Source organism: Candoia aspera, chromosome 15, assembly GCF_035149785.1.
Source record: "Candoia aspera isolate rCanAsp1 chromosome 15, rCanAsp1.hap2, whole genome shotgun sequence".
NCBI lineage: Eukaryota > Metazoa > Chordata > Lepidosauria > Squamata > Boidae > Candoia > Candoia aspera.
Window position 1 is genome coordinate 703,403 of NC_086167.1, and position 71,688 is coordinate 775,090.

At 46.8% G+C, this 71,688-nt stretch overlaps 1 protein-coding gene across 1 annotated transcript; it reads left to right on the top strand.

The window, feature by feature from the left end:
* Positions 1–23,854: 23,854 nt before the first annotated feature.
* On the top strand, positions 23,855–58,715 carry SMARCB1 (SWI/SNF related, matrix associated, actin dependent regulator of chromatin, subfamily b, member 1). Its single transcript, XM_063315851.1, has 10 exons — positions 23,855–23,998; positions 24,176–24,287; positions 24,372–24,401; positions 36,984–37,113; positions 37,348–37,485; positions 42,930–43,057; positions 43,671–43,837; positions 56,696–56,886; positions 57,295–57,426; positions 58,460–58,715. The coding sequence occupies exons 1-10, from the start codon at positions 23,906–23,908 to the stop codon at positions 58,497–58,499; spliced, it is 1,161 nt and encodes a 386-aa protein (XP_063171921.1). The 5' UTR covers positions 23,855–23,905; the 3' UTR covers positions 58,500–58,715.
* Positions 58,716–71,688: the final 12,973 nt, after the last annotated feature.

The window sequence follows — 71,688 nt, forward strand, 5'->3', positions numbered from 1 at the left end:
TTCCAAATCTCTCTGTTTATCATTTTTCAGCCTTGTTTCTGTTTCTTAGACAATTAGCATTGACAATGGCTGCTCCAGTAACTTAAGCTGATACACAATATTCTTCTCTGTCGGTTTTTGCAGCAGCTCAGTTTCTTTCAGCTTAATCTGATCCGATATCGTTTGTGATAGTTGTGGAGATTTCTTCTTAAGACGAGAATTCGGATAGGTAAAGTGCCCCCTCGTAAGCCCTCCGTGGTGCCTCTTGAGGAGAGTATTGTGTTTGTCTGGGGGGGTGTCCCCTTTTCTCTGCGTGTGGCTGCTGGAGGGGATGTGCTGAAGTCTTTCCGTTTCCTTCTGAGGTCTTCAATTCTCTCTTTGTAAAGGAATGTAAAAGTGGTTGCTCTCTGTGCGTCTGTCCATGGCCGATTGGTCTGAATGCCAAGCTTCCAGGAAGTCCTACTCGTTTTGCATTGGGCTTATCTAAAACACTAATAGTTTCCCAGTTGACACCGCGGTTGCGTCTCTCCATGTGTGGGGAGATGAAGGAGTTTTCGTTGTGTCTTCTGACTTCTGGTTGTTGCCCATGGACGTGCTCTGCCAGTCTTCGGTCTGTCTGTCTGTCCTCCCAGGGTCTGTTCCAGTCCTTGCTTTGTGCGCTGTCGATGACTCCGGTTTCTTCTTCTGGCTAGGACACCGACTAGCAGTGACTACCCAGACACACAGTCGGGCAGAACACAATACTCTCCTCAAGAACCACCAGGGAGGAAGCCACGCTCCCGCCTAAATTGGCAGGGCAAGCTGCTGCATAGAAACAGACAGAACCCCCCCCCCCAGAACTTCGCATTTACAGGCAGTCCTCGCTTAATGGGCGTTCATTTAGTGACAGTTTGGACTTAAGATGGTGCTGGGAAAAAAGGCTTGTGGCCGGCCCTCGCACTTACAACCGCCACAGCAGCCCCACGCTCACGTCATTACGATTTGGGCACTCGGCAACCGGTTCCCATCTACCATGCTTGCGGCATCCGGCGGTCACAGGATCGCCGTTTTCCACCTTCCCACCCAGCTTCCAGCAAGCAAAGCCAAGAGGGAACCCTGTGATTGGTTTAACCACCATGTGCTTTGCTTAATGACTGCAGGGATTTGCTTAACCAACGCAGCAAGAAAGATCGTGAAATCAGGGCGGATTCCCTTAATGACCCCTTTGCCTAGCAACTGACGTTCTGCTCCCAAGTGGGGTCATGGGCTCCCTGTTTCATGATGATTCCTAGTTGGGTGGTGAAGGAGGGGAAGCGGGGGTCAACACCTGAGAAGCCATTTGGCAGAAGACCCGGCTCTAATCACGGGGCCAGCAAGGAGGAAACCTCCCCTCCACCCACACTGGCAGGGCAAGCTTCTGCACGCGTACAGACAGCACCTCCCACCCTCCCTGGCGCTGATGAGGTTACCGCGTTGGGCCATGCAACATCTGCAAGGAAACCACCAAGCTCAGGGAGCACCAAGGGCTCACGGTTCAACCCGGAGCCACAGAGGTTCTCTTCTCTTAGAAAGAGAGTTGCCAGAAGGAAAGGAGGCCAGCTGCTGGATCCTTACCACAATTCTCCTCGTCTTCACAGATCTCCTTTTCAAAATTGACTTCTGCCTGTAACTATTATTCTTATTCAGCTTTCAGAAATCAACATACCGTGTATTTTGGAAGTGACCAAGCTTTCATTGTGCTTTCAGTTTTGCCAGTGGTTGGCTTCCAAATATGAATAAAGCTGATTACAGTTTACCTGCATCTCGATCCACAGATTTTTCACCAATACCAGGCTGGGCTGATTCAGTAGCCAGTCTCCGGAAAGCTTAATGGTGCTGCTGTGATTTGATCTGGGCCCTCTGTTCTCGAGGACGCAGGCTGGCCACCGCCTTCCACCTTCGTCATTGCCGCTTATTCCAGTTAGGTGCCCTGCCGCAATCCGGCCCCACGTGATCGGAATAAAATCTTGTCGGCTCGGAGTCACCGTCTCCCATGTTGGCTGCTAGTTCTTCAGGCTGTTGGGTTGGGCGTGGCTGGGTGGAAGTGCTTGGCATGACGGCCCCCGGTCCCCTCCTGAACCCTCCAGGCCAAGTGGACAGTGGCTGAATCCTCAGAAGAGAGTCCCCCTCTCCTTCCCCAGCTTCTAGCCCCATTCACAAGACGCACAGAGCCTTCGTGCCAGGCCCCATCAGCTGCTTCCTGGCCAGAAGGCTGAGATTTGGGTGACCGTCCCTGTGGCGTGGATTCAGTGGCCTGGCCTGGCTGCTGCTCTGCAGGCGAGAGCCAGCCCCTGGAGCCAGGAAGAAGAGGAAATGCAGCTCTCTTTTGGCCAGGCTGGTGTGGGGAGGTGTTGAGTCAGCAGTCCCAGTGGGCAGGGAGGTATGCAGGCGCTGGGGACCAGAGCCCTGGGGGACAGCCCCCTCCCCATTCGTGTCACCTCCTGCCGGCTCACCCAAAATTGGAGCCCATCCTGGTGGGATCCCTGCCTGGAGCTTGGCCTGTTGGCTCAGCCGGAGTGCTTTAGAGTAACACGGCTGAAGAACAGAGCGCTTTAGGAGAATTTCCTAAAACAGGCTGAAGACCTATTCCTGACTTTGGGGGAGAAAACCGTTTTGCCTTTACAAAGGTGGCCCCTTCGCCTGTCCAAAAATACGGATCTCAAAGTAATTCAGGCAAAGCAGAAGAGTCCCTCCTTTGGAGGGAGATGGGTGGTGATAAAAATTCAATCAATCAATAAAAAAAAAAGCGTCTGTTTACAGGGTACAGAAACAAGTGATACATACATTTGGTATATGCAATACCTCAGAAAGCAACTAATCCAACCATAAAAGAGATTGATTACCTGTGAGAATTAAGCAGTAGAAAACATGGAGTACAGAAAATACTCCACAAGTGGCAAATTTATCGGTACGTCACTCCCTTTCCCAGCTGGGTTCGTATCCATCTTCAAACTTGCAAGTGTATTCAAGGACTTTCAGAATACGCTCTCTGCTGTTTAGCTGCTGAAAAGGCTGGTTTTTGCATGTAAAGGAAAGAAATGGTTTGGAGTAAAAAGAAAACGGGTAAAAGGAAAACATGCCATGCTAAAGTGCCAATATCACCTTTAATCAAAAGCTAACAATGAGGCCTAAAGTTCCCGGTAACAATTATTGCAGCTTGGCCTGGAGTTCGGCCGCAGTCGGAAAAGGGGCAAGTGCGCTGGGGCAGCAGCTCATTCCAAGGAAAGCCGGACCTTGTGGAGGGAGGCGAAGGCCGTGTGCCCCTTTGCAAGCTTCAGGGCTTTTACCCGTCGGAAGGCCGAAGCCTCAACCACTTATTTACGTGGCGGCATCAGCTTGTAAAGCCAGGAGCCGGGCTTCTCGGCCAGGGTTCTGCGAGGGGTCCCCAGGGCTTCTCTGGGAGATCACGGTTTATATAAAATTGCTTCAGATTGGGGCAACTTCACAGAAGGCGGTAAGTTTCATTCTCTATTTTCACTTTAAGAACACTGTTAATGCCTGTCATACAGCGTACCCATGAAACGGATGTAATAAATGTGTGACTTCTGGCCTCTATTTGAGCCTGAATGGGCAGGGGTTCCCTGGGGTCTGAAAAAGATTTCAAGGGCTTCTCCAGGGCCACAACTTGAGAAAGGCTGCCAAAAAGGGTCGACTTCGGAGGACAATGGCAGGCTTTGTAGCCAGCCATCAGCATTGGCGCTCAGGCGAAGGGGTGTCAGGAGGGCCCTGGGCATGAGGGCGGGCAGGCTGGCAGAGCCGTTCCCCTGGGGGCACGCAGCTGGCACCTGTGTGGCCCAGCAAAGCCGAGCGGGCGCGGTGGCAGCTGTTCAGGGGAAGCCGGCCGTCGGGGGCCACACGAGCATGGGGGGTGGGGGGCTAGCCTGGCTCGTGGTGCAGAAGGATGGGAAAACTGGGTATGTGCAGCGGGATGGGGAATACGTGGCCATGGACCATGGTGAGGGCCAAGGAGAGTGTGAGGACCCTGCCTGTGATGATTGAACGTGGGCGCGTGCAACCGGGCAAGGGTGGCTGTGGGCGTTTGCTAGGGCTAACTGCAAACACAGGAGCGGCACCCGGGCCTAGTTCACCTCTAGACAAACTTCCTTCATTATGACACTAAAAATCACACCCCCAAGGCGAGGCGAGCTATGCAAACAGGGAAGGGGAAGAGGCAAACTGTAACCACCTTACGACATGTGTGTACCTTGTAACCGATCATTCTGCAGGGCAGGAATGGTTTGTAGCCAATCGAGTGGGAGTGCGCCAAAGCAGCGGTATAAAAGCTTGCAAACTGTTTCTTCAGGGCTCCTTCTCCGGAGGGAGCCCTCCTTCCTTGCAGGCGCCTTCAGCAAATGAGTTCTCTCAGACCCCCCCGTCCTGCGTGGTGACTGGCCCTGCCGCACCGGACAAACGAACCGATTGGGGGCCAACCGTGCGAGTGCGTGGGGGCTGTGTGGTCACGGTGAGGGCGGGACCCCCTGGAGTTCCCGAGTGGCTTCGCCCAGCCTGTTCAACCGACGTCCGGATCCAGAGAGGCCACGGAACGATTGAGTAGCTGAAGAGGCCGTCAGACCCCGACCGAGATGGGTCCGTGGTGCGAGGCCTCGATCCGGCCGGGCTGGCCTTGACGAACGGAGAGGGGCCGGCCCTCGTTCGTCCTGGGATGGGGGACCACTAGGTTATCCCACGCCCGCAGGGCAGGCTGGGAAGCTAAGGAAACATCCCGCAAGAAGGTGAGTCCAGCCAAGCCTTTTCATCCCGTTGCCAAGAAAATGGCAGGCCCGCTGCCTGAAGCATTGGAGCATTTGAAGATGGCGCCAGTTGGGCCACCTCCATTTCACACCTAAAAACATTAGGTTCACGGCAGTTACAGGGAGCCTCGAGCCCAAGAGGTCCGTCGCAAAAAGCGTTCCTCCTGGAGACAGCCTGAATTTGCCGTGGAAACCACGATGCAGTTGCCTTTGCCCGTTCCTTGGCACGAAACTTTGGCTTCCTTGGGGTGGGGCCCTTTGCTTGGCCTGATCGCAGCTGAGGCTCCACATCTGGCCCAACTGATGGTTTGCAGATGCAGAGGAAACACTGGCTGTTTTCCTACTGCGGTCAGTTATTTATGATTCAAATCTGCACACTGCCCAATGACTTTGGGCGTGTCACAACAACTAAAGCAAGGAAAATACAATAATAGTTTATTGTCGTTATTGTTGTTGTTAGGGTTGATCGCACAGTCAGCCAGATGTTTAGTTTGGATTTGGCATTTCTGTCCACCTATTGAGTCCTTCCCAAGGACCTGAGACAGGCAGATGTTGTTTAAAAGCATTAAAGGTATCGTCGCGGGGTGAAAGCTGCTCCATGTACAGCTGCCTTTTGCAAGTGACTGGAGGTGATTTTGCCAATGCGATGGTGTTCCAGGGGTGCCCCAGATGCTTGGGGGTGGCTCCCAAGGCGCCCAGTACTATTGGGACTGCCTTTGGGTCCTTTGGCCACAGCCGTTCTCCTCCCATTTGCAGGTCTTTGTATTTTGTGAGTTCCTCCAGTCCTTTCCCCTCTATTCTGCCACCCCCAGGTATTGCAATGTCCACTGCCCTGACTTTTTTGTCTTTCTTATCAACAGTTGTGAAGTCTGGGGTGCTGCGTGGCAGGTGCTTGTCTGCCTGAATTCAAAAGCCCCAGAGCCACATTATTTCAGATTCAGGCAACTTCCCTTTAAAGAGGTACATTTCATTCTTTATTTTTAGTTGAACAACACTGTTAATGCCTATAGACAGGCCTACCCATGAAACGAATATAATAATTGTGTAACTTCTGTCCTATCTTTGAGCCTGAATCTGCAGGGGTTCCTCGAGGCCTGAAGAATACTTCAAGGGTTCCTCCAGGGTCAAAAAGTTGAGAAAGGCTGGCTTAAATCATTTAAACCTCATGTAGTTATGTTCCAAGAAGCATATATAACAAATCGGTTGAAAGATAGATACTTTGATAAAAATATATATATATGCACAGGGGTCTAATAAATCAAGGGGAGTAGCCATTCTTTTTAAAGCCAGCATACATTTCAAGGTTCAAAAGGTTTTGAAAGATAGGAACGGTAGAGAGAGATATATATTTATGGAAGGGGGATTTGACAATAAAGCATTAACACTAGCATCGACCACAAGTGGCCGGGGGCGAGTCCCGGTTCTTCAAGCTGGGTTCTCGAGAACAGTTGGGAGTGTTGCTACTGTACCAGCCTCCCTGCTGTGTAGCAACCTCCCTGCCTGAGCTGCTGGAGGCCGTCTCAGGGTTGGCAGTGGAGTTCCCCAGGCTTATGGTGTTGGGGGACTTCAATCTGCCTTCCCCGGGGCAGGCCTCGGAAGCAGCCCGGGAGTTCACGGCTACCATGGCAGCCATGGGCCTGTTCCAGATTATTCAGGACCCGACTAGAGACAGTGGCCTCACCCTGGACCTAGTTTTCTTGTCGGAGCAGTGGCAAGATGATCTGAGGGGAGAATTACAGCTTTCCCCTTTGTCATGGTCGGATCACACCCTGGTGGCCTTGAGATTCCTTCGTGCCGCCCCCGGCGACTGATGGACCCGGCTGGGTTTCAGAGGGAGCTGGGGGTTATACCCGAGTCTCTCCTGCACGGTCCAGCGGAGGCCCTGGCTGCTGCCTGGAATAGGGAGGCTGCCGGAGCCTTGGACAGGATCGCGCCTGTGCGGCCTCTCTTGCCCACCCAAACCCGGCACTCCCCGTGGTTTACGGAGGAGTCGAGGGTTTTGAAGAGGGTGAAGAGACGCCTAGAGCACCGCTGGAGGATGCAAAAGCTGAACCCGACCGAACACAAGCTAGAGCCGCGATTAAGGCCTACCTTGTGGCGGTAAGAGCGGTGAAGAGCCAGTACTTCTCCTCTCTTATTGCATCCGCAGAATGCCGCCTGGCACCCTGTTTAAGATTACCCAATCCCTCTTAGGGAAAGTGGAGTCAGACTTCCATCTACAGGGCCGTGCGGAGGAATTTTCGGGGCACCTGCAGGATAAAATCGCTCGGATCCGGACCAAGTTGGACTCCAAGCGTGAGACAGAGTCGAAGGAGATACCCAGGGAACGTACTTGCCAGGTTATCTGGGACCAGTTCAATCCTGTTGAACCCGAGGAAGTGGACAGGATCCTTCGGACTATAAATGCTACCACGTGCCAATTAGATCCATGCCCCTCCTGGCTGGTGAAAGCAGCACGGGAGGTGGCATGTGACTGGGTCCAGGCGATGGTAAACACATCCTTGAGAGAGGGGGTGTTCCCAGCAGCCTTTAAGGAAGCGCTAGTGCGCCCCCTCCTCAAGAAACCATCGCTGGACCCTACTATACTGGACAATTTTCGCCCAGTCTTCCACCTCCCCTTTTTGGGGAAGGTGGTTGAGAAAGTGGTGGCTTTGCAGCTCCAGAGGATTCTGGATGAAACGGATTAACTAGACCCCTTTCAGTCAGGTTTCAGGCCCGGTTATGGGGCGGAAACGGCATTGGTTGCACTTATGGACGATCTCTGGTGGGAGTGAGATGGAGGCAGTGCGTCCATCCTTGCTCTTCGTGACCTCTCAGCGGCTTTCGATACCATCGACCATGGTATCCTTCTGGACCGACTTAGGGAGTTGGGGGTGGGTGGCGTGGTTCTGCGCTGGTTCCCCTCCTTCCTCCAGGGTCGGTCCCAGTCGGTGTCGATAGGGAGCGAGAGATCAGGCCCGCGGCCCCTCCTTTGTGGGGTGCCGCAGGGTTCGGTACTCTCTCCGCTCCTTTTTAACATCGACATGAAACCACTGGGCGAGATCAGCCGTCACTACGGGGTGAGGTATCATCAATGTGCAGATGATACCCAATTATACATCTCCATCCCGGGTGAAGTAAGTGATGCTGTGGCCACCCTTTCCGAGTGCCTGGGGGCCGTGGGGGCCTGGATGGGGGACAACAGGTTGCGGCTGAACCCGGGGAAGACGGAGTGGCTGTGGATTAATGGCTCCTCGATTTCTGGGAAATTGTCATCTTTAGTTCTGGATGGGGTTGCACTGCCCCAGACAGACCCAGTGCATAACTTGCGGGTCTTCCTGGACTCATGGCTCCTGCTCAAAGAGCAGGTGGCAGCCGTGGCTGGGAGGGCCTTTGTGCAACTTCGTGTTGTGCGCCAGTTATGCCCCTTCCTGGAGCGAGAGGCCCTTCGAACGGTCACTCATGCCCCGGTTATCTCCCATATAGACTACTGCAATGCGCTCTACATGGGGCTACCCTTGAAGAGTATCCGGAAGCTACAGCTGGTGCAAAATGCAGCTGCGTGGGCGATCCTGGGTTTCCCAAGATCAGCACACGTCGCTCCTTTGCTCCGCGAGCTGCACTGGTTGCCAGTATGCTTCTGGGTCCAATTCAAGGTGTTGGTTATCACCTTTAAAGCCCTACATGGCACAGGTCCAGGTTACCTAAGGGACCGTCTCCTCCCCATCGCATCAGTCCGTCCCACCCAGTCGTGCAGAGGGCATGCTACGGACCCCGTCTGCAAGAGAATTCCATCTGGTGGGGTCCAGGAGGCGGGCCTTCTCTGCAATAGCACCTGCCCTTTGGAATATCCTTCCCCCGGAAGTGAGATTGGCTCCCTCCCTCCTGGACTTTAGGAAACATCTAAAGACCTGGTTCTGTAATTATGCCTGGGGCAGGAGGGAGAGTAGCCATTCTTGGGGACCCAGCTCTGCCTGCAAATCCTAAAGAACTTTCAGCCATCATGGTTTTTATTATATTTATTGTATTATGTATTATAGTGTTTTTATAGTTTTATATTTTTATTTATGTTTTATCGTAAACCGCCCAGAGTCCCTTTTGGGAGATGGGCGGTGATAAATGTGATTGATTGATTGATTGATTGATTGATTGGATTGATAGATAGAGAAATAAATAAATAAATAAATCTACACATGCTCTTAATCAGGGTCAGATTGGTTTCCTACAAAAGGTTATGAACAGTAAAAATAAAAGTAACACAGATAATTTTCTAATAGGAGGCGTCTTTAACATTGATGCATTAAAATCTCTGATTGCGATGTAGAAGAAGACTTCAAAAGTCAATGCATAGTCATGGATTCATAGATACGTGGACAGTTATGAAGCCTGCAATACAGGCACACGCATTTTATTCAAGTAGACAGAAACCTCATACCACGATAGACTACATATGGATATCTAAAACTTTTTCAAATTTCCTGCAACAAGTTAAAATTGCACCAATTCTTATATCAGGTCACGCTCCAGTGATTATTACCTTTAAATTAGAAGAGACTATTCCCTTTACTTATAGTTGGCATTTTCATCCTATATTATTATATAATGTAGCAGCAAAGCAATGATGAACTCAAACTTTGAGAATTTTTTTTCAAGAAAATAATACATATGAAACATCAGTAAAAACGAGGTGGGATGAAGGCAGTATTAAGAGGAGAGTATATAAATCAGATGAGTATGATTAAAAACCATCAGCACAAAAGGCAAGTAAGCTTTGTTTAGAAATTAACAATTTATCAGCAAACTACAGTAGAACTGGATTAGACAGTATTTACAAACAGCTAGTAAATAAAGGAGAGAGTTAGAGGATTTGGAGACAGATAAAACCTCCTCTCAGATTATTTTGGCTAAGCAAAGGTATTATGAATACAATAATAAAACTTCTAGAATAATGGCAAACAAATTGAAAAAAAGCTAAGAAAAAAATGTATTAGTGCAATTAAAAACAGCAGTGATCAAATTGTGGCCAAAACCAAAGGTCTAAGTCAACAATCTAACCCTTTTTTCAACAATTATATTCTTAAATAATCCATCAAATATTGATCAAGTTTTTATTGGTGATGGATTATTTGAAGAGTATAATCAACCTATTTCATGGTGTACCTTAATAGCAATAGATCATAATTTGGTGAACTCTTTCTGTATATCGTAAATTTCCACATGTATAGTATCTGTCTTTAAATTCACATTGTAGAAGACTTTTGTTTTGTATTTTATATATCCTTTTTTTTTCTTGACACGTATCTTGGATTTAGGGACACGGTGGCGCTGCGGCTTAAACTGCTGAGCTGCTGAGCTTGCCGATCAGAAGGTCGGCGGTTCGAATCCGCGTGACGGGGTGAGCTCCCGTTGCTAGTCCCAGCTCCTGCCGACCTAGCGGTTCGAAAACATGCAACGTGAGTAGGTTAATAGGTACCGCTTCAGCGGGCAGGTAACGGCGTTCTGTGTAGTCATGCTGGCCACATGACCACGGAAGTGTCTACGGACAAACGCCGGCTCTTCGGCTTTGAAACGGAGATGAGCACCGCCCCCTAGAGTCGGACACGACTGGACTTCATGTCAAGGGAAACCTTTACTATCTTGGATTTAAGTCAACGTAGTTACCTGATATCGCTTGAAATAAACTTTACAAAATCTTTCTTGCTCGTAGCCATTGCCCAGTCTTGTTGTTATCTGCTTTGCCTGCTAGCATATTATTACTATTATTATTACTATTACTATTATTATTATTATTATTATTATTATTAAAATGAAAGATGGTGGGAATGACAGACCAGGCAAGGACAAAGCAAAGGATCTTCACTTCCCCACATTCCCAAAGATGCATCTTTGGGAATCCCATATCCTGGAAAATGCCCTTTCTTAGAGCTTGCTCATGTTGTCCTTCCTTACAGGTCTCAGCACAATCCTCTCTGATGTGACAGAAGAGGGCCTTTCCCTGAGCGGCCAACGTCACGCCATCCGTCAACTGCTGTGCAACAACGAACGTCGTGCGCTGAGTGAATTAGCAGCTCTGCAGGCCAAGAAGCTGGCCTATCCCAGAGGGCTGAGTATTTCGTTCCACACTAGCCCGGCACCAGTCTTTCTTGGATGGGACACTCCAGGCTTTCAGGCGTTCCAGAGTCCCCCCATCGTGCCACGGTGCCACAGAGTGCAAGGGCACCCAGCCCTACCATCAGCCGTCTTCAACTCACTCTGCTTCCTCCGTTCCTGTCCTTCCGTCCCAGCTCGCCACCTTCAACTCTCCTGCGCTTCTCCAGCCTGCTGCCGCCTCCGTTTAACCCCGTCCCGTTTTGCCATCCCAATGTCCCATTTTTGTCAAAGGAAATATGGTCAGCCTACTCTCAGGGCAGTTCACCAAGTACCACAGGCCTGGTCACCATGGCCTCCAGTCAGTCGCAGATGGACCCAGCTGCAGGGCTCCACACCGCCTACGGGACCTCGTTTGGCTTCTCCTGCCCCGCTGGCTGCCCTTCGTGTCAGGAAGAAACTGCCACACAGGACCTTCCTGGGGAAGCAGATCAACAGGGTCAGGATGAGTGGAGGAGACTGGGGTCCAAACGGCACGCAGAGTAGAACATGCCCCAAAAATGCCATCCAGAGACAGGAAAAGAACCCGGACCAGCTCCAGTAATGGCACTGGGGCCCATAAATCCAATACAGCAGAGAAAGATGAGGATGGACTCCTATCTCCCCACTGCAGAGACAACAAAACACTTGAGCAACAGCTCTCCAGCTTCAGGATCCCCGCCACCCCCGAAGAATAGGGCAACACAGAGGCCAGTGCCAAGACAGGCCGCGTTCTGATCCTCAGAAGCTTCAACCCAAGTCCCTCCCCGGAGCAGGGGGGTAGCGGAGAGAACCTCCTGGGACAAACCTCCTGCACCTCCCACGGCTCCACTGCTCAACCTCTCCATGAGGTCTGCCTCCTGTCTGCAGAAACTCTGATTGTTACACTGCGACGGCAAATGACATTGCAGTCAAGGTGGACAGCTGCCAACAAGCCCTTGATCTGCAACCCCACCCCACCCCCCCAGCAATCAGAGGGTTAAAATGGCAGCAGACGCTGGCCACGCTGGCATTCCGGAAGCCTGGCCTATGCCAACAGGGCATCTGGAAGCAGCTGGTACAGCCAACTACCGCTCTGTGCTACAGAAAAGGCAACTCCTCCTGGAAATCCATCAGAACCAGGGCCGCAACTATTATGTGTCACTCGGGGCAAACATGGATTCCACGCCCATTTTGGTGCCCCCCCCCCAGTGCTCATTTTGGCACCCCCCCCCAGCATGGCACCCAGGGCACATGCCCCGGTTGCCCCCCCCCCCCCAGTTTTGGTCCAGTTCAGAACATCCATAGATGGAACAGCCACAAGATTATTGGGACCGCCTTCTCTCGGATCCTAAGCTATCAAAATAGAACAATTGATTTGAAAGACTTTCACTACTTACCCAGTCCAAGAAAAGTTAAACGCATACTCCTGAGTTTCAACCAGCCGTCTCTCCTCACCAGACTCACACAAATGAGCAGATTCCTATGGCAGACCCATCGGGTCCAAACAGTCCGAACCTTTAAGAATGAGTTAGTCCGTGACCTCATCACTGGTGAAGGGACAAATGGTTGTGACCCTGCAGATAAGAGCCATAAAAACCTATGCTCCAAATGTGGTAAATCTGTCAGCCATGCCAAGAGCGAAGAGCCTAAGCACACTTCAAGGGGGGAAGCTAAATCTATAATCACAGAACTCATTAATCTGAGAAAAAAAACCAGCAGACAGACATCAAAAGAACAATTCTGAGATACCAACCCAGTGCTGGTAGTGATCTGGAAGCCCAGCACCACCCTCACACATCTGCCCCACTGAACTTTCCGCCTTCTAATCCATCACACACCGCTTTCTCCCCTTTCACTCGGACCTGCGGAAAGCTGCCAGCACCCGACTCTGCCTTCCTCACCAACAGCAGTGAAAGTGAGGCTGACCACAACCCCTCTGAGGGCTCCACCCCAGCCATGTTAGAGGAACCCAGGCAGTCTCAGGGAGGTGACGCCCAAGAGAAACTGCCTTGTGAACAAAACAATCCTCACCCGAAGGCAACAGAAACCCATCCGCAGGTCCACCTCACTCACTTCCAGATCTGAGGAGCCCCTCCTGGTCCTGTGGGAACCTGACTCTCAGGAGAAACAGCCCCCTCACCCCTTGTCTCCTGGGACAAGCCACAGGATGCTCCCCTGCTGGAGAGTTGGGATCCCTGCTTGCCCGTGACCCACATTCCGCTGCCCGTGCTGCCCTGATTCTTCGGCCTCCTTGCCAGAAGTACAAGCTCCCCTGCACCCTCACGAGAAGACGGGCTTGATGGACAGACACCAGGACGGCAGAGAAAGGGGAGCAGGAACTTGATGGTGCCCCACCTCCCCCACCCCAAGGGAGACACAATGACAACCATCTCAACCAACAGCTGGTTCGCAGTGCATCCACTTGACATCCAAATGACCAGCATAAGGTCGCCCTTCTAACCTGGAACGTGGATGGGTGGCTTGAATCCACCAGAGATCCCTGTTCTTCTGACTTCCTCTCCCACCACGACATCAAGCTGATCCAGGAAACATGGACTGCTGACAAATTGCTATTAAATGGATTCCATTCATTCTCAATTGAGGCAGAACCAGAGGTAAAGCAGGGAAGAGAGAGAGGGGGCATGGGGCTCTTAGTCTCCATACTCTATGTGCCATATCAAGGCCCCTCCCCACATTCAAGTCATATGCCATGGCAGTCTTAATCCAGTTCAGTCACCATGCCCTGTTGATAATGAATGTCTATATGCCCCCAATGAGGCAGAACCCCCCAATCAGAGCTTTGTGGGCTGACCTGGAAACTTATGCTGTGACTGTTTGCTGTTGAATTCAAGTGTATTTGTAGTCCTGGGAGGGGACCTCAATTCTAGATTGGGCCCAATGGCCACACCCTCTGCACACAACCCTGAAGCCAGTGGCTTCCTCCTCACCCGTTGCTCAAAGATCAGACACTGAACTGTGCAGGTCTCAGACAGCCTTCAGGTTAAGCCTCCACATTTTAAACGGTGCCCTTGAGAGTGACCATCCAGCTGAACTCACCTACCCGCTGGAATCTCAGCAGAGCGATACTAGTAGCCTCCCCAGGATGACCTCTTCACTGCCAACAGGGTCCTAGAGATTTAGGTGCTGCTGGATGGCTCCCCAGTGTCTCAAGCTGTGAGCAGGTCCTTTTGCCTTTCGGACAACCTGCCCTCCCTCTGAGGTTACTTAGGACGAGCGCGCACCACCCTGGATTTGAGACAGCGAGACTCTCCAGACCCAGCCAAAGTTGGCCTCCTTAGTGCCTTTGGCTCTTCACCAGGGACGAACAAGCTGACATACTGCATAAGTCAGAAAACCTGAAGAAAACCTGACCGGCTGCGATGGCTACAGCCGAGCCACTCATGGACCTCGTCTCTCCAGCTGTCAACCGTAACAAGGGTCTCCCCTCAGAGGAAGACAGAATGGCTGGATGTCATCCTCCAGAATGTGGCTCCCCGGATCCCTATGGGCCAGCGGGGGAACTGGGGAGGCTGATGCGGGCCATCCTTCCAGCTGAGGAGGAGTTTTGCACCACACTGAGATGTCCAGCCGGGCTTCTAATCCCTGAGCCGGAGGGGACCTCTTGCCGATCCCGTCGGGCAGAGCAGCGGGCAGCAAGGATCATCCACCCTGCGCCCGTTGGTGTGAGTGGATGGAGCCGTCAGGCAGGCTCCCTTGGGCGGGCTGACTTTGTTTCCTCGGGCAAGACTTCCAGGAGCAGGTACAGAGTTTGCCTGAGAGAAGCCAACCCTTGGTTGAGGCCCGGTTGCCCGCCACTGGCCCTCAGCCCAACTCAATGCTGTGACATCACAGGCTGGTCAAAATCAGGCCACGTGGCTTTTCCTGAGTGATAACGTCATCTCCTTTCTGATGGAAAATACGGCAGGCCAGTCAGTGCCCTCGGAAGACCAGCCCCTTTTCAATTATCGGTCACAACCTGGTATTCTTTTCCTCCAGGAAAACTGGGCTGCACCAGAGGGGGCGCTAGACGGCTACTGGGCTAATTCAATCCTGGCTCCCCCGAGCAAGGCAGGAGGGAGACCTAAGGGAGGTATTGTGACTTTAGCTAGCACGGCTTTGCAACTTAAACTTAAATGCGTTTCATTGCCTTCTTTGAAGCCATGGGCGCTGGCCTCTCTGCTTTCATCCGATCAAGTTGAAATTTTGCTTTTTAATGTTTATATTCCCCTTTTAAAACAAATGCTCAGATCAGTACCATTTGGGGGTATATAGAAAATTTTATCCTTACTTGTTTTAGATAAATACCCCACAGCATCCGTCATAATTGGAGGAGGCACTCATCTCCTCACTCGCTGTGGGGCAGGGGGTGTGCCAGATGTGCATGGCAACAACTTGGATGTTGATTCTCCTGCCAGTCCTGTGTCATGGGAGCAATGTATTTGGCAGCAGTGGCTTTCGCAGCATGACCAGCCATTATCGTCTTTGGTTGTGCTCTTCGTTGTGGGTGAGGAACTCAGGAAGCATAGTTTTCTCAAGCTGTGGGTTTCTTTGGCAGCTCACATCTCTCTTCCAGACGTGCCCACAGTGAACTTGGCCAAGCACGTCCAGGTAATGATCTGGGAAGCTTTCGAGTCAGCGGCGGATGGACTCCTTCAGGTGTTGACTGACTCAGGGTTGATTATGAGGTAAGGCACGCGGGAGCTGCGTGCGCCTGTTCGCTGATGCTGCAGGCAGTTGACCACCTGTTGGTGTCTTGCCGTCCTCGTGCTCCCGTATGATGGCCAATCTGGCTGGATGAGGGGAGCCTTGCTTGAATTCTCCAGGTGGTGTGCAGGGAGCAGCTCGACTGTCCCAAAGGCGGTCCCCTTGGCTGAGAGGGTGGGAGATGCTTCCTCCCTCCTTTCTATAGATGGATACCTTGCCTGGTTGGATGGGCTGGTGGTGGCCATTTTAGGGCAGAAGGGCATAGTCACGGATTGGCAGTTGGCCAGTGCTTGTACCCCGGGCACTGAGCCCGTCACTCTGGATGCCATGGCAACTCCTTCCTACTCCTTGCCGGGACGTGGTGGTGTCAGTCGGCTTCGGCAGTCCAAGCAGCAGCAGCCACAGCAGCAATTAAGTGTCCTGGGATCTGGTGTCTGCTCTCTGCTTTGGCAGTGAGATCCTACTCCACCCTCCTCTTTGCCCTCCTGTCCAAATCATTGGCTCTGTGCCTGCACTTGGCAGCTGCAGCAAGAACAATGGCATGATCAGCAGCTGCAGGCCCATCAGAGTCTGTTTCGGGATGATGTTCCCTGGTTGTCTGACAGGGAGGTGGCAATGCATGCAACCAAGTTCCCGTTCGTCAGCCCTGCGGCATTAGGACTGCTGCCCGGCCCTTCCATAGAGCCCGAGGACTTGGACACGGGCTCAGTGCTCTTGAAGCATCAGTGTATAGAGCCCCCTGCAGTTGAGAGGGGCAGCCCAAAGCAGGATCCGGGGGTGGGCCTCATTTGCTGGGTTGACCCCATGTGGATGGCAGAGGAGCAGCTGGCCCTGGGGGATTTGTCTGCTCGGGCCCAGCTTCCTGCAGAGCGCACATATGCGTTAGTTGCCGGTGTCCAGGTCGCCCGAGGAATTCTCTGGAATGACTGGTCCTGGTGGAGTCCCAGGTCGCCTGGTGGTGCTCCAGGAGCTGGTGCTTGAGCGCCTGACAATGCTGCCCTAGCAGCTGGTGCTGATGTTCTGGAGGATGACCCTTACCGTCGTTTTGTCCTGTGCTTCTGCTACCAAGTGCAGGATGTGAGATTTAATATTCGTTGCCATGTTGTAAAGATGCTGATCTGCGGGGAGCTGTGGTTTCCTCAGGAGCACATCGCTGCAGTCATCCACCCCTCAGGTTCAAAGGAGGTGGACATTTGTCTCGTTGACTTCGTGGCCTATCGTGCCTTCTTCCACACGTAAAGACCTTTCTCAGGCCAAGCCTCAAGTGTTCCGTGAGTTTGCATGGCACTCGATTGTACAGGACACACAGGAAGTCGAGGTAAGTTTCCCGGCCTCTGTGGTTGCCTTGCAGGATGTCATGACATGGCTCAGTCACTAGGTGGCCCTGCATGCCAGCCCAGAGAAAGTGGTTGATGAGGACAGCTTCTGAACGGGTACCTTCCAAGCCCTTGTCCCTTTTCCTCCCTCTGGGAGTCACCGACTCCCCAAATTTTTCTATTCAGGAGATGGGGGGAGACCTGCTACGAGGGGCAGCCGGCAATGTGTTTCAGCTGTGGGGTGTACGATCATCACTGCTGCAATTGTACGATCCCTCTGTGCACCAAGTGTGGTGTCCAGGGGTATCTCTCAGGGATGTGTCTCACAGCCCTTTGCTGTAATCTATGTCTGCAGGAAAGGCACACGTGTGTGTGGTGTCCCTTGGCTTTTCATAATTGAAGGTTGGCAGCTAGGTCTCACAGGGCAGCCCAGATGGCCCAGCAGGGTGCAGAGGCAGCCAGAAGATGCGCTCGTAACGCTCGCCAGGGGAGTGACCATGATCACTGGGACAGCTAGATGTCCCATCACCCCCAGCAGCAAGATCCTCACAGCACACAGCAGCGCCTCCCCAAGGATAGGTGACGGATGGAGTACGAGAGAGTGAGGCTGCTCCATGGGGTGCTTTCCCCCCTTACCTGGCCGTTTGAGGAGTCGCTCAGCACATTCTGGGACAAGTGCTTGCCTTACACCCTCTGGGACATTCAGTGGCACTCTTTCCATCTGGTTCTGGACGTGGGTGTAGCCCAGCTGTGGGCTCCTGCCGAGGACCAACTGCGCCACCAGCCCATCTGTGTGCTGTGGCAATGGGAGAGGAACCACCAGAAATGGTGCAGCGCATCACTCGGAACTGTCCAGTAGCGCAGGCAGTGTGGTCCTGAGTGGCAGACTGGCTGTGTTGGCCCAACCTACTCCACTTGCCTTGGCACATGGTGGTGTCACGTGTGGAGCCTCTGGGGCTTAACCCACCCTTTTGAGGGCCGGTGCAAGTCCTGGGAAGCCCTTTCCTCTTTTTGTCTCCTTCTCAGCAGGGCCCAAGAGAGAGGCATGCCCAGGAGTGATGGCAGGGCTGGGACAGCAGCAGCAGCAAGACCTGTGGTGGCAAGAGGGCGATCAGATACTCCAGCCTCAGCCACAACCACATCACAAGACCTGGGTGGTAGACCAGACTGCTTCTTGCAAGTACCCTGGTCAACAACCCAGCTTTACTCCTCATCCTCTAGGCATTGGCGGCTATTTGTCGGGAGCAGAAGTGACAGCCTGTCTCAAGGGAGACTTCGATCCGGTGGTAGAGTGTGCCGGTTGGGACCCTGCCACCAATCTTGCTGGACTATGGCCTGTTTACCTGTCCAACTCTCCTTGTGCCAGCAGACTCGTCCAGGCCATTGGGGTTGTGTTTCCTCCCTCCTGCTGCTCCTTCTCCTCCTCGTCGTCCTCCTGCTATTTCCTCTCGGTGGTTTCCAGGGTGGGGTCACATGAGTGGAGGGATGTCAGGGGGATTGGGGATGGTGGTAGTGATGGTGGTGGGGGTGATTGCTTTCAATTGGGCACAGGTCTTGGGGATTGTTTGCCTTGTGGGGCTGGCAGGGGTGGTGGTTTGGGAAGGGGTGTTTCGTATTTTATGAAGGTGGAGATGGATGGGATGGGATGGGTGGTGGGATGGGTGGGTAGGGGTTATTTTGTGTTGCAGTCGTATAGTAGTTATTTTCTGTTTTTGTTACTTCTTCCCATTGTCACCCAGCCTTCCATTCTATGGGACATCTGAGGTGTATGTAGCAGGGTTATTCTTGAAATTAAAAAATGTGTTTTCCTAAAAGAAAAAAGTATTTTCCTAACCTAACCCCCTAACCGTCTTGGTAGGACGTGTTAGGTGTTGTCTCCAGGTTTCCTCTCCAAACTTAAGGCTTTTTCCAGAGTTTGGTGTGTTTTTTTCTGGGTTTTGTGAGACCCTCCAGTGGGAAGGTATGGGGCACCCCCCCAAGGGGGGTGATTCCTGCCTCCTTTTCCTGGGAAGTTCTCCCCTTTTGTTTGCTTGCCTTGTTCCTGCTGCCTTTTGCTGGCAGCCATTTTGGGGCTTGCTTTGTGTTATGCTTTTTCCCATTTTCTCTTTTAGTAGTGGTAGTGCATTTTTTTTCAGGCTATCACAGGAGGGCTCTTGGGGGGCAAGGGGGGTTGTTGTTGGGCCCCTTCTCTTCACTGACTGGCATTTTTAGGTGGGTGAGTCTTTCCCTTTCTTTTTTCCTTCCTGGTGTCTTCATTTTGCTTTGGGGTTATGGCTGACCCATCTCAACTGGGGTTTCAGGAGGACCTGTCCTTGAAGCAGGTAGGAGGTCTGATGGAGGGCTTGGAGGGGTGCAGGAGGCAGGAGGAGGAGATAGCATCTGACTGTTTGGGGGTTGCTTTGCCAGGACAGGTGGCGTAGGCACTGCCTTCAGTAGGGCTTCCTCGGGAGTCATTTATGCAGCCAGCTGGGACTCCATTCTTAAGAGCAGGTGTGCAGGCTGCGGTTCCTCAGCAGAGCCTGGCCTTAGTGGATCACTCTGCATGCCTGTACTCAAGGATGCCTGTTTCCCAGGCAGGGATGAGTCCTCTGGGAGTTTGGGGTGCACAGGGGGAAGGGGTGAGCCCCACAATGGTTTTGCCCACTGAGGGGCAGCAGTGGCAGTTGCTGCTGAACAACCCACATCAGAAGGGGGGAGGGAGCCCCTTCTCTGGGCCCATGTGGTTGTCCCACATGTTAGAGGACAGGGCGGACTCTGCACGTGGACTACGCCGGCAAGCTGACAGTTTGCAGGTCTGGGGCTTGCCCCGGGATCTGGGGGAGGATGCATATCTCCTGAGGGGATGGGATGGTTAGAGGATTCAGCACTGGCGTCCTCAGTAGAGGATCTTCAGGCAACTCCAGGGATTGGATGGTGTCCTCTGGGCTGGGAGATGGCTGTTTTCTGGCCCAGTTGTCCTGTGTGCCAAGCACCTCAAGGTCACGCTCTGCCCAGTGGCAGCGGAGTCCCAACAGGGATCGCTCCCCAATTAGAGATTGCACTCAGTGAGTGCTTCATGCATCTGCCTTTCACTGCTCCTTCTTCCTCTTTGGGGGGTGTCTCTCACGAGGCCACCATCCAGGAAGATTGGAGGATGGCTCGCACCATCCCTCTTCCAGATCTCCCGTGACAGTTCATGGCTTCGGAGAGGCCAGAGGCTGTGGTGCTTCGGTGCTTCTGGGGTTTGGTCATGGCCCATCTGCCCTTGCCTGTGGTCCAGGTCCCGGCCTTGGACAAACATGGCCACAAGAGGTTCTGGCTGCTCCTGAAGCAGGAACTGGGACCCCTGCTGGGGGTTTATCAGGATGGGTAACCCCCGCAGGGGCCTGGTTTTGAACATGCCACACGGGCCTGTTCACTCACACTCCGGGTGGTAAAGCAGTTTTTGGTCGCTCGGAAGCTGAGGGGGCCTACTTATTGGCTGGAGTGGATGCAGGAGTGGGGGTTTGTTTGGGCCTTTTTCCTGAGGGGGTGGCAGGTCCTCTCAGGCACGGAGGTCCCCATCGTGGCTCACGAGGGGGACAATGCATCAGTTCTGCCTCCTGACAAGTATACAGACTAGGTGGATCAGGTTATAGCAGCGCTGCAGCATCGTCAGTGTTGCATCAGCCAGGACCATCAGCTGGCCCTTGCTTGACTGGCCAGGTGGCCGGCGGCAACTCACCCCCCCCATAAGGAGTCAGCCAGACATAAGGGGAGGGGGTTGTTGCACCTCTTATGCGCACAGTGCCATATAGATGCCAGTCCATCCTGATGGGACAAAGGGGGATCGTCATCTGTGCCATCGCAGGTGAGGCAACGCTGCTGCTCTCCACAACTGGGGCGGTTTGACACTCAACGCCCACTGTTGTCCACAGGCTCTGTGTACAGCATTCGGGGGGACTTGGACACTCGACATTCTGAGGCTGGTGCAGTACCTTTCACGCTTTCTGTTTGCGTGGGCCTGTTTTGAGCTCATTTCTGTGCACCCCAACCTCCTCCAGGACTTTCAGGTCAGTGCAGTGGTCAAGGGAGACGTTCACCTGGTGGTAGTGCTCTTTCAGACGCATACCATTCCGCTGGACAATGTGGCCATGCAGCTCCATCGTTTCGGGCAGGTGGTTGGCTCCCTGACAAAAGGCTCAGGTTGACATGAGTCTCTAGATCGGGGAGATAAAGGCGGTGCTGCAGAAAGGATAAGGTGAAAGCTAAGGTACACAGTGGGGGAAAGAAGAGTGTTAAAGACAAAGGACAAGGAAGAACAAGATTAGCTGGCAATTGATAAATCAGTATTACGTAATGGCTATGAAACCAATATTTATTTTGGCTTCTGTTGGTTGGGCCTCAAGAAGGGATTTCTTTTGTAGTAAGGTATTTTTATCAATAAAGTATTTATTACCCAACCTTAACCCCTAACTCTCTAACCCTAACACCCTAACCCTAACTGGAAAAGAAGAGTTTGTTGGGGGAGAACTTTACAGGTTCCAGGGGATAAAAAGCTTTGCTGATTTCTTTTGATGGCTCCATCTGTGCGTTGATTGATTGATGAGGAAATAAAAAGATATGGCCAGTCTTGCAAGTTGTATTGGTTTTGCATCAGATTGTACACCTAACAAGGTTGGGTGCAACAACTCTGTGTGGTCTAGACTAGAAGATGTATCTCCTTTCTGTGCGCAACTCAAATCTGTCATTTGCTGGCACAGTGCATTCAATATGCATATCCAAGCTACCACCAAATATTGGATTTTTACTGTCAGAAATCGGTTTTGCCACAGTGAATGCCATGAGAAGCGTACAAAGAATTGTTTAGAGTGATGAACACAGCTACAAAATTTGAGCCAACCCAGACTGCCTCCCCCCGTCTTTGAAAAACCTTCATTTATGTGGTGGCTTGTGCATGGAAAGGTTATGTTTAACATTTTGTTGAACTGTGAAGAGCTAAAGGCTTATTTCAGTTCTGCTGAACAAGCAATTCAAAGCAAGACTCCTAAAGGAAACGTTGTCAAGACTACAAAAGCTACTTATTGAGTTTGCAACACCTGTTGTGCAGGAATTAGAAAAACTGAATAGCCGTTTTCAGTAAACCAAAACTGATCCTCATGAATTGTACCAGCAACTATTCTTACACCAGAAGAATCTTCAGAACAGACTGTATGATGTCAAAAAACAGGGGAAAAAATATTCATCAGGTTAGCTTTGGTATCACATTCTTAACAGCATGTAGTAAGTTCCTGCAGAACAATGAGACTCATCTAGAAATAAAAAAATGTCAAAGGAAGATGTATGTCTACGCTAGGAGAAGCTCTCAAATTCCATTGGTGAGAGATACACTTGAAAGCTTATCAAAATTGAGCCCTGTGATCATTTTAAATCAAGTTTCAAGGTCTATGTTTTCCAAGTTTCCCTTTATACACCATGCAGGAAACATCAGCACTGCTGAAGAACAATACAAATGCCTTTTGTCCACTGAAAAGCAGCAGCTCTCTGTAAGAAAGGACTCCCTACAGACACCGAACAGTTTTGGATTGGTGTACTTCAGCATCAAAGTGCAAAAGCTGGTTTGCAGCTAAACCTCAAAAAAACCAAGATTATGGCAACCAGCTTGATTGATAACTGGCAAATAGAGGGAGAAAATGTAGAAGCAGTGAAAGACTTTGTATTCCTAGGTGCAAAGATTACTGCAGATGCTGACTGCAGTCAGGAAATCAGAAGACGCTTAATCCTTGGAAGAAGAGCAATGACAAATCTCGATAAAATAGTTAAGAGCAGAGACATCACACTGACAACAAAGGCCCGCATAGTTAAAGCAATGGTGTTCCCTATAGTAACATATGGCTGCGAGAGCTGGACCATAAGGAAGGCTGAGCGAAGGAAGATCGATGCTTTTGAAGCATTTTGTTGGAGGAAAATTCTGAGAGTGCCTTGGACTACAAGAAGATCCAACCAGTCCATCCTCCAGGAAATAAAGCCAGACTGCTCACTTGAGGGAATATTAAAGGCAAAACTGAAATACTTTGGCCACATAATGAGAAGACAGGACACCCTGGAGAAGATGCTGATGCTGGGGAGAGTGGAAGGCAAAAGGAAGAGGGGCCGACCAAGGGCAAGATGGATGGATGATATTCTAGAGGTGACGGACTCGTCCCTGGGGGAGCTGGGGGAGTTGACGACCGACAGGAAGCTCTGGCGTGGGCTGGTCCATGAAGTCACGAAGAGTCGGAAGCGACTAAACGAATAAACAACAACAAAAACTTCAGCATCAAGCATTTTAAGGGCTCGCCATCTTTGCCCTTTGCCTACTAACCCCTGCCAGCAATGCTGTGGTTGAGAGGGTATTTTTTCTTGTATCCTTTCTAAAATGAAGGCAAGAAACAGAATGCAGCTAAATCTTCCTGATGCTATTGTGAGAATCAGGGCACACCTATTGTTTTTAAGCAAATGTTGCAAAGACTTCACCGCATCTCCAGAAATGCTAAAAAAAACATCGGACAAGGAACAAGTCCACGTATAAAGCCGTCTCTTAGGTTATTGGAGGTTGATGCGGTATGTTCCGCTCATTCCAGGGGGGAGGATAGCAAGGACCTGGATCTGGAGCTTTTCATGTGATGCGAGTATGACAAATACATTACAAGTTGTTTGGCTTTTTTCTAGTTTTGCTTGGCTTTAAATTAAAATTTCCATCTTGTAATCCTGCTTCTGGGCCGGCCGGCCGCCGCCACGCGGGGCTCGTTCCGCGACGCTCATTCGCGCGGGGCCCGGTCACCAGCCCGCCTCTTCGCCCCGCCCTCGCCGCAGAGACACCGCTCGAAACGCGCCTCCGACGAACCTCCGCGCACCGGAAGCCCCGCCGCCGCGAAAACCGCCCGCCTCCGAGTCCCGGCGGGGAGCAGCCCAGCGCAGGCGCGCCCGCCCCGGTCTCCGAGGCGACCGACGCAGAGGGCGGGGCCGCCTCATCCGGGTCCCGAGGGGCGCGCGCGTGCGCGTTGGCATTTTGTGCTAGGCCGCGGCCCGTCGCCCCGGCCGTGCCCAGCCATGATGATGATGGCGCTGAGCAAGACCTTCGGGCAGAAGCCCGTCAAGTTCCAGCTGGAGGAGGACGGCGAGTTCTACATGATCGGCTCCGAGGTGGGTGGGCGGACCGGGCCAGCCGCCCGGGCCCCGCGGCCTTGTGACGGGGAGTTCCGCCGCCCTCGCCCTCCTCCTCCGCAGGCGCCGCCTCGGCCGAGCCCCGGACCCCCCTCCCCGCCTCCCCCCCTCCCCGCCGGCGGCTCACCTCGGCGGCGCCTCTTGTGTGTCCTGCAGGTGGGCAACTACCTGCGGATGTTCCGCGGCTCGCTCTACAAGCGCTACCCGTCGCTCTGGAGGCGCTTGGCTACGGTGGAGGAGCGCAAGAAGATCGTCGCCTCGTCCCACGGTGAGCCCCGCGGGGCGGCGGCGGCGGGGGCCCGGCGGCGGGTGGCCCGGCTTGACGGCTTTCTCTTTCCTTTCTCCCTTGCAGAGTCGCAGCGGAGCCACAGCCCGAGAAGATGTGAGTCTCCCGCGCGGGGGGGGGGGGGCAGCAGCGTCCCGCGGTGCTCCGATGCCTGGGAGAGCCTCTTGCCCCCGAGGCCTCCCTGGGGAGAGATCGGCGCGGGGGGAGCGAGCGAGCTGCTGGGGGTCCCGGGCCCGGCCGCTGTGCATCGCAAACTCCCAAGCAGAAAAGAAAGGAATCTCACCCTCCTCTTTAAAAGGCCCCTCCGCTGGGATGCTCTGCTTTAAAGGGGCCACAAAAGGCAACCAAAGGTTGGCCATAAGATGGGCATGGGGGAAGGATAGGTGGCGTGGGATGCCAGTGACCAAAGGGTGGGCAATAAATAGCCGAGGTTCATAGCTTGCTTTCGTGAACCTGGCACTGCCATTTTTAGATTAAAAAGAAGACTTGAACATGATTTAACCTCATGAAAGCTTTGGAGGTTTCACTGCTTCAATAAGAATAACTTGGAAGCAAATATGAAGTGATACTAGCCTGGTTCTCCTACCCAGTAATCCCGATCTGTTTCCCCACAAGACAGGTTGCACCTCCCATTGCACAGGTGCTTGAGAAGGAGGAGTGAGCAGTTCTGGGAATGTAAAGTCCATAGATTAAGAATATAGGAATTGTGCTGGGTCATCCAGAAAGCTCTTCTGATTCTTCATTTTGCAGTCACCTAGAAACTTCTAGTAGCCTCTTGTGGCACAGAGTGGTAGGCGGTAGTATTGCATCCGAAACTCTCCCCACAACCTGGGTTTGATCCCAGCAGAAGCTGGATTCTCGGTTAGCCAGCTCAGGTCGACTCAGCCTTCCATCCTTCCGAGGTTGGTAAAATGAGTACCCGGCTTGCTGGGGAAGGTGACGACTGGGGAACGCAATGGCAAACCACCCCGCTCTAGTCTGCCAAGAAAACGTCACAAAAGCAGCGTCCCTCCAAAGGGTCAGACATGACTTGGTGCTTGCACAGGGGACCTTTCACCAGATACTTCTGGGACCCACAAATAATAGTTCTTTCCTACTCATGTTTCCTAGCTTACTGCTTCTAATGCTACAACTCGTATGAAGCTGTGCCTGTTAGTCATCATTCATGGTATCCGCTACCTTGCATGCCACCTTTTTAAATTAACCACTTCAAATGGAATTTTTCATTGTAGGGAAGTTGCTTTTGAGCCTTTTAGTTAACCCATTTTGTTCCTCTTCTGGTTGTAGAGTATCTTTCTTCGGTATGCATGGCTGGAAATATACACAGATTCTTAGTGTCTGTGTGTGGTTATTGTTTTCTTACAGTGTTGCTTTACATAAAATTCTTTAAGTAAACAAGTGGCTTAAGTATTTTATTCTTTGCAGGAATGAAATTTTGTATTAGATCTTGCTTAACTTGTTCCAAGCCTTTGTTTTCTGTAATATTAGAATTTCCTGTGGAAAACAGTCTCCCTGTAGCTCAAAATATGGCAAGCAATTCTTATCTCAGTGCACAAAGGGCATATGAGGAGACTGAGGCCATACTAGACAGCATCCCAGTAGTTTTCTCAGCAGGAGGTCCCCAAGGCTACAGTGTTCTCCTTGTGACAACCATTCACAACCTGGGGGGTGGGGGCTTTTTCCTAAGCAAGGAAAGGAATGGATTGGAATGTAATACAGAGGAATCAGCAATGAGATTGTGAATGAGATTCTTCTATAGTCAGTGGAGATATATGGTACAGCTGCCATACAGACTCCACTACAAGCTGGAGGTCACATCCAAGGCTCAAATGCACCACAAAGCAGAGGGGAATTGGGCTCATTTCTCAGGATACTGTGAACTGCAGGAGGAATCTTGCTCTGCTGGATGCATGAGGCCCTTTGACCATAGCCTTCAACTTTAGGAAATGGGTGAGCAGGTAATGGATGCGTAATTCCCAATTAAAGGGATGGGAATGGTCATTTAAGCCATCAAGTCTAGCTCCCTGCTCTTTTCAGGAATCCAAATGGAAGCATCTTAAATGGCCATCCAGTCTCTGCTTCAACATCCAATGTTGAGGATTTCTCTGTCTCCCAGGGTAGCTACATCATACTGCTGGCTGATACTTAGTTCCTACTCAATTAGTATCCCAAGTTCTTTTGGGCAAGTATTGTTAACAATGCAGGTACACTCCCACCCGATACCTGTGCAGTGAAATTTGTTTTCTCTATGAAGAACTTGGACTTGTCTCAGTTAAATTATATTACTTTCAGCTAATTTCTTCAATCTCTCAGGGTCACTTTAAATTTCATTTCTATTTTCTTGGACCCTACTTCATGTATAATAACCAAGCTCAGAGAGCACCAAGGACTCCACAGTTCAACCCTGAGCTGCATATATTCTATTCTGTTGGAACCACTTTGTGTTATCTGAAAGTTTTATTGTTTCCTTTACTTTTCACCCAAGTTGTTAATGAAAGTATTGAAGAGTACAGGACCCAGTACCAATGTGAGTACTTTTAAGCCAGTTAGGCATCTTCTTAATTGTCATGCCATACAATGAACTCCTAACTAGCTTAAGCGATCAGCATGTCATGGTGTACTTTGTCAGATAACTTTGCTCAGTCAAGAGTTAGGGTTAGGGTTAGACCAGTTCATACCAACTGTTCGGGAAGTTCAAAAAATGATTTAAAGTTTGTCTATACTGACTCTTGACAAATCCATACTGACCTGGTAATGACAGCTTTATTTTCAAAGTTCTTACAGATCAGTCTCTTTGTGATTCACTCTAGATTTTTTTCATGATATCAATGATAGTTTATAGTTTTAGTGGTTATTAGTGATAGCAGGTCTTGGGAAATGTGAAAGGATAGGCACTAAGAGGAACAAATGGAAAGATCATCCTCAAAATGCCAAAGCAATATAAAACTTGTCTTCGATTCTGTCAGCTCCACTAGGTAGACCAGACCAGAAAATCAACTCCACAGGAAGGCTAAAAGTACATTTTTTGAGATTGGCTATAGTCCTTTCGGCTTTGAGCTAGCTGCGTCATCACATCTGGGGCTAGTTGAACTCATCCTCTGTTCCTCCCCAGTAGCATTTTGACCATCTTCCGACCTGGGGGTCTCACCTTCCGATGGTATACCGACATATCTCTGGTTGTACTGATCCATTTAGTTTTCACGGCAAGAATACTGGGGTGGGTTGCCATTACCTTCCCCAGGGATCGCCTTTAGTCTGACCTCTCTGTCATGACCTTCCCGTCTTGGGTGGCCCTTCACGGTTTAGCTCATGGCATCATTGAGGTGCTCAAGCTCCAGCACCACGACAAGGTAACGATCCTTTGCTGAAGAAGTCTGATTGTACTTTATTTATTTATTCATTCAATTTATGTGGCCACCCATCTTAAACAAGTGACTCTGGGCAGCTAACAATAATAAAATCAATTAAAAGCAAAATACGATCACAGTACAAAATAAAATTAAATATATACAGTAACCAAGAAAAATTATAATCCATAGATGTTAACATTTCCAGGAAACAGGGCCCTTCACTTACTTGGGACCGCAGGCCTTTTCCTCCTCTTCCTCATAGTGAATTAGGGAGGTTGCTGCTTGAGTTGCTTCTGAATTTTATCTCTCTGCTCTGGGCTTAAAAATGTTTCAGCCCTTCTGTCTAGGTTATGAGTTGCATATTTCTGTCAAGGTCATCTTCCTTACTCTACACTAACCTATTAGATTATACAACTTGTTATGAACAAGTCAGATTAGTAGAAGGGGCTAGGTTTCGATATGGACCTGCTGAGAAGCCATTTATTCATTCTTGAATATTGTTTACTGCCTAGTGTTTATAGAAAATAATCTTGTGCTTTAAATAATAATTTTATTATCTCCTAAGTCTGAGTGAGTTGCAATGCACTTCATCAAATAAATGGAGTATATCTATTGAGAATACACATAAATACACATAGCTATTGCTTAGCTATCAGAGGAGAAAAGGGGAGGGAGAAGTGAAAGGCCTAACTGCCATTAACAAGGGATACCCACATTCTTGCTGTAGTGAAGTGATTACCCTGCTGTTTGATAAGAAGCCTTGATTTAATCCAACAACAATGGATAACATGTAATGGAACTGTTTCAGATTGTAATTGTATCATTCCGTCATTCACGAATTTCAGCAATTATGACCAAGACTGCACACCAAGAAAATTGAAGTACACTCTAACTGGGTTTTGGATATTGTAATTTCTTTTACGAGACTTTTGTTTCTATCATATTGCACAGAGATTTGCGTCCGGGGTGGGGGGAGAAATGTACCATAGGTTTGCTCAGAGCTGAAGGCATATACCATCCCACAATCTTCCTCCTGATATTTTAAGTGTCTTCTCCAGATGTTAATAGGTTCTGTAATAATGTTGCCAGTGTAGATGTACTGCAGGATTTGATTCCTCAGTTGTATTACTATGATACAGTTGTTAGTAATTGTATGTAAGTAAATATAAGTAAATATGAGCCTACTGTCCCTTTGAAAAGGAAAGATCGCCACTGAAGAGGTGATCTGAGTAATATTAACCAGGAATTGTTGGTGAAAGTAGATGACATACTGTTGTATTCCTGCTAGGACTGTCTTTTAGTATACTTGGGAAACAGCGTAGCTCAACTGATCTAGCTATCTTTAATTCAGCGGGTATTGTTTCATTGAATAGAATCGTAGAGTTGGAAGGCACTTTGGAGTCTTCAACTCCCTGCCCAGAGCAGGATGCTCATACTGTCATAGACAGATGGCTGTCCAACCTTTGCTTGAGTTCTCATCATTCCAGGAAACAGACTATTAAACATTGTTTAATAGTTCTCAGTCAGGAAATTCCCCCTTATTTTGAGTTTGGATCCCCTTCTGTAAAGCTTCCAGTCATTGGTTCTTGTCTTACTCTTGGCCATTATGGAGAATAAATCCATACCCTATTTCCCATGATAAGCCTTTCAAGTACTGGAAGGTTGCTATCAAGTCTCCCATTACCTTCTCTTCTTAAGTGAAACATTCCTACTCCATGGAGTTCTTGGTGCTCTCTGAGCTTGGTTGTTTGCTTGCAGATGTTTCATTACCTAACTAGGTAACATCAGTGTGAATGAGTGTGGGGTTTGCTGCCTCTTTATATATAGTAGCTTACCCTGCCAGTTTTGAGGGGGGTGCTGTTTCTTCCTTGGTGGCTCCTTGATTAGTGTATTGTTTTCTGCCTGATTGTCTAGTGTTGATCCCTGCTTATCTCAGTGTTGGCTGCTGGAGGAGATACAGTATGTTCTAGCGGTTTTGTTTCCTTCCTAGGCTTTTTATTATCTCTCTTGAATGGTTTGTAAATGTGGATTATCTCCATTCAATTTTTATGGATTCCCATCTCAGCCAATAACTCTGGGTGGTGAACAATCTTAAAATAAATTAAAAAACAGATTTCATCAGAAATACAAAATTAAAATACAGAGCAGCCAAGGAAGATACCACTACTGCTGGTTGATAGCAAAATCAGGAGATGGGACTCTTCACACCCTCAGGCCCAAGGCTGGGCACAGAACCAGGTCTTTAGTGCCTTGCAAAAGGCCAGCAGGATTAGGGCCGTCCTAATCTCTAGAGGGAGAAAGTTTCGTAAGGCAGGCACAGTGGCAGAAAAGGCATGTTGACGGGACCCAGAGCATGCCCATCCTGCCGGACCAGATCGGATGGGTAGAAACAACTGGGAAAAGATGGTCCCTCAGATAACCCGATCCCTAGCCATGAAGGGGTTTAAATATGACAACCAGCACCTTGAATTGCACCCAGAAGCACACTAGCAACCAATGCAGCTCACAGAGTAGCAATGTTGCATGTGCCAAGTAACCAACAGCACTCACTACCCATGCAGCTGCATTCTGCACCAGTTGAAGCGTCCGAATGCTCTTCAAGGGCAGCCCCCTGTAGAGGGCATTGCAGTAGTCCAGACTAACCCTAACGTAACTCTGTATTGTCTATTGATGGCTGATTTGTCTAAATGCCAAGCTTCTAGAAGTTCTCTAGCATTTTTGGACTTCATTTGGTTTAAGATGCTAATAGTATGCCAGCTGAAATTGTGATTGAATCTGACCATGTGTTGTGGTCCTCTTCTGTTGGATACCTATTTCCTTTGATAGTTCTTCATGGAATTTCACCTCTAAGCCCCTCACCATTTTTGTCTTTCTTCTTTGCACTCTTTCCATCTCTTACGTAATGGCGACCAGAACTGGACGCAGTATTCCAGGTGCAGCGTGGTCAGTGCAGCATAGAATAGAATGATCACTTCCTGTGACCTCAATACTATACTTTGGTTGACGCAGCCCAATATTGCATTAGTTCTTTTGGTAGCTGCAGCACATTGCTAGCTCTTGCTTAATTTGTAATTTACCAGGACACCCAGATCCTTCTTACAAGTATTACTACTGGGCCAGGTGCTGTGTATCTTGTACCTGTACAGTACATCTGTTTTTTCCTACCAAAGTTGCATTTTATTAAGGAGGCAGCTATGGTTAACTTTATCAAACATGTTTCTGAAGTCTACAGTACGCTACATCCACAACTTTTCCTTAATCTAATCCGTTTGTTACAGAAAGCAGTAACATTTGTCTGACACAACCTGCTTTTAGCAAACCCTAGTTAGCTTTTTGTAATCATCTTGTTCTTTTCCAATTGCTTACAAATCCCACTGCCTAATTATATTTTCTAGGTATATTTTCCCAGGTACTGATGTCAAGCTGACCAGTCTATAGTTTCCTAAGTCCATGAGTCTCAGGTAAAGAAGAGATTTCTCAAGGCAAGCATTGAGGAAGCCTTGTTTTTAAGTAAGCACTATAGTTAGTGAGGGACGCGGTGGCGCTGCGGGTTAAACCGCTGAGCTGCCGATCGGAAGGTCGGTGGTTCGAAACCGCGCGGCGGGGTGAGCTCCCGTTGCTCGTCCCAGCTCCTGCTCACCAAGCAGTTCGAAAACATGCAAATGTGAGTAGATTAATTGGTACCGCTTCGGCAGGAAGGTAACGGCGTTCCGTGAGTCATGCCGGCCACATGACCACGGACGGGTCCTTAGGGACAACGCCGGCTCCAAGGCTTGGAAACGGAGATGAGCACCGCCCCCTAGAGTCGGACACGACTGGACTTTACCTTAAGGGAAACCTTTACCTTTACCTTTATAGTTAGTGAGATTCACTGGTACAATGCAAGTAATCCTGGCATTGTCATCGGTCTAGCAAAATATGTTTTTTGAAACTAGAGTAGTTACAGATTTTATCTGCAAGCAGTATATATCATTGGTTTGTCATCTCAGCAGTAGAAGTGTCATGGTCAATAGTGCTGATTATGTGGTGGACCTCCATGGATTTTGGAATAAATCCTCTGTATTTGTGGTAGCAAAGGCTTATCCAAAACAGTGAGTGATGATCTACTTGTGAAGAAATGAAAGGAAATAATCAGCTGTGTCACCATAATGCATTGCAGCTGGTTAAAGCTTTGAAATGTGCAGTAACCACTACTATTGCCTGTGTCCAACACAGTGATTCTGCAGGCAGAAATGCTCCTCAGCGTTCAACAGAAATTACTGTGATTAGTGCCTTTGCCAGTAGAGAGTTTATCTGAATTCTGAGAACATACTCTGTTTTTGAGCTTGTGGACAGGACATTATTTATTGCATTTGTATACAGCTAAAATATCCACAGAACGTACACAAAATAGTAACAACAAACTTGATAATAGCAGCAGCAGCAGCAGCAACATGCAAATAATATGACAGATTTCTCAATTACTACTGAACAACGTGCACCGCCAAACACTTTTTGGACGAGAGTATCTTAATTAAATGTTGGAAAGTTAAAACAGATAAGGCAAGCCTAGATTCCAAAGGAAGGAAGGCTGTTCCATGAAACTGGGGCTTAACAGAGCAGCCTTAGTTCCCTGTATTTGGTGAAGATGGAAAGCAGAACTCTCTCCTAGGATGCTCATATTGGGTGGGTTGATTCCAGTTGAAGAAGGTGGTCCATGTCTAGGCACCAGGCCATTTAGATCTTTATTAGGCAAAAACAGCACTTTGAACTGCAGTCAGAAAGCAATTGGCAAGTAAGCACAGGGCCCACAGTACAGGTATAATGCACTCCTGGCTACAGGATTTGCTCAATCAGGCTGCAGCATTCAGCAGCAGATTCCTAGTGATCTTCACGGGCTGCCTTTTGTAGAGTATTTCAGGCAAGCAGTTTTTGCAAGATCTTCAAGCTCCAGGTAGCTGAAGCTGGTAGCTGGAGCTGACCGTTTACCTGCCCATCCAGCAGTAGCCATGAGTCAAGGAGGACCCTCATATTGTAATCCAGGAGGGTTAGAGTAATGCCTCCCTCTTGAGAGAGAACACAGCCCAGGACCAAGAATCTTGAACAAACAAGCAATTCAGTCTGCTTGAGTCAGTCTATTTTGACCCAGCCCTACAGTCTCTACATAACAGATTAAAAACTTCCACAGTATTGCAAACAGCCCAAGGTAGAGATGTACAGTTGGTTGTGATCAGCACGCTGATGATGCTATACAGGTAGTGCTTGCTTACCGACTGCCTCATTTAGTGACCCTTCAAGGTTATCACAGTGTAAAAAAACCAGCCTTGTGACCAATCCTCACATTTATGACCGTCACAGTGTCCTGCAGTCTCGTGATTGCCATTTGCATGCTTCCCAACCAGCTTGCAACAAGCAGAGTTAATAGAGAACACAGAGAAATAAAACTGCAGATTGTCACATGTTGTTTCACTTAACCAAATGGAAGTGACGTGGTCATACGATTTTCCACTTAGCGATGGAATTGCCAGTCCCAATTGTGGTCACTGAGCAGCAACTACCTGTACCTTGAATCATTAGGTGACCTCTCCCAATGACTTAATGTAGATGTTGAACTGCAGCAAGAGAGAACCAATCCCTCCAGCATATCTGAAGTGAGTGACCACCAGGCCAGCCTCTCCTCTCCATCACCACCAACTAACATAGTCTACAGGTATACACAGACACGTACATGCAGAATACGTACCCCAAAGGAAGAAAAGTAGAAAGAGGGAGGTCAACACTCCCGGCTCCCCCAGGGACGAGTCCGTCACCTCTAGAATATCATCCATCCACCTTGCCCTTGGTCGGCCCCTCTTCCTTTTGCCCTCCACTCTCCCCAGCATCAGCATCTTCTCCAGGGTGTCCTGTCTTCTCATTATGTGGCCAAAGTATTTCAGTTTTGCCTTGAATATCATTCCCTCAAGTGAGCAATCTGGCTTTATTTCCTGGAGTATGGACTGGTTTGATCTTCTTGCAGTCCAAGGCACTCTCAGAATTTTCCTCCAACACCACAGTTCAAAAGCATCGATCTTCCTTCTCTCAGCCTTCCTCATGGTCCAGCTCTCGCAGCCATATGTTACTACAGGGAACACCATTGCTTTAACTATGCGGACCTTTGTTGTCAGTGTGATGTCTCTGCTCTTAACTATTTTATCGAGATTTGTCATTGCTCTTCTCCCAAGGATTAAGCGTCTTCTGATTTCCTGACTGCAGTCAGCATCTGCAGTAATCTTTGCACCTAGGAATACAAAGTCTTTCACTGCTTCTACATTTTCTCCCTCTATTTGCCAGTTATCAATCAAGCTGGTTGCCATAATCTTGGTTTTTTTGAGGTTTAGCTGCAAACCAGCTTTTGCACTTTCTTCTTTCACCTTCATCATAAGGCTCCTCAGTTCCTCTTCGCTTTCAGCCATCAAAGTGGTATCATCTGCATATCTGAGATTGTTAATGTTTCTTCCAGAGATTTTAACTCCAGCCTTGGATTCCTCAAGGCCAGCTTGTCGCATGATGTGTTCTGCATACAAGTTGAATAGGTAGGGTGAGAGTAGACAGCCCTGCCGTACTCCTTTCCCAATCTTAAACCAGTCTGTTGTTCCGTGGTCTGTTCTTACTGTTGCTACTTGGTCGTTATACAGATTCTTCAGGAGGCATACAAGATGACTTGGTATCCCCATACCACTAAGAACTTGCCACAATTTGTTATGGTCCACACAGTCAAAGGCTTTAGAATAGTCAATAAAACAGAAATAGATGTTTTTCTGAAACTCCCTGGCTTTTTCCATTATCCAGCAGATATTGGCAATTTCGTCGCTAGTTCCTCTGCCTTTTCTAAACCCAGCTTGTACATCTGGCAATTCTCGCTCCATGAATTGCTGAAGTCTACCTTGCAGGAACTTGAGCATTACCTTACTGGCATGTGAAATGAGTGCCACTGTTCCATAGTTTGAACATTCTTTAGTGTTTCCCTTTTTTGGTATGGGGATATGTTGATTTTTTTCCAATCTGATGGCCATTCTTGTGTTTTCCAAATTTGCTGGCATATAGCATGCATTACCTTGACAGCATCATCTCGCAAGATTTTGTTCAGCTGGGATGCCGTCGTCTCCTGCTGCCTTGTTATTAGCAATGCTTCTTAAGGCCCATACCACTCTTCAGGATGTCTGGCTCTAGCTCACTGACCACACCGTCAAAGCTATCCCTGATATTGTTATCCTTCCTATACAGGTCTTCTGTATATTCTTGCCACCTTTTCTTGATCTCTTCTTCTTCGGTTAGGTCCTTGCCATCTTTGTTTTTGATCATACCCATTTTTGCCTGGAATTTACCTCCGATGTTTCTAATTTTCTGGAAGAGGTCTCTTGTCCTTCCTATTCTATTGTCTTCTTCCACTTCCGCGCATTGCTTGTTTAAAAATAATTCCTTATCTCTTCTGGCTAACCTCTGGAATTTTGCGTTTAATTGGGCATATCTCCCCCTATCACTGTTGCCTTTTGCTTTCCTTCTTTCTTGGGCTACTTCTAGTGTCTCAGCAGACAGCCATTTTGCCTTCTTGGTTTTCTCTTTCTTTGGGATGTATTTTGTTGCCGCCTCCTGAACAATGTTGCGAACTTCTGTCCAGAGTTCTTCCGGGACCCTATCTACTAAGTCCAGTCCCTTAAATCGATTCTTCACCTCCACTGCATATTCCTTAGGAATATTAGTGAGCTCATATCTAGCCGATCTGTGGGTCTTCCCTAATCTCTTTAGTCTGATCCTAAGTTGTGCAATAAGAAGTTCGTGATCGGAACTACAGTCAGCTCCAGGTCTTTTTTTTACCGACTGTATAGATGTCTGCCACCTTTGGCGGCAAAAGGATGTAGTCAGTCTGATTTCGGTGTTGTCCATCTGGGGAAGTCCATGTATAAAGCCGTCTCTTAGGTTGTTGGAAGAGAGTGTTATGCAGAGTGAGTTGTCTTGGCAAAATTCTATCAGCCTATGTCCTGCTTCGTTTTGTTCTCCCAGGCCATGCTTACCTGTAATTCCAGGTGTCATTTGACTGCCCACCTTAGCATTCCAGTCTCCTGTGATGAAAATAACATCTCTTTTAGGCGTGTTGTCCAGTAGGTGCTGCAGATCCTCATAGAACTGCTCTACTTCAGCTTCTTCAGCATCTGTGGTTGGGGCGTATATTTGGATCACTGTGATGCTAGATGGCTTGCCCTGAATTCAAATTGAGATCATTCTGTCATTTTTTGGATTGTATCCAAGCACTGCTTTAGCCACTTTACTACTAATTATGAAGGCTACTCCATTTCTTCTGTGGTCCTCTTGTCCACAGTAGTAGATCTGGTGGTCATTTCATGTGAAGTGGCCCATTCCAGTCCATTTCAGTTCACTGACACCCAAAATGTCTGTCTATAATCTTGACATCTCACCAATAACCACATCCAATTTGCCCTGGCTCATAGATCTTACATTCCAGGTTCCAATGGTGTGTTGATCCTTAGAACATTGGATTCGCCGTTCACCACCAGCACCGTCGGCCGCTAGCCATCCTTTCGGCTTTGAGCTAGCTGCGTCATCACGTCTGGGGCTAGTTGAACTCATCCTCTGTTCCTCCCCAGTAGCATTTTGACCATCTTCCGACCTGGGGGTCTCATCTTCCGATGGTATACCGACATATCTCTGGTTGTACTGATCCATTTAGTTTTCACGGCAAGAATACTGGGGTGGGTTGCCGTTACCTTCCCCAGGGATCGCATTTAGTCTGACCTCTCTGTCATGACCTTCCTGTCTTGGGTGGCCCTTCACGGTTTAGCTCATGGCATCATTGAGGTGCTCAAGCTCCAGCACCACGACAAGGTAATGATCCTTTGCTGAAGTTCAACCTCCTAGCTTATAGAAAATTACTTAGCATAAGACCTGCTGTTCTGCAGAGCATTTGGGTGCGGATGGTTTGTGGGCTGCCAATTAATTGCTCTTCATTTGTGGAATTGTTAATGTTTTTGTTACAGATTCCATGGAAATGGGCAGTCTATAAAATTGTCTAGTAAATAACTCCTCAGACAGTGGCTTGCCTGAGCTGAGTGTCAGTGGGGAGTGTTGTTGACTCCCTTTTGTGAAAGGTGCTTGTTAGAACTTGAGCTGAGGGAACGGGTGCCTACTCTTTGCTAGTATTGCCTTTCTGGATAGTCCACCCCTATGAAATAAACATGAAATGGGTACCAGCATTTATTTTTGATCTTCCAGTTGTCTGAGGGGAGCAGTTTGTGCTGCTGAGGTTCCACAATCCCGTTTCTTTGTTTCCCTCACCCCGCCTTTCCTGTTCCAGATCATGGGTATACCACCCTAGCCACAAGTGTGACTCTCTTAAAAGCTTCCGAAGTAGAAGAAATCCTGGATGGGAATGATGAGAAGTACAAAGCCGTCTCCATCAGCACTGAACCTCCCACCTACCTTAGGTAACCAGTGGGTTGTTTTCCTCTTACTGGGGGAAAAAAAAAGGCCAAATGTATATTCTTGTTTCTTTGGTGTAACAATCTTCCTCACAAATTCTGCTTTGCTGCATATTCACTCACTCATTCAATATTTATGGCAGATATAAAGGTATTTAAATTCTTTCATGCAGGAAAGAAGGATGCAATATTTTTAAAAATTTGCACTTTTTCCTCTTCACAAGCACTTTTCTTTTTAAGGGAACAGAAGGCAAAAAGGAACAGCCAGTGGGTTCCAACCCTTCCAAATAGTTCCCACCATCTTGACGCTGTGCCATGCTCAACAACCATTAACAGAAACCGCATGGGCCGAGACAAGAAGAGAACTTTCCCACTCTGGTGAGTGTAGCATTGTTTGGGGCAAATTGAGAGTTATTAGGAGTACTGTAAAGTATGTGGACTGTGGAGGCTTGAGTGCCCATTTCAGCATCCCAGGAAGGAGTTAGGGTTTTTGTTGGAGAATTAGTTGGACTTCAATTTTTTTGCATCAGTTGGAGACCAGTTTTTTTTTAAATACACCAATTATCTCTCTCTAGCTTTCAAACCCATATTAACATGCAATAACTCAGATTCTGTATAAATGATTAAATGTGTTCTTAAAAGATAGTAAGTTTCCTGAATTATTGATATTACTTGTAAACGTTCTGAAAGAATTAAGGCTGCATGATCTGCAGAAAGGACTGAAGAGCAGGTGGCAGTGTGATCAAGAAGGCCTTTGTGCAAATCTATTTGGTGCTCCAGTTGCACCCATTCATATAGACTTGAGAAGCTATGCTCATGGTCACACATGCTTTGGTCACCTCCCATTTAGACTAGATTTTTTTAGATTTTTTTATCCTGCCTTTATTATTTTTATAAATAACTCAGGGCAGGGTACATATCTAATACTCTTCCTCCTTCTATTTTCTGCACAATAACTCCGGTGAAGTGAGTTGGGCTGAGAATGACTGGCCCAAAGTCACCCAGCCGGCTCTCATGCCTATTGCAACACACTTTACATGGGGCTGCCCTTGAAGACCACTTGGAACTTATAGCTGGTCCAGAATGCAGCAACACGCTGCAATACACCCCTGTAACACCGCTTCTTCACAAACTGCACTGGCTCCCAGTAGACCTGGGTGCAATTTAAGGTGCTGGTTATCAGCTATGAAGCCCTGTATGGAGTTGGGCTGCGTTATTTGCGGGATCGCCCATTCCAATTGTTTCTTCCTGTCCCACAAGATCTAACAAAACAGACATGCTCCAGATCTATTCTATTAAGCAATGCCATCTGATGGGACCCAGGAGATGTGCTTTCTCTGTTGCCGTGCCTGCCCTGTGGAACAGCATACCACCCAAAGTTAGGATGGCCCGCCCCTGCTGGCCTTTCATAAGGTGCTAAAAACTTGGTTTTTCTGTTGGTTATTGGGCCAAGGTGCTAGATGAGCCCTTTAAGGGGTTATTTGCCTCAGATGCACTGTTTTTATATCTGTTGCTTTTGGAGGTTTTTTAAATTGCTAGCCTGACGTTAGCTGCCCAGAGTTCTGTCCTGCACATGGGGTAACCATATACATTGAATGAATAAATAAATAAATCTAACGTTTAAAACCACTCTAGCCCATTGACTTTTTAAAATTTGACATTCTAGTTCTTTATTCTCTAGTTACTTGCACGATTCCCATATCTGTCTTCTTATTTGGTGGTGCTTACAAGTTTATGAACTCTTAAATTTTTAATATTTCTGCATAATTATGATCTAAAACGTGTGTCAGGATTTAGTATTCTCCCAGTGTATAGGATGGGTTTTGTAGTAATTATTTTAGCATGCCTGTAGTAGCAGTTAGGTATGTTAATTAGAATTGTTGAGACAGCCTGAATAGCTCGCTCCAAGGTCAGCTCGGCTGGCACTATCAGCACTTGTTAGCTGAGTATTTGCAGCTGGGAGTTAGAAGAGTTGTTAGAGGGAAACCAGCATTCAGGGAGGGGCTGGTGCAGAGAGGGGCTGGTACTGGGGTATTTGTAACAGCGACTGCGTGGGCTTTCCTTAGTCTGATCTTTGCCTTGGACTGATCACCTGTATTAATAAAGAATTCTTCCGCATCCTTTGATGGCTTGTGATTGAGAGACTCTGAATTAATAACTGAGGACCAGGACCATCACAATGTGATCTGTTCTCCACACAAGTCCTAAAACTAGATAAAGAAAACTCAGTTAAACAAATAAGGCAAAAACATTATACTTGTTCATTGATTTATTGAGGAAAATGATCCAAAGCTACATATTTGTGTGTGACAAAAGTACGTGAACCTCTAGGATTATCAGTTCATTTGAAGGGGAAATTATAATCAGGTGTTTCAATCAATGGGATGATAATCTGGTGTGAGTATGGTATGGGAGGTCGTGTCTTATTTAAAGAACAGAATTCTGGGTATTCACTATCAAAGTCTGATCTTCACAACAGTTATGTGAAAGTGTGTCATGGCTCCAACAAAGGAGGTTTCTGAGGACCTTCAAAAAACAGTAGTTGATACTCAACAGGCTGGAAAAGGTTATAAAACTATTAGCAAAGAATTTGGACTCCACCAGTCCATTGTCAGGCACATCACGTACAAATGGAGGCAATTCAGCATCATTGTTAACCTCCACAGGAGTGGTCAGCCAACTAAGATCACATCAAGAACAGGGTGTGTAATACTCTGGGAGGTCTCAAAGAACCCCAGAGTAACATCTAAGGAACTAAAGGCCTCTCTTGCATTGGCAAATATCGGTGTTTGTGAGACCACCATCAGAGCGCTGAACATCAATGGTGTGCATGGCAGGGTTGCAAGGAGACAGCCACTACTCTCCGAAAAGAACACTGCTGCCCGTCTACAGTTTGCGAAAGACCACGTGGATAAACCAGAAGGCTATTGGAAGAATGTTCTGTGGCTGGATGAGGCCAAAACAGAACTTTTTGGCTGAAATGAAGAGCGTTCTGTTGGGCAAAAAGGCAAACACTGCATTCCAGCATAAGAACCTTATCCCATCTGTGAAACGTGGTGGTGGCAGAATCATGGTTTGGGCCTGCTTCGCTGCCTCTGGACCAGGATGTCCTGCCATCTTTAATGGAACCACGCATTCTGAATTGTACCAGCAACTATTACAGGAAAATGTCAGGGTATCTGTCCATGAACTGAAGCTCAAGAGAAAGTGGTCATGCGGCAAGATGACGACACACACGTACGGCCAAAGAATCGTTAAAGCAGAAGGAAGTTAATGTTTGGAATGGCTGAGTCGGAGCCCTGCCCTTCATCCTACAGAAATGCTGGGGAGGGACCTGATGCGGGCAGGCCATGCGAGGAAGCCCACCGGCATCCCTGAGCTGAAACTGTTCTGTAAGGAGGAAAGGCTAAAATCCCTCCAAGCTGATATTCAGGGCTGGTCAACAGTTAACGGAAACCTTTAGTTGCAGCTATTGCTGCCCAAATGGGGCACACAGTTCCTGAAAGCAGAGGTTCACGTACCCTCACACAGGATCATTTTCCTCAATAAATCAGGGAACAAGTATAATGTTTTTGACTCATTTGTTTAATTGGGTTCTCTTTATCTAGTTTTGGGACTTGTGTGGAGAACAGATCACGTTTTAGGTCATATTTATGCAGTAATATTTATGCAGCCCCCCAGAGTCACTTTCATAGTGAGATGGGCAGTGTATAAATTTAATAATAAATAATAAATAAAATAAATAAATACTGAAAATTCAAAAGGGTTCACAAACTTTTAAGTACCACTGTATGTACAAATTTAACTGGATTTGGGAACTTTCAAAGTACTTTCCAGTAATATTAAAAGCATGGAAGTTTTGGGTTCTGCCAATTTGTCAGCCCAAATTGTAAAATCAAAAGATAACCAAAACCCCATTCAGCAGTGTTAAACAATTGAAATTCTTTTAGAAGACCATTAGCAATGAATTGATCTGAAGTATTGATTCCATTTTTACCCATGAAGTCTGGAAGTTTTAATCAAAATTTACTAGCAATTTTCAGGTTATGATAATCTCATAATATCAATTCTTCCTGAGAATCAGGGCTGAGTTGATTCCTTTCCAACATTGCCTCTGTATGTTTTGCAGCTTTTAATGCAGGAAAAACAACTGATATAACTTGGCAAGAAACCAAGTTTTTCAGGGCACCAAACCTTCTAACTCTGCCCATATTCATTTTTTAAATCATCTTCTTCCTAGCATTTTCCCACTATCGCGGGAACTGCTTTTCGGATTCTGAAATGCCACTTTGCCCCATCATTCACATCCTCAGGGCGCAGACCCTCAATTTGCATGTCCTCATTGATGGTGTCTTGCCATCTCTGTTTTGGTTGCCCATGTGGCCGCTGGCCATCGATTTTAAGATGGTAAACTATTTTGGTGACAGCAGCTGGTTCTGCTCCAAGGACATGTCCATACCAACAAAGCCGGCTTTCTCTCATCTTCTCTAATTAATGACGTGCCTAGTTGTCGGATGGCATCATTTGTGACGTGATTGAGCAGGGAGTTGCCTGATATCCAACGGAGCATACGCATTTCCATAACATGGAGGCGGCTCTCTATACCCTTTGTTGCTGCCCAACGCTCGGTTCCATATTCATTTTTTAAATAAATTGCTTAAATTCACCAAGCCATAGAGATCGAAATGATAAGTCTTGAAATAGGGAAACTTAAATCCTCTTCCTCATATGAAAGTTGTAATTTAGATAAAGCCTAGGGGATCTGAACATCCCTAAGGATTTTTTTACTACCTTATCGATCAGTTTGAAATATTAGCAAGTACTAACACAGAAATCCCTCTAAGAATATATATCTATCTTGGAATCACTTCTACTTTAATCACATGCATTCTACCTCTATAAGCTTTGGAGGATTTTAAATCAGCCATTTATATTGATACTGTTCTGAGAGAAAGAATTGGAATTATTAATACTATCAAAGAAATCTTCCTACGGATAAATACTTCAATATATTTAAATGGGATGAAGCAAAACATCCACATCAACTTTAGAACCAATAGGAAGTATATTAGTCATTCCATTTAATAGAATAACCTGATATTACTGAAGGGTTGTACTCCATCCATACGTTTTGGTTAAAAAACCACTGATATTTGTCAGAAACGTACAGAGTGTTATCAGTATATAACAATAATACAGTCTGGCCATCTTCATACTCAAAATATTCTTACTTTGGCCAATGATTCTGAAGTCAAATCAAAAAGAATAGGACAGAGTAAACATTTTTGGCAAGCTCCCCATGGCATCATAACAGAAGAAGAAATAATTATTTTATGATAACCCTTTCTACCTGTTTAGAATATCACATTTTAATCCAGTCAACAACATTGAAAGCAGAACTGGTTATTGAAAAATTTGCCAGAGTGGACAAGTTTTAGTAGTAGAGTTTAACAGACTGTTTGGTGAGTGTTCTAATATATCTGGTGAAAATAATCATATGTGACCAACTGAACTAGTGCTGTTTTGCCTCCAGTAGTTTCACAAACATGCAGCAGTTTTGGTCTTAAATAAATTAAGAAAGTTAATTTAAATATATTCCAAAGAAGCAACGGCTCTCCCTTAGAAATGATGAGCGTGCGTTGTTACATCAGGCAACCAGCTTCCTTCTACTGCAAGGATGGAATCTTCTCAGGAGTCATTAAAATCGTCTGCCCCTCCTGATTCCTGGTCCCTTTGAATCTGGCTTCCTCCTTTCTCCCCTTCCCCTGCCCTGGTATCTTCCTTGCCTAATTCAGTGGCGGTGTCCTGCCACTTTTTTCCAGCTTTGATGACCATGACCCAGCAGTGATCCACGAAAATGCCTCACAACCAGAGGTGCTGGTCCCAATCCGACTGGACATGGAAATCGATGGGCAGAAACTGAGAGACGCTTTTACATGGAATATGAATGGTTTGTAAAGAAGGGGATGCAAACGAGCTAACCACCCTGATCTCGAACATTGGAAACCTTTATGAGCAAATGCGGCCTTTCCCCAAAAATACATTTTATCTATTCCTCTTAAAATAGGCACACACACTTGAGTTTTTCTGACTGTGAATAGTTTCATAAGGGTTTTTGGTGTTTTCAGGTAAATCAATAAGCCAAAAAAATTTTCCTTTTCATAAGTGCACAAATCAGCACCCTCTGAAAAGACTTTGGAATCAAACCATTGGCCACATCGAATTCTGTGCACTGTTAGGGCCCCCAGTAAGGTAACTGTGCAGCAGGTGCTTGAACTCACCACACCTAGATAGTGTCTTTTTAGACTTCTGTATATTAATATACAATCCTTCTTGATTTTTGTTAGCATCAGAAACAAAAGGCAGTTTTGTAGAACTGTGTTTTGAAAGTAGGTTTACGTCTGTCAATACAGTATATTGTATATACTGTGTTTTAAATTATTCTAAAACTGATTGAAACAGTTTTTCCGGTAGCCTGACAAAAGCGTTTTAGAGTATTGTAGCTCAGATGCAAGTATTGCTCTAGAGTTTGCCAAATAACATGGACTTTTTGTCTCCATCAGAAAAACTGATGACTCCAGAAATGTTTTCAGAGATTCTCTGTGATGACCTGGATTTGAATCCCCTCACTTTTGTTCCTGCTATTGCATCTGCAATACGACAGCAAATTGAGTCTTACCCTACAGACAGCATCCTGGAGGACCAGTCGGATCAACGTGTCATCATTAAGGCAAGGAGAGGGGGATGCAGTGGGGAAAGTCCTCCAAGGCTCTCTTTAGTGTGAAGACAGTCAGCTTCTATACTGTTTCCTCTGGGATAAGCAGTGTTATGCAGAGCACAGAAAAGGCAAATGAAAGGAAGACAGGAGATAAGAAGAAAGGAAATCCAACAGATTTATTCTGCATCCAACTGTTCGTTACATCTCTCTATAATTTTCTGTCTCTGAAAATCACTCTTGCTTCCACCACATCCACACACCAATTCTTTAACTTCTCACCTCTCTCTCTCTGAGGATCTCAGCAGCTCTGTACAGACGCAACTGTCTCTGTCTCCCTCTTTCTCTCAACTGTTTAGTCATCCATTGTATACTTGTTTTGTGTTCCACTCATTGGTTTTCTCTGCCTGATGAAACCACATCAGCATGCTTCTTTCTGCATTCACGTGTATTTATTTATTCAAATTTTGTCACCGCCCATCTCCCCCAAAACATTCATCCATCCTCATAGTTCCTTCTTACTGTGTTCTGCTTTGCTTTACCACATTCTTCTTAAGGAAGCCATTCCCTATTTTTATGTTTCTCCTGACACACCCAGCCCTCACTTACATATAACAAAGTGGGCAGAAGCACACTCTTAGGAACAGCCAGTTTCCCGTCTTTCAACGGTCATTCCCTGCTCCAGACCACTACAGTTCTACTAACATTGTCACGTCTGCTAACTCCTTCCATCAATTTTCCCGTCTTTCTGTGGAGGTATAGGGAAACATCTGTTTGCTCTAACTTTTCCTGTTTATGTATAAGTTGTCCACTTCCACGTATCTTCCATTACACCCTGGTCTTTAATGCATTAATTACTCGTTCTTTAATACACTAATTATTAACCCCATACTTGTATTAAAAAATACTCATTCACTTTCCCCAAAATAGACCTGGAACATTACAAGCATTCCTTATCCATTTGTTCATAAATATGACCTCCCACACCTTGTTTTATTTAACTCTCTGCTAAATCTTAAGCTATTCACTAAACAGTCCATTTATTTTGACCTATGCTTTATTTTCATTGTCTACATCTCTTACTGCATTCAGCAACCAGACTTTTGCTCCATATTCACACAAAACGTTTTATAATTGAAGCCTATTCACTTTAAGTAAAGGTAAAGGTTTCCCTCGACGTAAAGTCCAGTCGTGTCCGACTCTAGGGGGCGGTGCTCATCTCCGTTTCAAAGCCTTGGAGCCGGCGTTGTCATAGACACTTCCGGGTCATGTGGCCAGCATGACGACACGGAACGCCGTTACCTTCCCGCCGAAGCGGTACCTATTGATCTACTCACATTTGCATGTTTTCGAACTGCTAGGTGAGCAGGAGCTGGGACGAGCAACGGGAGCTCACCCCGCCGCGCGGTTTCGAACCGCCGACCTTCCGATCGGCAGCTCAGCGGTTTAACCCGCAGCGCCACCGCGTCCCTATTCACTTTACCATGCACTTTATCTAAGTCAACAGATGTACAATAAACCTTCCTTTCTCATGTTCGTACATTTCTCGGTGACTTGCTGAAGCACAAAAATCAACTCTGCCTGCCTGCCTGAAGCTGCAGTCCCTTTCCCAAGTTTGACTCATTACTGCCTCTCCAGAATTCTACCCCAGAATTCTGCCAAGCACCTTCTCAGGCACACCTAACAACCTCATCCCCCTGCAGGTTTTGCATTCACCACTGTTACCCTTTCCTTTTGTATAAGGGAACAACAAGGGCAGTTCTTTTAGTAGGTAAGGACACTTGCAACCTTTAAAGGGCACAAGGAGCCTCCAAGAAAGTGAATGGAAATAAAAAGAAAGGATGAATTGATTTGGGATGAAGCCAAAGTTAGAGAATCGTTTGTTGGCTGTGAAGGGATTAATTCGAACTTGGAGGCTTCTTGTTCAGCCTTTTTCACCCACTTCTAAAACACTCTTTTTTTAAAAGAATTTTATTAAATTTCAGAAAAAGATAAAAGATACAGAAAAACAAAAAACTACAAAAAGAAAAAAAGAACTAAAGTGTGAAAACACAAAAGAAAAAAATTTAGACAGATTACAAAAACAAGTGACTTCCGACTTTAAACATGAAGGATGTACAGCAATTTCCCATAATCAGTCCCTTACTGTATAAAGTACCATTGCTCCCTCCCTTTATGTTAAAAGAAAAGAAAAAATATAAATCACCTAATCAACTCCCCCCAAAGTAACACAATTACTCCCTTCCTACTATTATTCTACACATTCCTGTCTACTATAATAAAAATAAAAAAGCATGTAAATTGTCTACCATTATAATTAATAATAGAAAAAGCATGACTATGAAAAACACAAAGAAAAAGCCTTAATAATCATAATCCCACTCATTAACGATAAGCAAAGTCATCCAAAACCGTAAGACCGTCCAGATATTTTTATTCCCTTAACCCACTTCAAAACAGACCAAGACATTTACATATCCCCATAACAGGCACAGAGCTATTTTCTTCAAGAGATCAAACAGCCCAACTGCTCCCCTCACAAACACAGACTTCTCTCCAGAAAACCTCCCATACGTTATAGCCCCTTCTTCTCCATAACATTCCATCGGAAAGCAAAATTCACTCATGTCTTGCAGCTCAATTTCTCCATTTAAGTTTTTCAGTTCAGCCTTGCCAATTTCATCCAGGATTTCAACACAAGCCCAAATCTCTCTCTTAGGAGAGATAGTTCCATCGCTGTAAGATTCTTCAGGTACATCCACATCATCCCCAACCAGATGACACATTTCAGACCACATATTTTCCACAATGCTCCAAATGTCTTGCAGAATAACTTGGCAGGAATCAGAAAAAATCTGTTTAATACCAGCTTTGATATCTTGGCAACAGTCTGAAGCAGTAAGTTATGGCACCCCTAGATTCTTAACCAGCAAAAATGAGAGAGAATGGAAAATTTCCAAACTGAGTTAAGATAACAGACAGAGAAAGTAGCAGCAGGAAAGCAGAAGTTCAGAATGGCAGATTCAACGTGTAGGAAAAATGCCAAAATCTTCAAAATTAGCACAAAAATAATAACGAGACAATAACATTGTAATGATTGCCTATCCTAACAGAGTCAGACTCATAAGCAGGTACTTAATGATATCTGATTTATTGTGAGAATAGTATGCAAATACAGAGAAAGCTGAGAATGAATAAAAGCGCGCCAAATACAAACTAAAAACCCTTGGCTCAAAACGTAATCCCTCCCCTCGCCCGGCCGTAGCAAACTCCCCCCCCCCAGGTGCTGTTAACCATTTTCACTGATCCTGGGAAAGTAACCTTGAACACATGAGATAACCCAAACACATTCCAAACCAACAGCCAACAGATAACAACTCCCCAAGATGGAATCCTCCTCCCTTCCCAGATCAAACACGTATCAGGTAAATGACATGCGAAACGTTACGATGTATCAGGAACATTGGAACGGTGAACATGACATACCGCCCCCCCAAAAAATACTAAGGAGCAGGTTTCATAGGATAAGCAATGTGGAAGCGTCTAACTAAAACAGGAGAGTGAACATCGCGGGCAGCCACCCACTCAGGGTGGGGAAAATGTTTCCATCAGATTAGGTACTGCAAAGTGCCACGAAGCCGGCGAGAATCGAGGACCTCCTTCACCTCAAAATGTTGTTGCCCGTCAATCATGATTGGTGCAGGAGGTGTAGGTTGGAGATGCCAGCGATCGGAGTGGGTGACAGGCTTGAGCAAGCTGCAATGAAAAACAGGATGTAAACGTCTAAGATTGTGTGGTAAATCCAATTTAAACGTGACAGGGTTCACAACTCCCACAATGGGAAAAGGACCAACAAATCTAGGAGCTAATTTCTTCGAGGGTTGAGGAGACTTAATGAACTTGGTGGAAAGGTAGACCTTATCCCCAACTTTAAAGGCAGGTTGAGGTGCTCGTCTCTTATCAGCATGCAGTTTATAGGTGGATTGGGCATCAGCCAGCGCTTGTTGAATTACCGGCCAGGAATCGGCCAGGTGTGCAGCCCAATCCGAAGCAGAACAAGGCGGTGTAGTGGGCTGAGGCAGATCAGGAATGGGCACAAAATCCCGGCCAAAAACAGCACGGAAAGGGGTGTGCCCTGTGCTCTGATGAACAGCGTTGTTGTAAGCCACTTCAGCAAAAGGCAGGAGATCAACCCAATTGTCCTGCTGATAGTTAACAAATGCGCGGAGAAATTGCTCAAGGGTCGAATTAAGAGCCTCTGTAGATCCGTCAGTCTCAGGATGCAACACAGTGAACAACGCCTGTTTAGTGCCCACCAGCTTTAAAAATGCCTGCCAAAACTGGGAAGTAAACTGTGTCCCACGATCTGTGACCAAGCGGGAGGGGCTCCCGTGGATCCTGTAGATGTGGACTAGGAAGAGGCGGGCTAATTGTTGAGCAGACGGAATGGAGGCACATGGAATGAAATGGGCTTGTTTAGAGAAGTAGTCTTTCACCACCCAAATCACAGTCTTTCTCTGACTAGGAGGCAAATCGACAATAAAGTCCATGGAGATCTCCTCCCAGGGACGGGTTAGGGTTAGGGAGGGACTGGCCACCGGCTGTAGCAAGCCTTGCGGTTTGCCCCCCTTCCGTTTTGACATGGCACAGACAGGACAAGAAGCAACATAGTCTTTGACATCACATCTCAATGTAGGCCACCAGAACTGCCGGCGCACCAGGTGTAAGGTTTTCACAAAGCCAAAATGACCAGCCACCCTATCATCGTGAGATCTACTCAAAATCTCCCTTCGCAAACTGTCAGGGACATAGAGGCGGTTCTGCTTCCATGTGAAGCCTCGGTCAAATGTAACATTGTCTCTATTCGCTTCCAACCAAGTGTCAGATTTCAGTTCGGAGAGAAACTTTTGTTGCAATTGCGAAGGAACCGCCGGTGTTCCCCCAGCCAGTGAAATTGAAGCTGAGGGCAGCTGCGCACGAGTCTGACTGCGTGTGACAGCTTGCATACCCAACTGGGGTTCTGTCCACAGTGTCCCCACCATGTCAGGTACCTGGAGCGAATCCTGGGGCAGGCGGGAAAGCGCATCAGCCAGGAAGTTTTTCTTTCCCAGAATGAACTTCAGTTTAAAATCAAAGCGACTGAAAAATTGAGCCCAACGGATTTGCTTAGGGCTGAGCTTACGGGGCGTGCTAAGCGCTTCCAAATTTTTATGGTCAGTCCAAACCTCAAAAGGACATTTGGCCCCCTCTAAGAGGTGGCGCCATGTGTCCAAAGCAGCCTTGACTGCAAAAGCCTCTTTCTCCCAAACATGCCATCGCCTTTCCGTCTCGGAAAATTTGCGGGACAAATAGGCACAGGGCTTCAGGCAGCCTGCAGCATCCGCCTGCAACAAGAGTGCTCCAGTGGAGAAATCGGACGCATCCACTTGAACCACAAAGGGCTTAGTGGGATCAGGGTGTTGCAGAATAGGTTCAGCAGTGAACAGGCTCTTAAGTTTGTCAAACGCCAACTGGCACTCAGGTGTCCAATTGAGCAACGCTCCCGGGTTCTTCAACTTCCGTGTGTCCCCCAGCCCCTTTGTTCGTAATAAATCAGTGAGAGGCAATGCAATTTCTGCGAACCCCTGGATGAACTGGCGATAATAGTTGGAAAAGCCAAGAAAACTCTGGAGCTGCCTGCAAGTATGCAGGCACTCCCATTCCAAAATAGCTTGAATTTTTGCAGGGTCCATCTCAATACCCTTGTCGGAAATTCTGTACCCCAAATAGTCAAGCTGAGTCTTATGAAATTCACACTTAGATGGTTTAGCATAAAGCTCAGCCTTTCTCAGTTTGCTAAGCACCTGTTTCACCAAACACTCATGTTCTTCCATCGTTTCAGTATAAATCAAAACATCATCCAAATAGACCAGTACTCCTTTGAACAAATGTTCATGTAACACTTCATTGATCAATTGCATAAACACCCCAGGTGCCCCCGCCAAACCAAACGGCAAAACCTTGTACTGGAACGAACCCAGAGGACAATTGAAAGCAGTCTTCCACTCATCCCCCTCCCGTATACGTATACGGAAATAGGCTTCTCTCAAATCCAGCTTAGAGAAGATCTTCCCCTTGGCCAGATGTGCTAACATGTCTTTTATTATTGGCAAAGGATATTTGTTCAATATTGACACCGCATTTAATCCGCGGTAATCTGTACAAAGTCTCAATGTCCCATCCTTCTTCGCACGGAACAAAACGGGGGCACCTACTGACGAATTCGCTGGTTCAATAAAACCCCTGGCCAAGTTTTTGTCCACAAACTCCCGCAGCGCCGCCAGTTCTTTTTGTGTCATAGCATAGATTTTTGGCTTGGGTAGTTGTGCATCAGGGACCAACTCTATGGCACAATCAGTTTTCCGATGAGGTGGGAGTTGGTCCGCCTCTTTCTCACCAAACACATCTGCAAAACTCTGGTATTGCTCCGGCAAGCCCTCCAGTGGGGTGGCAGCGAAATGCGGGGTTGCTGCTGCCGCCCTCCCCACTGCAGCCTGCGGAGCGTCATCCTCTCCAGGGGCTTGGTAGAAACCATCCCCAAAAGTCAAAGTCCTGTGCACCCAGTTTATGTACGGGTTTTGCTGGACCAACCAAGGGATCCCCAGAATGACCAAAGGACCCCCCACAGGCGCCACTACAAATGGCAGCCCCTCCCGGTGGCTGCCCATTTGCAACGCCACCATGCCCGTGGAATGGGTGACTGGCTTTCCCCCCACCGTAGAACCATCCAGCTGGGTAAAAATCATGGGACGTTTTAATGGAAACCTGGGTAACTCCAGAGCAGCCACCACGTCAGGGTGCATCAAGCAATGTGAACACCCTGAATCGATCAACGCCCACACTTCAACAGTTCTTGTGCGGGAGCCTAACTTCACTTTCACTGTCAGTGTAGAATAGTTGCCACTCACCGAAATGTGGTCGCGCCCTTCCTCTACCACCTGCCCAGCGGCGCCCTTTAAAGCAGGTGGCTGGCGTTTCCCGCCGGCTGGAGCAGCTCAGGTTCCCCCTCGTCCCCGAAATAAGGGACTTCCTCTGCCTCGGTCTCAGCCAGAGCCGCCTTCATCTTCCTGGGTAGAGAGGGTGACTTCCCCGACGACTTTCCCGGATGTTCCTCGTTCTTTCCTCTCGGGCACGCTGCGACCTCGGTGACCTTCCTTCCCACATCGGAGGCATTGTCCCTTCGCGTAGCGGTGCTCTCTCTCCTCTTCCCATGCACATTGCCCAGGCTTCCCAGTGGGTGCAGCGGTGCGGGAACCCTTGCTGAGCCTAGCATATTTCATCACCCTCCGGTGAGCAAAAGTTTCCTGGGCATGCTCAGCCTTCCCTGCCAGCTGTATCCACTCATATAGGGAGTACGGGTTGTCTCGCCCAAGCGACCACCTTAGGACCTCCGTATTTAGACCGTCCTTAAAAAGTTCTATTAAGGTGGATTGGGACCAATCCTCAACTTTCCCAGCCAAAGCCTTAAATTCCAGAGCATAGTCTGCCACCGATCGTGGCCCTTGGCACAGCTCCTTCAATGCCTGTTTTGCTCTTTCTTTTGCTAACGGGTCTTCAAAGTGTAATTTTAACGCCCACAGGAATTCCTCCAACTCCTCCAACTCAGGGGCCTCCGATTGACACAACTGCACGTACCAATCGGCTGCCCGCCCCTTGAGCTTAGTGGCAATGGCATTAATCTTAGCCCTTTCTGAACGGAAGCACTGTTCCCATTTGTCCATATAACTTCTTGCATTGGTAAGGAAAAACGACAACTTGGTTGGGTCTCCATCGAATTTGACAGTAAAGTCTTTTATCCCCACTCCGGGCAGTCCCTTCGTCACAGCTGGACGATCGGGCTTCCTCGTAGCCCCCAAAGATCTCCGCTCTCGAGGAGGGGACCTTGAAATTCTCACCCTTGGCGCTCTCACTTCCTCTCGGTGCCGGGTCCTACTCCTTTCCTCTGGGGAAGGTGGGGGCGAGGAAGGAGTCGAGTACCTATGGCTGGACTCCTCTCTCCTCCTCTCTTGGGGATCCCAGTCCATGGACATTTTTCGGAACATAAATTCTAAGGACTCCAATTTAGCCTCCAGCAGTTTTATACGTTCAGGGGTTTGGGATCCCTCCTGTTTCTCTTGCCTCACCACAGTTGGGGGACAATGGGTACCGCTGCTTCCAAGATGTTCTTGACGTCCCGGGTAGGGCTCCCTGTGTCTCATCCCAGGTGATCAACTCGCCTGGCGACTCGCCGGTTGGTTCAGGGGCTCTCTTGCCTCCAGCCTCCTCATCCCTGATGCTGAAGCTCGACCCCTCCCGAACTTCTGAAGTCTCTCTAGGGGGAACTTTTTCCGTTCTTACCACCATAGAATCGGGTTCCCCCTCGCTCGACTCCCCGCTTTCCACAGCTTGTGGATTTGGTTTGCTCATCGCTAGCACGTCCCCTCACAAATAAATCTGGAAAGGGGCTAACGGAAATTTTTTTTTTTTTTTTTTAGATTCTCAGCTTTATGTAATGATTGCCTATCCTAACAGAGTCAGACTCACAAGCAGGTACTTAATGATATCTGATTTATTGTGAGAATAGTATGCAAATACAGAGAAAGCTGAGAATGAACAAAAGCGCGCCAAATACAAACTAAAAACCCTCGGCTCAAAACGTAATCCCTCCCCTCGCCCGGCCGTAGCAAACTCCCCCCCCCCCCAGGTGCTGGTAACCGTTTCTGCTGATGTCCTGGGAAAGGAACCTTGAACACACGAGATAACCCAAACACATTCCAAGCCAACAGATAACAACTCCCCAAGATGGAATCCTCCTCCCTTCCCAGATCAAACACGTATCAGGTAAATGACATGCGAAACGTTACGATGTATCAGGAACATTGGAACGGTGAACATGACAAACACACTCTCAACCCTCCTTAGTATTGGATGGAAAGCAAAATCCAAAGCTTTAAAAAAATGTAGAAAGTTAATCACAAAAGTAACAATAAGCACCAAGAGAGATTGTTTCTCCTTAATTGTAGAAAGCCTCTCTTAGGGTACAAATACTTTTTAAAAAATAATAAATTGGGTGCTTTAGAAATGGGGTGGCTGGACTTAATGTCTCTTTAAGGGCTGCAGCACGGCTTGGAAATGGTGAAATCCCAGCCTTCCGGTGAAGTCTTACCTGTCGATCGCACACTCTGTCCACGATCTCCTGGCTGCAGCTCCCCGTCCGGAGGACAAATGGGTCGATTCCAAGCATTTTCCGTAATCCAGAAAAACGCTCTGGACTACAGGAGAAACCAGCCTGAGCCTGAAGAAACTGCCACAATGCCAGTTCTGCCCACAGGGCACAGTTGGCTCAGTGCGCCATATTCCCACCAGGTGTCTTTTAAAATATTATTTAATCCATCAGAATCACTGCATTTTCTCCTTTCACTTGTTTCTTTCATATTTTTTCATGTCTTTCCCCCCCCCCCAAAATCCATTTACCAAATAATGGTCTGTCCAGCTTTCAGAACCTCTCCTCAATCTTGTGTCTTTCATTAATTCTCTCAGCCCCATAAGCAATGCTTTTAGGTTTATATTCCTTCCTTTGCCATTTGTATGCATGAATAGAATTAAGCTGAATACATGTTGGAAACAAGCAACCCTTTGTTCTAAACAAATACCAGTCATTGTTTTCATTCATTATTAGGTCCCTGACTGGCCCATTCTTTTTTTCTGTAGTCTTGTTTCAGACCATCCATTCATGTCAACTAACAGAATAACATTTTCCTGGATTGAATTCATTCAGAATTTTGCACTGTTTTTCTCAAAATTCATCCCTGGTTCTTTCATTATCACCATTCACTGGAGCGACTACCACCAATTTACGCCTACTTTTTTTTTCTTTTTTCATAAAACTTTATTAAATTTCAACAAGAGATAAAATATTTTTAAAAGCCATAAAAAGAATTGAGAAAGAAAGATCAGAAAGAAAGCAAAATTAAGGGTGCAGAAAAGAAAAAGGAAAAAAATAGCTTCCAACTTTCTTTGGTATAGATACAAATATAAGATACATTAACCTCTTACTCTAAAATTAACAATAGTACACAATATTTCTATAATCATAAACAATTCTAATAATCAAATCCCCAAATTAAATTTCATTTCTTTTAGTTGAATTTATGCTTGCTTGCTTATGCATCCACAACAATTTGGAAAGCTCCAAACACTCTAGCTCTTTTGTTCATAACTGAATCGTATACCCTCACTCCTGTGCATGTCTTCATCAACTCTGCTCCACAAGATCACACACCTCACTCAGACCTATTTCATCTTTCCCTTTTTAGGGTTAAGTGTTCCACTGTTTGTACATTTAGGAAGTTCCTCCTGATGAACCTCCTTCCTTGTAGTTTTATCTCAGTGGTTCTGGCCCTACCCCCTTGGTCAGTAGAGAATAAGTCCACTCCCCTCTTCTGCAAGGCAACCTTTCAGGTATTTGAAAAATGGTATCGTGTCTAATTGACTTTTCTATAGGTTGATCCTATAGACTAATCTATAGTCTAATCTACTATAGTCTAATCTAATTTATAGACTAACAACATACAGTGCAAAGACTGTAACAGCCACTATGTAGGACAGACAGGCAGAAGACTGGCAGAGCGCATCCACGAACACCAACTGGCAGTCGGAAGACACGATGAGAACTCCTTAATCTCACAGCACATGGACAGACTCAACCACACTGTCAACTGGGAAACTGCGAGCATCCTAAACCGAGCCAAATCCAAAAACGCCAGAGAATTCCTGGAAGCCTGGCACTCAGACAAAGCAGCCATCAACAGACACATGGAGGTAGACCACATTTACACACCCTTCAAAAGAGGCAATAGAAAAGCCAAAAGACCAGGACACTCCCTTGCCAGCAAGCAGCACCCAGATATGCAAAAATCAACACTAGGATTAACACCAGATGAACCATCAAACAGCACAATACACCCTAATCAGGGAACTATTAACTCAGCCAGTCAACCAAGCAGCAAACAACAGCCCAATCAAAGAACTCTCAAGGAGAGAACAACACCCGTACCAACACAAGCAGGGCAAGCCACGGTATGTAAACTGAGAGCAAGGCCCTCTCCCTCCTTGCACTGAAGATGTTGCCGAGTCTGGCAATGAAACGTCTGCAAGGAAAGGCTCAGAGAGCACCGAGGACTCCACAGACTAATCTTCTATTCTGTAGGCTAAATTATAGGCAAATTCTTTGACCATTCCTTATTTACAAACATACCAACAAATCAGAGGAACACCCATAGGATCACCACTCTCAGGATTCATAGCATTCAGACAAGCACTAATGCACTGCAGCAACCCAGAACGCCGGAACAAGGAAACAGATCATCTATGCAGCATCTTCCAGCAAAATGGGATACCCCCACAACTATCAAAAGGCGCCTGATCACCCAACCCACTACTACCCAACCAACAGAAGCCATGAAAAGGATAACACTGCCAAACATCAGAAACGTCTCAGAAACCACCAACAGACTGCTACAACCGCATGGCATCACCACAGCACACAAACCAACCAAAGCCCTCCAGAACATCTTAAGCAACCCAAAAGACCCAGTAGCCCAAGAAGAAAAAACAGGAGTCATCTACAGCATACAGTGTAAGGCCTGTAACAGCCACTATGTAGGACAGGCAGGCAGAAGACTGGCCGAGCGCATCCACGAACACCATCTGGCAGTCAGAAGATGAAAATTTCTTAATCTCACAACACATGGACATACTTTCAACTGGGAAGCTGAGTGTTCTAGACCAAGCTAAATCCAAAAAAGCTAGGGAATTCCTGGCAGCTTGGCACTCAGACAAGTCAGCCATCAACAGGCACACAGAGGTAAGCAACATTTACATGCCATTCAAAAGAGACAATAAAAAAGCTAAAAAGGAAACAAAAAGACCAGAACACCTCCTTGCCAGCAATCAACATCCAGATAAGAGAAGATTAACACCAGGATTAACACCAGATGAACAATCAAGCAGTAAACAACAGCCTAATCAAGGAACTACCAAGGAGAGAACAACACCCCCACCAACACTGTCAGGACAAGCTACTGTATATGAACAGAGAGCAAACCCACTTCCTTCTAGCACTGAAGATGTTGCCTAACTGGGCAACAAAATGTCTGCAAGCAAACAACCAAGCTCAGCACCAAGGACTCCACATTCCTCATTTAGCTTGGTTTTCGGATCCCTCGCTATCTTGGTAGCCCTTCCCTGAACTCAATTCACTTTTTCCTTGTCCTTTTCTTTTTTGAAGTCTGATGTCCAGAACTCAGTGTGGTATTCCAGATGGGGTCTCACTAGGCCAGAATAGAGTAAAATTACTTGCTGTTGTCTGGACTTGGTGCTCCTAAATGCAGTCCAAGATAGCATTTGCCTGTTCTGCAGCTGCATCACACTGCTGGGTCATGTTTAACTTGTGGTCAGAAAGGATACCTGTATGGTATGTGGGAATGACCCTGAGAGAGAGAGGAAGAGCCACAGCTGGGGGAACTGTAGAATAAGAGGCAGCTTAACCCGCAGCAGGAATGGGGGCATGGCAAATGTCTCAGAAGGGACCCTCCCTGCTTTCTTGGGCTGTAAAGTTAATGGAGAGAAATGTACTTTCAGACTTGCAAGATTCTGTTAATAGACCTTACGGAGAATTAGTTCATCTGGGCATGCTGCTTGTCTCTACACAAGGCTTGGCATCAATCTTGCAAGGCTATACCACTGAATGGATTTCTTTGCTCTTCAATATTCCGTAGGAGATGGAGAGGGGGAGTTAGATTTAAGTTTGCTTGGCATATAAAAAATGAACTCATCTGTGTTTTGTGCTTCTAGCTCAACATTCATGTGGGGAACATCTCCTTGGTGGACCAATTTGAGTGGGATATGTCTGAGAAGGAGAATTCCCCTGAGAAGTTTGCCCTGAAGCTATGCTCAGAGCTTGGACTGGGTGGTGAGTTCGTCACCACCATCGCTTACAGCATCCGGGGGCAGCTGAGCTGGCATCAGAAGACGTATGCATTCAGGTATTTATGCTTTGATCCTGTCCCCAGATGGGGGGACCTGAGGGATGGCTGATTTGTGGACCGACCGCCAGGTATTGCTGAATATTTCCTTTGGCTGTGCTGCTCAGGACTGTTGGGAATAGAAGTTCTGAGAGCCACAGCTTCCCCACTCCTACCACGTGGAGTTCAGCTGTTCTGACTGCAAGATGCTGTAATGCAGCACCTCTGCTTCCTTGCACCTGGGAGTCCAAGTGTCTTCCACAATCTGAAGCCAACTTGTCTGCTTAACCTCAGATCCAATTCTGCTGGATGTGGCAGTCCATATAGGATGTGAGTGAGAATAAAGGATGTGACCCTGTACTGCAAGGTTTGGAGCTCAGGATTTGGTAAACTCTGATTCTTCCCTCTCATGTCATCCTGGCCTCTTAGCGAGAACCCCCTGCCAACAGTTGAGATCGCCATCCGTAACACCGGGGATGCGGACCAGTGGTGCCCTCTACTTGAAACCCTCACTGATGCTGAGATGGAGAAGAAGATCCGAGACCAAGACCGAAACACAAGGTACTGCTGCCTATCCTCGGGGGGTTTTCCCTGCATCTGTCAAATACAAGTGAAAAACTTTTCAAGTTCCCATTTGTGTCACAGATTTCAAAATTGCTCATAGGGAGACAGAAGAGCCATTTCCCTCGCTCCCCAAGTTTTTCTAGGCAAGCAGCCTATCCTGAAGCGGAACTCCAGGTTTCAAAGACACATATTTTGAACAATCCATGCAGCTTTTACTTCTTGTACCTACTTGCGCCCTTTTGGTGTTTTTATGCCACATCTCAGCATCTATTCCAAAGCCAGCTGTCCAGAGGGGTTGAAATTTAGGGCCATGTTCATTTCTTTTATCAGTAAGAGAAAAGAATCATACCAATTGATTAAAACTTTTATAGGGGCTGCAGAAGTCCAGCATATATGCCTCAGATGCAGGTTTTTGAGTATCGTACACACACCTTCCCGTTCAAGGCCATTTACTACCACTGCCCAGAAAGGTGTTTTTTCCATTGCTGATTGTTCAACGTCATTGAAAGAAAGATCTGGCCTCCATCCTTAGACAACAGTTTGATCCCAGTGGACTTTCTCCACAGTATATTGCATAGCCACAGGGTTTCTTGTGTCCTCTTAACCCAGGGTTCCCCAAAGTGGTATCGACCAATAAAGGGTCAATGGGACTATCCATTGTTGTTGTTGTTTGTAGAACTATCAGTTAAAGTAGTATTTATTAAATTATTTTCATATAATAAATGTTTGGAGGTCGATGAAGCATCTGAAACTACAGCTGAAGAGTTTGGGGATCCCTGTGTTAACCCTTCTTCTGGCCAACAGAACTAGCCAGAGCATAGCAGCAAATTCTGCCACTGTGATTTACAGGGAGGTTTCCTTCTTTAAGTGGATAGTGCTGAATTTCATGTACTGCAACTGGAATGGTGGTTCACTCTCCATACATAGGAGCTTGTTCTGGTCTTCTCTTCCAGCCTGTTTCCCAGTTTAAGCTAAAGCTGTGCCAGGAATCTGCACTGCTGCTGATGGTTCTTTGTTGTCTTCCCTGCAGGCGCATGAGGCGTTTAGCCAACACAGCTCCAGCCTGGTAACCTCTGGAGAGGACCTTCAACCACCAGACTGTCTCCCCAAAGGACTGACTTCCTGTTCTGGGCCTTTGAGGCCTGCAGCCCTCCCTGGACTGGCTTGGAAACCAGGGGTCCCTTCTTTCCCCAGTCTCTACCTCTGGGGTCCAGTAAAGACAAATTGTGGCAGCTGTTCAACCCTTCTTTCCCCCTGCCCAAAAAACTTTTTAAATAAATAAATAATATTTTGATTTCCATCATGTTACTTAGTATGGATTTCCAGCTTCCTTTGCCGTCAAAGTATACTAATTACTTTTCCTCTTTTCTCTGTCCATGTGCATAGCAGTCATGATCTCTTTTTCCAATGCACTATTTGGGGAAGGGGGGAAGTCACTGGCTGAATTTGTACATTATTCTAAGCCCTAATGTGGTACATTTGGTTTTGGTATAGTTTGTTGTATGATCCCAGCCTATTTCTTTAGCAAACTATGGTTAAGCAAGCCATTCCTCACTGTGATCGAGGAACCCAGTTGATGGCTTGTTTTAGAGGTGTGTGTCTTAATGCTGCCGTGTGCCCATATGAAAGTCACTCAGAAGTGCTTGAGTTAACAACATGAGCTTGGTGGTGTTTCTGTTTTGGCTAAACATGAGTCTCTCTTCAGCAACAGCTGGGATGATCTGGTTTGGAGTTTTGCCCACTGTTGCAATTGCCATAGACGGCTCCAGAGTATATTCTAACAAAAATTTCCAGCCTGACATAGCAGATATTGAAATACTATGGTGATACTTAGGAGCTTTATAATGCAGGAAAGTATAAAGGTAATGCTTTTTGCCCATATAATGTAGAAACCAAGTAGTTCTGCCTTTGGTTTGTTTGTTCCCCCAAAAGTTAAGAGGGATCACGTGAAAGAGCACTAGGAAATCCAGGGCTCAAGGCTAAGATGGGTAAGTTCAAAAAACATTTTTTAAGAAGGCAGGGAAAGCCACTTCCATGCTGCTGTCACAAAACTGCCTATCTGTGCCTGTAGAGGCATCAGGAGTCAAGTCTGACTCTTTACCCGCCTGCCCCGTAAAAAGTGAGCGCGGTGGAATCTCACCTACTCATGATTTTGTCTAACTGAGAGAGACTCGCTCTGTCCTCTCCACCCCACCCCCCGAATAATGCTGCCCAGGCTTTTTGCCAGTTACAGAGATGATGTGAGTGCTAGTTCAGGAAATACCATTACGGGCAACTCCCACGTGTGCCTCTTGAAATCTCAGGTTGGTTTACATGCAAGGAATAAATATTAGCAAAAAACCAGAAGTCCTAGTAGAGCTTTTAAGTCCTGCTCCAGTTCCTTAAACAGCTCTTAACAGCAGACAAGAAGTGGGAAAGAGTGTGTGCAGGTTGAGGGGAGGTTCTCCAACATCTTTACTCATTGAACATCAGTTTCAGTAGTCGTCTTATCTGCCTGAAAACGTATTTTGCCATTGCTTGGGATTTGAAAATAACCTGATAGACCAACTCGGCTCTCCCTAGGTGGTTTTCAGGGAGCAGGCAGGACCCAGGTGGCAGCAAGAGCCAACCAGACAAAGGTGCCTCGGCCACCTTCCCAGCGCCCGGTCACCAGGAGGCCAGGCAGGTGACTGAGAGGCAGTGTGGATTGGGGGGGGGGGACAACAAGGACCCCAGTTCAGATCAGAAAGGCCAGATTAAGGACAAGGAACCAGCTTTAAAAGGAATGGGGGGTTGTAGAATAAAAGACTTGAAGGCATAGAACTGTGGATTATAAAATACAGGATCTGAGATTATACAGTTGTAAATCACAAGAAAACGACAAAAACATCAGAGTTTAAACTATGAGAGGAAGTAGAGATAAAATCAGTGAAATGGCTTCTAAGTATAAGAAATAGCAATAGAGGAAAATTTGTTTTGGTAAAGAAGTCTGTTTAATAAAATAAAAATCGCACCTCTATGGCTAGACAATAGGAATCTATGCCTTACCTGGTTGTATTTATTGTCTCTGGTTATTTATTTTCTCTATGCAAGCTCATTTATTTTTATGTTTGTTGTATTTTGATATCTCTGCAGCAGAATCTCCTGATTTTCATGGTAACATATTTCACTCATTTTTCTCTTTTTTAAATACATACTGATCCTCTAATTGTCCCTTGTGATAATTAAAACAGGGTGCCACTGTTACTTCCCTCATTTACCTTCCCCCGCCCCCCCATGTCCACATGGCATGATCATTTGCTAGGAAAGGGTCTTCACATATGCTGTTCTATGTTTGCTGTTTTTTGAGACTTTGAGGAGTGTTGGTATTTAGAACATGCATGAAGTGCATTTCTTTTCCACATACGTAACTATTATTGCTTCTGATGCTGGCTGGGTTCATTTATCCTGCAGAGCCATAACGTGATTTTGCTTGATACTGTCTCGGGGAGTTATCATTGGTAAACCAAAGATTGTCATATCCTATTGTCTGTGAACCCAGCCAGTTGTTGGTTGAAAAGCAAATGTATCGCCGGGCACTGCACTGACCAAGTAGAGAAGAGCAGGAAATGCATGTCTTTTTCCCTAGGGAGTAACCTCATCTCAGTCTGATGGGTGTGAAATCTACAAGGTAATACAGACCTGCCGAAGGTTTACGAAGTAGGTACCTGCTTTCCTGTTTCCAAGCTAGTGGAAGGCAGAAAAAAATTGGTCAAGCATCCATGTCTAGTTGTTTCTGTTCTTGAATTAAATGGAGTAGTTTACAGACAAAAAAAAAGTGTTTTATCAGGAGTGTGTAATGCTTGAACCAGAATCTTCTCCCTCCCCACTAGGAAGAATATTTGTTTCTCAGTTTTAAAAGTTCCATCTATTAAAGTCAAAATTATTTTCACCCTTTTTTGTTTTATACCAGAATACTTACGATTTTTATATGGGCATGAAAAATAGCCTGCATTTAAATTTCCTTAAAAACGTGAGTTATTGCGCATGTTCATAATACCTCCTCCCTCTGGCCTAGGAATATAGCCCTCTGGGCAAAGGTGTGTGGTTAATGATGTATAACTCACAGGACAGGAAACTGGAGTGTAAAATCTACAGCTTAAAATGCAGAAAGGTCAACAGGACAATAAAAGATCCACTTAAGAACAGTGAGTTCTAGCTCCTGCAGGGCTGTGTTCTTACTGTGTCCCAAATTGGGAGCCAGCACAGTAGAGAGGTTAATGTTTAGCACTAGCTTTCTCCCCAATTTCAATTTCTCATATATTATCTGAACTGCAACTTACCCATTATGGCCAGCAATTGCAAACCTCCAGTAAGTAATGTTGGAGCCATTTTTTCATAGGGAACAACCTGGGAGCCAGTTGATACAGAGCTGTGGAGGTCCACGTTCAAATCCACCTTCAGCCGTGAAAGCTCCCTGGGTGATTTTCCCACAGCCCAGCCTACCTTACAGCGTTGTGGGAGGAGGGAGTACTATGTGGCCCCCTTTTGCTCCGAGTGAAAGGCAGGATGTAAGTTAATGAATTATGAATCTAAGGACAAGACTTGAGGTGAAGGCCCACATTCTAGCAGGAAGCCCCCAAAGACCCTTTGCCTTTGTTTCTTGGTTTTGAAGTTTGCTCTGGTCACACACATACAGAGCATGTGAGCAGCAAAAAGCCACAGAAGCAAGGGCAGGGCCAGCTGAGGGCATCCTACCCACTAAGAACGCCCCAAGAATTAACCCCAGGAGATCCTGAGATCGCAGACCATGCTTGCTCTTCGGCCAACCTGCAACTCTGGTTATTCAGTGAGCTCTGCAAAAGTGAAAGGGACTTCAGAATAAAGTCCCCCAATCTGTAGCCACTCCACATGTCCCTTGCCTGTTGCTCCTGTTTAAGTGGAAACTTTCAGAGCAGGCTTCCCACCTGCCAAGCTAAACGTTTGCATCATGGTGTAATGGGTGACTAAACACACATTCCTGACTTCGAGGTTCGGACAGTCCTCCAGCATTCTTCCCAAAGTGTTCAACACGTCGTGGTCGGGCACAAATCTGAAGCAGGATGAGCGCACTTCAGCAAGTGGTACAATTTTAAATTTTATTTTTGTGATCAGTTAATTGACTTAGCTATTCTTCCAGGAATCTGTGGGATATAGTGGGGTGATCAGTCCTCCCTATTCTGGGGAAGCCCCGGGGTCGCTCTTCAGAAAGCACATGAAACCTCACACTTCTAGGAGATGACCACCATGAGCGATGGGAGCTTCTTCCCAAAGCATCAAGACCACAGTTTGCCAAGGGAGGGCTAAAAACTCATCAAGGGAAATGACTCCTGCAGTCATAATTTTTAAAAGTTGGCTAAGCATCTTGTCTTGCTGCATAATGCAAGTGCTGATTGCTCCAAGACAAAAAATGGGAGAGGTGGGGAGAGGGAGCCAAAAGTTCCTAAATTACAGAAAATGGTAGCTTCAGCAGTTTTCTTCCAGCCCTTCCTCTTCTGATGGCTGTTAAGAAATGGTCCCTGTAGTAAGACTCAGGGGTCAGTGAGCAGGTTCAGGCATTTAACATTCTGCACCACAGAAATGCTTCTCTTTACAGGCAAAGGAAAAATAGCAAAACCTCTCAACAATCAAAGGATGCCTCTGCAGGACATTGTTAATAGAAAGCTTCCAATCTCTCAGCAGCACCAGACTTTCCTTTGGCCCATTAAAATTTTGCAGAGCAGCTCCCTAGCCCGTACCCAGTCTTTTGAGGTAAAGCTACCCCAGCCACAGTGGAATGGAACCAGGGCAGCCATTTTAAGAGGGCTCCCAGCTGAATCTTGCTGCTTCATTCTTGGAGGTGGGGAGTGGGGTCATTTTTTATTTGTTTTCCTATTAAACTTAATAAAATTAATAAAATTAAAAACATTACAAGTAGCATTGCTTTAAATTAAGCATTGCTTAATAGTGTGTTGTATTATATATAACTAAATATATAACTAAATATTTATTATATTTTTATTTTTTATTGTATTTTGTAATGCAATGGTTTTATATTTTAATCCTGTTTTATTGTAAGCCGCCCAGAGTCCCCCCGTAGGGGAGAGATGGGCGGTGAATACATTTATAAAATAAAAATAAAAAATAATAATAAATAGAAATTTAATTTACATAGTTAGAAAAACCTCTGTGTGTTTATCTCTGTTTGTGTGTATATATACACACACAGGTGAAGAGAAAAAAGGCTATACTAAACTACCTAGAGAACAAAAGCAAAAAGTAAAAACCTAACAAATAGAGGAAAATGTTTAAAAAGTAACAAAAGTAATTAAAAATCAAAATACCTATTTCATATACACACACACATTTAAAGAAAGGAAGGTATCAGATTATTATCTAGTGTTCTTCCATTATTTCAGTGCTGTGATTTAATTTTTAAACCATGAATTGCACCTAGACCATACAGAAGCATTGTGTAGAGTCAGAGCTGCAAGCATTCTGGCATGAGTACCTGGTCACCTTTTTCACCATCTATGCTAGAGATGTACAGTCAGGATCAGAAATATTGGAACAAGGATAACTGTTTTGGCATTTGGCCTCTGTACACCACCACACTGAAGTTGAAAGGAAACACGCCCAGATGGGAGCGAAGTCAGGACTTTCAGCTGTAATTCAAGGAGTTTGGCAAAAGTGGGGCACTAACCATTCAGGAAGTACAGCTAGAGGCATGTAATAACTTGGTACATTTCAACATTTACATGAAACTGCTGGGTGAGGTCATCCACCAATTTGGGGTTCAGTAAGTATCATTACTATACTGATGATACTCAACTATATCTTCCAACCCTGGGCCAGCTAAGGGAGGCTGTCAAGGTTCTGTTCCAGTCCTTGGAGGCTGTGCAGGTTTGGATGTGGGGGGACCCTCTCTGACTCAATCCCTGCCAAGTGGCTGTGGGTGTTTGGGCTGCCCGGATCTGGGGATATTCCATCCCTGACCTTGGATGGAGTTGCACTTCCCCATTCAAGGGTGGTGTGCAACTTGGGGTCTTCCTGAACTCACAGCTCCTGCTCGATGAGCAAGTGGCAGCTGTGGCCAAGAAGGCTTTGCACAGTTTCATCTAGTGTGCCAGTTGCATCCTTTCCTAGATCAGGGGGCCCTTCAGACAGATAGTCATGCCCTGGTCACTTCACGGCTTAACTACTACAATGTGCTCTACTTGGGGCTGCCCTTGAAGACCACCCAGAAGCTTCAACAGGTCCAGAATGCCCAAGTAAAACCTCTGCCTCATGCAACACCCTTTTATAGTCAGGTACAACTAATTAGATTAATTAATTAATTAATTAATTAATTTTGAATTACTGATTTATTAGTTTAATTTTCCAAATAAGGCATAGCCTGATTTCTCCCTTTCTACTTGGCGCGCCTTATCTCTGTTGCTAGAAGTGTAAAAGTTCCTTCTCATTCCCTCCTTACCTGACGACGTGGCCCACCCACTGCTCTACAGTGATGGAAGACCAACTTCCTTTCTAAAATGGCATTAGTGCAGCTTTCTAATAACTACTTTCCCACACCCCTTTAGATTGGGTACGTTGTTTCCCTTTGTTCCCATGCGGTTTTGTCATCTTTCCCATCTTTCCTATTTATTTCTGTCTTTTGTTGGATTCTTTTTGTTTGTTTTTGATGCTTTCAACAATTTGTAAACCACCCAATGTCAAAGGGTGGGTCAAGATAGAGAATGATACAGGCAGGCACATGGGTAGCATTTAAACAAATGAGGGAATTTTTTCTGAACACTAAGATACAAATGTAATAGTGCAAGCTACTATATACAAGTGAAATGTAATTTACAAAACCTTGTGTGTGTATGTGCGTCTGTGTGTCCATTCCTTAATTCTCAGCCTCTCAACACTCTTTCCGTCACTTTCGCTTCTGCTGTATTTCAGCTTCTTTTCTCCCTCCTTATCTCAGTGGCTGATAAGGGAAAGCCTGGGAGTTGTCCTGGCTGTCCTGCTGCCAAACACAGCCTTAAAGTATCTGAAATTCCTTAAACACAACACAGTCCATTCTCCTGGTCCCTCCGTGTGTCCACAAGCTGCTCCGGGATTTCCTTCCTGGCCTTCCTCATCTCAGGGCCAGAATCTCTGGGCTTGCAGGCTCCACTTTGCTCCACATTTCCCAAGTGACCTCCTCTCCAGCAGCATGTTCTGCAGGATCTGCAATACAACCCCCCCCCCCCCCGCACCCTTTCTCTGCTTTTCCTGCCTCTTTTTATATCCTGTATCCAGGATGCACACAGTATGTGCCACTGTACAGGTACCTTCCAGCACTTTCCCCCTTTTTGCCTATGTGCTTGTGGTCATGTGCTGAGTCATCTGCCTTCCCTGAAAAACCCATGACCTTGGCACAGACCAACTGTTGTTGCTGATTCGTTCAGTCGCTTCCGACTCTTCGTGACTTCATGGACCAGCCCACGCCAGAGCTTCCTGTCGGTCGTCAACACCCCCAGCTCCCCCAGGGACGAGTCCGTCACCTCTAGAATATCATCCATCCATCTTGCCCTTGGTCGGCCCCTCTTCCTTTTGCCTTCCACTCTCCCTAGCATCAGCATCTTCTCCAGGGTGTCCTGTCTTCTCATTATGTGGCCAAAGTATTTCAGTTTTGCCTTTAATATCATTCCCTCAAGTGAGCAGTCTGGCTTTATTTCCTGGAGGATGGACTGGTTGGATCTTCTTGCAGTCCAAGGCACTCTCAGAATTTTCCTCCAACACCACAGTTCAAAAGCATCGATCTTCCTCCGCTCAGCCTTCCTTATGGTCCAGCTCTCGCAGCCATATGTTACTACGGGGAACACCATTGCTTTAACTATGCGGACCTTTGTTGTCAGTGTGATGTCTCTGCTCTTAATTATTTTATCGAGATTTGTCATTGCTCTTCTCCCAAGGATTAAGCGTCTTCTGATTTCCTGACTGCAGTCAGCATCTGCAGTAATCTTTGCACCTAGGAATACAATGTCTTTCACTGCTTCTACATTTTCTCCCTCTATTTGCCAGTTATCGATCAAGCTGGTTGCCATAATCTTGGTTTTTTTGAGGTTTAGCTGCAAACCAGCTTTTGCACTTTCTCCTTTCACCTTCATCATAAGGCTCCTCAGTTCCTCTTCGCTTTCAGCCATCAAAGTGGTATCATCTGCATATCTGAGATTGTTAATGTTTCTTCCAGAGATTTTAACTCCAGCCTTGGATTCCTCAAGCCCAGCTTGTCGCATGATGTGTTCTGCATACAAGTTGAATAGGTAGGGTGAGAGTATACAGCCCTGCCATACTTCTTTCCCAATCTTAAACCAGTCAGTTGTTCCGTGGTCTGTTCTTACTGTTGCTACTTGGTCGTTATACAGATTCTTCAGGAGGCATACAAGATGACTTGGTATCCCCATATTTGTTATGGTCCACACAGTCAAAGGCTTTAGAATAGTCAATAAAACAGAAATAGATGTTTTTCTGAAACTCCCTGGCTTTTTCCATTATCCAGCGGATATTGGCAATTTGGTCCCTAGTTCCTCTGCCTTTTCTAAACCCAGCTTGTACATCTGGCAATTCTCGCTCCATGAATTGCTGAAGTTTACCTTGCAGGATCTTGAGCGTTACCTTACTGGCATGTGAAATGAGTGCCACTGTTCGATAGTTTGAACATTCTTTAGTGTTTCCCTTTTTTGGTATGGGGATATGTTGATTTTTTTCCAATCTGATGGCCATTCTTGTGTTTTCCAAATTTGCTGGCATATAGCATGCATTACCTTGACAGCATCGTCTTGCAAGATTTTGAACAGTTCAGCTGGGATGCCGTCGTCTCCTGCTGCCTTGTTATTAGCAATGCTTCTTAAGTGTAATGAATGCCTATTCTAAAACACTCACAGACTCATGAGCAGGAATGCAAAGATATCTGATTTATTAAAGAATAGTATGCAGGATCACAAAGAAAGCTGAGAATGATAAAAGCGCGCCAATGCAAACTAAAAACCCTCGGTACAAATGAGATCCCTCCCCCCGTAGAATCTTCCCAAGCTCACAATCCCAGGTGCTCCTAACGGCTTCTGATGGTCTGTGGGAAAGGTCCTTGAACAGAGCACATAACCCACACACATTCCATTGAAACGAACATAGATACAGAGCTTGGTACAAGGTTTCACAGCAGCTCCCTCCCAAACAGAAATGTGCGTCAGCGCCATGGCATGTGAAACATTACGATGTACAGTGCACATTGAAACAGTGAACATGACATACTGCCCCCCCAAAAGAAAGAAAACACTAAGCAGCAGGCTTTAAAGGGTATGCCAAGTGGAAATGGCGAATTAAATCAAGGGCATTAACGTGGCGAGCAGACACCCATTCAGGATGAGGAAAGTGTTTCCATCGGACCAGATACTGGAGGGTGCCATGAAGCTTGTGAGAATCAATGACCTCCTTCACCTCAAAGTGCTGTTGGCTGCCAATCATGATCGGAGCAGGAGGAGGAGGTTGGGGATGCCAGCGGAAGAGTGGTGGACAGGCTTGAGCAGGCTGCAATGGAAAACAGGGTGCAAGCGTTTCAAATTGTGAGGCAGATCCAACTTATTGATTGGATTGATAAGACCAACAATAGGGAAAGGACCAATGAACTTGGGAGCAAGTTTTTTAGAGGGTTGTAGGGACTTGATGAATTTGGTAGATAGATATACTTGATCCCCAGTTTTGAAATCGTATTGCAAAGAACGATGTTTATTGGCTTGAAACTTGTAAGCAGCCTGGGCATCAGCCAAAGCCTGTTGAATCATCGGCCAAGAATCAGCCAGCTTAACAGCCCAGTCAGAGGCAGAACAGGATTGGGGAGGGGGTTGTGGCAGCTCAGGGATGGGAACAAAGTCGTGACCAGAAACCACACAAAAAGGGGTTTGCCTGGTACTCTGATGGACAGCATTGTTGTAAGCCACTTCAGCAAAAGGCAGCAAGTCCACCCAATTGTCCTGATGGTAGTTAATGTATGCTCTAAGAAATTGTTCAAGGGTGGAGTTCAAAATCTCAGTAGATCCGTCAGTCTCAGGATGGGACGACGTGGACAGCGCCTGTTTGGTGCCAATCAATTTTAAAAATGATTTCCAAAACTGGGAAGTAAACCGTGTCCCACGGTCGCTGACCAAACGGGAGGGGCTACCATGGAGACGGTAGATGTGGATGAGAAATAGGCATGCCAATTGAGGGGCTGACAGGATGGACGCACATGGAATGAAATGGACTTGTTTGGAAAAAAAATATTTTACAACCCAAATGACAGTTTTCTTCTGACTGGGAGGAAGATCCACAACAAAATCCATAGAAATCTCATCCCAGGGACGGGACGGGCTGGCCACAGGCTGCAGAAGCCCCTGAGGTTTCCCCCCTTTTCGCTTTGACATTGCACAAACAGGACAGGAAGCCACATAGTCTTTTACATCGCATCTCAAGGTGGGCCACCAGAACTGACAATGAACTAAATGCAATGTTTTAACAAAACCAAAATGCCCAGCAAGTTTATCATCATGGGAACGCTGTAAAATGTCAGGTCGTAAAGTTTCAGGTACATAAAGGTGGTGTTCCACCCACGCCAGACCGTTTTCAAAAGAAACAGTGTCTTTATTAGCTAGCAACCAAGTGTCAGATTTCAGCGCCTGGAGAAAGTCTTTCTGTAATTGGCAAGGAACTTGCACTTTCTGCTTCCCAGACTGGGTTGGGGTGGGGATGCCTGCGCACAGGTCTGGCTCGGGTAACAGCAACTAAGCCCAGTTGTGGTTCAGTGAAAACAGTCCCAACCACATCTGCCACGTGGTCAAGGTCCTGAGGTAAACATGACAAAGCATCGGCCAGAAAGTTTTTCTTTCCTGGAATAAATTTTAACTGGAAGTTAAAGCAACTGAAAAATTGAGCCCAGCAAATTTGTTTAGGACTGAGACGCTGGGGGATGCGGAGGGCTTCCAAATTCCTATGATCTGTCCAAACTTCAAAAGGGCATTTAGCGCCTTCCAGGAGGTGATGCCAGGCTTCCAAAGCGGCTTTTACAGCAAAAGCCTCCTTTTCCCAAACATGCCACCGGCGTTCGGTTTCAGAAAATTTTCTGGACAAATAAGCTCAGGGTTTTAAGTGATTTTCAGAATCTCTCTGTAACAATATAGCCCCAACTGAGGAGTCAGAAGCATCAACTTGGACCACAAAGGGGTGTTCAGGATTGGGGTGCTGTAGAATAGGCTCAGCAGTGAAGAGGGTTTTAACTTCTCAAATGCTGCCTGGCATTCAGGAGTCCAATTCAGCACTGCCCCAGGTTACAGTAGTTGTCGCTCTGCAGGGTGGAGATTCATCCCGGAGCCGTCTCCGGCCCTGCTCCGCCAGCAGTCTGGGTGGGCGGATGGGGGATGGTTGCGTGAAGCTGGGACCTCTGTTGTGCCTCCCCTGCCCCCCCAATGATAGAGACAGGTTTCTTAACATGTACTCCATCGATTCTATTTTGGCCTCCACCACTCTTAGCCATTCAGGGGTTTGAGATTCCTCCCTCCCTCGCGTGTTAGGCTATCTCTCCGTTGATACCATGGTAGATTCTACGTCTGGGGTCAATGGGAACTGATGCTTCCAGGATGCCTGGGATGTCCCTGGCTGGGGTTCTCCCATTGCATCCCAGGTGATCAACTCTGCGGGCGATTCGCTGGGTGCCGGTTGCTCTGGTTCTCCCCCATCATAAGATTCCTCCACCTCAGGGCTGGAACTTGAATCCTGCCGGAAATCTGAAGGTTCTGGGGTGAGACTCAGTTCTCCGCTCTTGACTGTCAACTCGGGCATCAAGCTAGCCAGCTCCTCAAGTCCCCTGGTCATGAGCTTGGATTCGGCCATCGTTAACTATTTTCCCTCACAAGAACCTGATCTTGGTAGGAGCTAACTGTACAACTTTGGTGATTCTCAGCTTTATGTAATGAATGCCTATTCTAAAACACTCAGACTCATGAGCAGGAATGCAAAGATATCTGATTTATTAAAGAATAGTATGCAGGATCACAAAGAAAGCTGAGAATGATAAAAGCATGCCAAATGCAAACTAAAAACCCTCGGTACAAATGAGATCCCTCCCCCCATAGAATCTTCCCAAGCTCACGATCCCAGGTGCTCCTAACAGCTTCTGATGGTCTGCAGGAAAAGTCCTTGAACAGAGCACATAACCCAGACACATTCCATTGAAATGAACATAGATACAGAGCTTGGTACAAGATTTCAAAGCAGCTCCCTCCCAAACAGAAACGTGTGTCAACGCCATGGCATGTGAAATGTTACGATGTACAGTGCACTTTGAAACAGTGAACATGACATTAAGGCCCATTCAACCTCACTCTTCAGGATGTCTGGCTCTAGCTCACTGACCACACCGTCAAAGCTATCCCCGATATTGTTATCCTTCCTATACAGGTCTTCTGTATATTCTTGCCACCTTTTCTTGATCTCTTCTTCTTTGGTTAGGTCCTTGCCATCTTTGTTTTTGATCATACCCATTTTTGCCTGGAATTTACCCCCGATGTTTCTAATTTTCTGGAAGAGGTCTCGTGTCCTTCCTATTCTATTGTCTTCTTCCACTTCCGCGCATTGCTTGTTTAAAAATAATTCCTTATCTCTTCTGGCTAACCTCTGGAATTTTGCATTTAATTGGGCATATCTCCCCCTATCACTGTTGCCGTTTGCTTTCCTTCTTTCTTGGGCTACTTCTAGTGTCTCAGCAGACAGCCATTTTGCCTTCTTGGTTTTCTTTTTCTTTGGGATGTATTTTGTTGCCGCCTCCTGAACAATGTCGCGAACTTCTGTCCAGAGTTCTTCCGGGACCCGATCTACTAAGTCCAGTCCCTTAAATCGATTCTTCACCTCCACTGCATATTCCTTAGGAATATTAGTGAGCTCATATCTAGCTGATCTGTGGATCTTCCCTAATCTCTTTAGTCTGATCCTAAGTTGTGCAATAAGAAGTTCGTGATCGGAACTACAGTCAGCTCCAGGTCTTGTTTTTACCGACTGTATAGATGTCCGCCAGCTTTGGCTACAAAAGGATGTAGTCAGTCTGATTTCGGTGTTGTCCATCTGGGGATGTCCATGTATAAAGTTGTCTCTTAGGTTGTTGGAAGAGAGTGTTATGCAGAGTGAGTTGTCTTGGCAAAATTCTATCAGCCTATGTCCTGCTTCGTTTTGTTCTCCCAGGCCATGCTTACCTGTAATTCCAGGTGTCATTTGACTGCCCACCTTAGC

Coding starts and splice junctions, on each gene's coding strand:
- SMARCB1 (XM_063315851.1), top strand. CDS start 23,906: ATGATGATGATGGCGCTGAGCAAGACCTTCGGGCAGAAGCCCGTCAAG. Junction 23,999..24,175: donor TCTACATGATCGGCTCCGAG/GTGGGTGGGCGG, acceptor TGTGTCCTGCAG/GTGGGCAACTACCTGCGGAT. Junction 37,486..42,929: donor AAGAGAACTTTCCCACTCTG/GTGAGTGTAGCA, acceptor ACTTTTTTCCAG/CTTTGATGACCATGACCCAG.